The following is a 56927-nucleotide window of genomic DNA, read 5'->3' on the forward strand; positions in this document are numbered from 1 at the left end:
TATCTACGCAGACGTATTTATCTCCCCCAGAGGCTTTATGGTCACGTGCATGGATAAAACATTAATTTGTGCTTATTTTTCTCAAGGGACCACCTCAGGAACTCCTCTTTCGGCAGTCCCTGGTTAATAATTGTGATTAAAAGGCACATTAGGGTCCCGGTCTCCGGGGAGGAGGGGGAGCTCTCGGGGCTCCACACCGGAGCATCCCCGCGGGGGCGTGGCCTGGGGCGGAGCGGGCGTGGCCTATGCATGGAGTAGGCGGTGCCTGGGGTGGGATGGGCGGGGCCACGGCGACAAGCCCCGCCCCCGGGGACAAGAGGGGCGGTGCTGCTGGCCGGGGTCCCGCATCCCCGCCGTGCGGCGAGCATCGGCTCGGCTCGGCTCGGCTCGGCTCGGCTCGGATAGGATCGGTTCGGCTTGGATCGGCTCGGTTCGGCTGCTGGCCCGCCGGCGCCGTCGGGCCGAGGGTTGCCGGCGGCCGCGGGATGGAGCTCGGTGCGGCGCGGCTGCTGGCGGTCCTGCTGTGCCTGGCTCCCGGTAAGCCCTCGGAGAACCTTCGGCGAGACCCGGGTACGGCCCCTCCGGGAGCCGCCGGGGTCGGCGGTGGGTGAGCGGGTGCCGGGAAGGGCGCGGGTTTCCCTTGGGGCTGTCAGGGCTGGGGAGGAAGCGCGAGCCCCGGGTGGGATGCTGCGGGATTGCGGTCCTCCCCTCTCCCTCTCTCTCTCCCTTTCCCTCTCCTCTCCCATCCCATCCTCACCTCTCCCATCTCATCCTCTCTTCTCCCGTCCCATCCTCTCCTTTCCTCTCCTCTCCCGTCTAGTCCTCTCCTGTCCTTTCTCATCTCATCCTCTCCTCTCCTCTCCTCTCCTCTCCTCTCCTCTCCTCTCCCTCTCCCTCTCCCTCTCCCTCTCCCTCTCCCTCTCCCTCTCCCTCTCCCTCTCCCTCTCCTCTCCCGTCCTCTTGCCCTCTCTCTCCTGCCTGGCCCGTCGGAGAGGGCTGCCTGACACGGCATAGCGTCCTGCTCGCTTGGCTCCAGCATCAGGCGCCGTTTCCGAGAGCAAAATGTCCCTGGAGCCAAATGCGGGAAACCCGTCATCAGCGAAGAACCTGCTCGGGATGCCAGTGATTAAAGCGTGGGGAAATACTAGAGAAAACGGGAAGGTCCCGGTCTGGCAGCACTTTCTTGTTGCCCGTCGTAGCTGGCTGAGCTGTCCTGGTTGGGACTGGCTTGCCCCAATGAGGCGGGATTCCCGACAGTGATGGGAGCAGCCAGGGCAGAGGGAAAACCTCGCCCTGTGGCACTCAGAAATGTTGGGATGTTGCCTCTGAGAGAGCTCTGGCACCCAGATTGCAGCCCTCGCGAGCCCGGGCGGCTCGGGGTGGGCACCATGCAAGGCCTTGTGCGAATAAGGTCTGGCAGTAATGGATTTTTGCCTAACTGCTTAGGAGGAAAGAGATATCCTTAGAAAATCATGGGATAAAATAAATTCATGGGATCTCAAATTTGTGACAAACTGTAAAAATAGTTTCTTTACGTAATTCATTGATCAGCAGTCTCGAAGAACATAAGCATTTGCAATTTATTATAAGAAAAGTTGGTAATCCCATTCCCTGGGGAATGAGATCATCAGATGAAGGTTCACTTCATTTCAATGTCCCACATCCTCTCGATAGACCTTGAAGTTGGCAACGCAAGAAAACAGGAACTCCACCCTGGCTGGCTGAATTGTAGTGCTCTGCAGCTAGCTCCTGACCATCTGCCTTTGCTTCCTGTTATGACAGAGTTTTTGAACTTTCTGGGATGTGTGAAAAGTCATTATTTACCCTTCACTGCTAAGTAGGTGATGTGAAAGCGTCCGCTTAAAACATGCTGCATATTCCTGTATTTAATGCTTTTCTGATTGAGTAGCATCTGCTTTGTTTATTGGATTGATTTGAGGGGGTTTTTTTAACATGTTTTTGCAGGTTTATTTATTTCCCTGGATCAGCCAACCCTTAGCATCCAAAAAGATGTCCTCACAATAACTGCAAATGACACTCTAAATATTACTTGCAGGTAAGGGCAAATCTGTCCAGCCTGATTTTGATGGGGGTAATTTATGTAGTGAGGTTTTGTACAGAATCGCAGGTGATTCGGTCTATCTCCCTTCATCCCTCCTGTTTCTCCCGACTCCCTTCGTGCCTCCCCCCGCCTCATTTTTCCTGGACAGACTTTAGGAACGATCTTAGAGGGCTGCAGCAAGGGAGAGCTGGGGAGCACAGGGTGGCCAGGAGGAGAAAGCGTCAGCCATGTCCGCCTGTAGCCCACTGGTGAGCCATGCTCGTCATGCTCCCTTTTGGGAGCTGTGTCACTTAGATTCGGCAGAACGCAAATCTCAAGTAGCTTCCTTATAGGTGTTAAGGTCAATTTACCTGAATTTACCCTATGGGGCTTGATGCTCCATGTGACGGGATGAAGGCCGTTCCTCTCCATAGCCATAGAGGCTGGCAGGGTTGGGGTTGTCCACCTTGGCATCAGCACTGGTGCCCGTCACATGCTCACGCTCCTCTAACGTTTGCTTTCCCAGCGGTCAGAGGCCACTGGAATGGTCCTGGCCAAGCAACCAGAGCAGTGCTGAGAGGCGTATCTCCGTGACAGACTGCAGCGACGGCCCCTACTGCAAGACACTCACTGTCCTCAAAGTCATTGGCAATGACACAGGGGACTACAGGTGCCTTTACAGGGACAGCCAGGCAGCTACGACCATTTACGTCTACGTTCAAGGTAAGTGCTCACACAGCTCTTAGGTGGCTCTTCCCCTAGCCTCCAGAGAAAAAAGCGATACCAAGTATCTCAAAATGGTTTTGACATTGAAATTTATTAGCCCTAGTATTTTTGATCCTGTGAAACTTATTTTTCTTGTTTTCATGTTGAGGAATTACATGCCAGTACGTGAGGAATTACAGTATGCTACTTGCCGTCAACAGAAACGCCTTTGTACCTGTAATTTTGAACTGACCGCAGCACTTGGTCTGCTATTCTCCTCCACCCAGAACTTAGCATTCGTACGTCTGCTGCGCTCTGAGCCTGTCCTCATGGACACAGAGCTATTACCGACCTCAGCAGGAGTTTCATACGAGGGAGAGATTGTTTATTTATAAAAAATGACAGATCCTATCCCTTTTGCAATTTGTACTGTCTGATACCATTAAAAAAACCCAAAAAAACCAAACCCCCAAACATGAACTTCCATACGTTTGCTGAACCGTCGTGGTAGAATCTATTGAGGCTGTAAGAGCAAAGTTTTCAACCTCAGGCTGTCACAGTGCAGCTGAGCATCCCAGGCGCTGCGAAGCCTCTAGTTAGATGCTCAGCTTCAGCGTATTCTGCACGTTCATCGAGGCATCTGCCTTTTTGCACTCATGGCTTCCCACTCATTTTCTTATGCGCCCCGTTTCCTTTTTGTTGTTAACTTACCGCTCCCGTTTTGAAAAATGAGATGTTATTCTGTACATGGGTTAGCTTGTTTTATAAGATCATGAACTTTTTTTTTTTTTTTTTTTTTTGTCTGACTTTGAAAAGGATGCTGCCATTGGGGGAGCCAATGCAGCATGTCACTACTTTTAACCGATATTTCCTGTAATACTTATGCAAGGAAAGTCACAGCAGGGTAAATCAGATTTTTGTCGGCACAAAGACTGCGGTGGCAGGAAGCTATTCTCCAAAGCGTGCACTGCTGCTGATAACTGTTTTGAGAATAATGATATTGTAAAGCTGGGGGGGGGGGTGTCTGTGTGTCTGTCAAAGTATGTGCTCTCTATTTAGTGCCTTCATTTAAGTGTTTTACCAACAAAACTGATTTCAGAAGAAATAGACAGGGAAAGACAAAATTGGAAAAGTTTCCTCCGTAATCATGCGACAAATAATATCCATTTACCGATTGAATATTCTTCTAGATTACAGATCTCCGTTTGTGACTTCAGTTAGTGATCAGCTCGGCATCGTGTACATCACTAAGAATAAAACCGTGGTAGTGCCGTGCCTCGGAACCGTATCAAATCTCAACGTATCCCTACATGCGGTAAGGAAAAAGCCCATTATTGTTTTAAGAGTTAGTTGAAATCACTGTGACATAAATACATCTCTTAAACATTTCTTTCCATCCTTGGGAATTTTACAGCCTGTGATTACAAGGTGAGTGCTGTAACTGTACTCACCACGAGTACTCATCCACGATCCTGCGCTCTCAAAGCGTGGAGGGATTGCCTGTCAGAGGGAGATTGCCTGAGCTCGGATGTTAAAACTGGGGTCCCGCGGTTACGGAAAATGTTGGACTTGAAAATTCGGGGTTGTTTGATTTTATTTTTTTTTTGGTAAATCTGATTGTGTATTTTATCAATATTTCAAACAGAAATATCCAGAAAAGATATTTGTTCCTGATGGTAAATCGATTTCATGGAATAATAAGAAAGGCTTCACTATACCCAGTCATTTAATCAACTACGCGGGCATGGTCTTCTGTGAAGCTAAAATAGATGATGAAAGCTACCAGTCTGTGATATACATAGTCGCAGTTGTAGGTAAGCCAAAGGTTTTTGTTTTTTTCTCTATAGCCAAAGTTATTTTGCTCACTACAACATACTGAACCAATTACACTTGGTTGGACTCGGGGTTATTCAATACTGACAATGCAGCTAATGCAAAATGGATGCTGTGATAGATATTACTTTTCTTTTAAATGCGAAGTATTGTGTTCTTTCTGGTTGATCACTGGGATAAGTGCTTCTATTTTTAGTGTTTTACATAGATGCCAGGGATTATTTCTTTTTCCTAACAATGCAAGCCTTTTTCCTGAAATCACTCTGTTCTGTACTTTATTCACTTATCCAGGATCCAAGTCATAGTTGAAGGGAACTAGAGGCAGGCATCCATCAGCAGCAGATGGGAGGGAGTTGCTCCGAGGGGCTACCAAGGGAATGGGGGGTCTGAAGGTCGCACTAGGAGCTAGCTTGTCTTCTCTCCTTCAGACCTGTGTCCTGACTCTCACAGGGGTTTATGCTCTCCTGGTGTATTTTGTCAGCTGTTCATCAAAACCCAGTAATAATGTGATGATTGTGCGGAGGCTCGAGTCTCAGCTGAAACTGCATCTCTTCCTCTTTTTGGCTGAGGACACGGTGACCACCTTATGCGGCCAGGTGGCACCAAGGCAGTCTCGCCTTGCCTGGCAGGAAAGGCATAGCAGCCCTCCAGCCCTGACTCGGTGCCGCAGGCTCTTGCTTCCCCGCCAGATTCATGAGTCCTCGCTCTGGCTTGGAGCAAATTCAGAATTTCTGCAGAATTTCTGCTTTCAGAATATTCTGTTTCGGAATGTTTTAAATATTTTATTGCACAAAGTAAACTTTGGATAATTTTGCCAGTGTCGGACTGTTGTTCTTGATAAAGTTCCTGCTCGCTGCTGGGGAGGGGGATGTATCTCCTTTAGATTCAGGTCTCACCTGAAAGGGTGAGAAGATTGTGTCTAAGCCAGAGGAACGGTGTGGGTCGCCATCTCCTGCCGGGGGGGCTCTGGTCAAGTGCATTCATGCTGCTGTGCCATGTCTGACGTGGCTCTCGGGTGTGAACTGCTCAGAGCAGGCACATCCCTTCCCTCCAGGCTCCTTTGTACCACCATCATCGTGCTGCGCTTGAGGCATCAAGGGGCCTCTTTGTAGTTGGGGTTTCAGTGGGACTTTTGGTGAATTCACTGGGAAATTTGGTGCCGAGAGCTGTAAAGAAAACTATTTTTACCCCCATGTTTTGTGTGTGCCTTCTTCTCCCTCTAGGATACCGCATTTATGACCTGACGATGAGCCCGCACTACCAAGTAGAGCTGGCAGTGGGAGAAAAGCTTGTTCTCAACTGCACCGTAAGGACGGAGCTGAACGTAGGAATCGATTTTAGATGGGACTACCCATCCATCAAGGTAATTCCATAATAACTTAAAGGTGCCAAGATCACAATGGAATTTGATTTAGGTATAATGCCGCTCCCTCCTTTATAATATTGACAAAGCAGATGGTGATGCACAAAGAAATTGCTTGTCTATACAGGTGTGCAAAAGGTGACAGGAGGAATTACAATAAAATTCCCCAAAACATCTATCTTTTATCTATTACAGGGAAAACGTGCCACCATAAGGGATTTAAAAACCACTGCAGGAGAAGTAAAGAAGTTTGTAAGCACTCTTACCATCGACAGCGTGTCCTTAAGTGACAAAGGTCGATATACTTGCGCAGCATCCAGCGGTCGTATGAACATGAAAAACAGCAGTTACTTCATTATCCACGGTACGGCATCTTCCACTTCGGTTTTGTTGGTTGCTTCAGATTTGGGATTGATTACGGGGATGCAGAAGAAGGCGTTTCACAGAAATGAACCAAACTGCAGCTACAGTATTTCTCTTGCAGCCACTATAGGATTATTTTTATACCACAAGCTTAGCTAATAATAAGATAAGGATGCTGAAAGCTGTAGGATAGGAAAATGGGCAGCAAAGTAAACTGAGGTAAGCTTCTGGTCCTCTCTGGGTTGACCTCCTTGAGGTCCCGTAAAGCTGAATTTGTGTAGATGACTTTGTATAAAGGTTGGCTGTTCTCACTCCAGGTGAGCTTAGGCTGGATTCTGGTGGCTCTGCGGGACAAGAGTCTGGGTGGGCGTGAATGAAGCTAGGAAAATAAAACTTTGAACTTTTACATTATGAATAGATGAATCAAATGGAGTTTTGGTTGTAAGGAAATGATGCAAAGGAAGCAACTTCAGCTAAGTGCATAGATAAGTACGAGGCCACATCCTACAGCCTGTTCTCAAGCCCCTCTTGGGCACAGCCCCAGCAGCTCCACAAGCTTACCTCGAGAAAAAAAATTGCCAGCATGAGAATGGCCCATTTTTAATCACTGACTCAGACAAAAGGGTTTATATTTTCAAGGAGACTGGTTTTCCTGAGGTCTGATTTCAGGGGCCAGAATATTAATGGCTCTTTTTCTTTTCTTTTCTTTTCTTTTTTTTTTTTTTTTTTTTAAAAACTTTCAAACTTACTACGTGGCACAGGGATTCAAGATAGAATCAATTTTTCCCTTGGGTTCTTTCTGTTTCTCTTCAGGAGCCAAAACCAGATCATGTGCTATAGTGAGTGTACCAGATATTGAGTCCACACCATCCTAAATCTTAGCCAAAAGGCTAATCGCTGCCTTAGTCGGAATGCAAGTTTGTAGCTTATAACAAGTAACGTAAATCATTTCAAAGTATTCTGTGACTGCAGCAGTCCAAATGCATACTTGAGGAGAGGCTGAAAGTCTCTAAGTTTATCACATTGTAGTTTTGAATACTGTTATTTCCTGGAATGAGTAGATCAAGCCAGTTTTATGATATTTATTTATTTACTTACTTACTTATGTATGTATATTGGTCTGGCAGTTGGTGCACCATCCTGAAAGCCGAGTCTTGTCTCTGCTTTCCAGAGCCCCCCACTGGGGAAACTGGTCCCCTCCTCCATGCGAGGGAAAGGACCGGGTTTTCATGGTGGGTCCAGAGCCCACCAGTTCTCTCCAAATCCCAGTTTGGAGCCAACTGTGCTTCGCCAGTGGCATCCTGTCACTGTCCTCTATTTGTCATCTGCTGTTAAGTGCTAACCCAAACGGAGACCACTTATGCTTTTGTCCAAGTGGAAAGGCAATTTCATTTAATTCTTTGCAGAAAGTCCTTTCATTCACCTGGAGAGGATGGAGAATGTGGTCGAGACAAGGCTAGGCGATACAGTCAAAATTCCTGTCAAGTTTAAAGGATATCCTCCACCAGAGGCGAAATGGTAAGAATCGGGACACAAGCTATTTGGAAAACTGAGCTATTCTTCATCAAGGTAAATCTCTTAAGTATTCAAAGCGCTGTATGCTTTCTTCAGGTATAAAAATGGAAAAGCCATCAACGCAAATCATACGGTTAGACTTAGCTACACATTAGTGATCACTGAAGCAACTGAAAAGGACACTGGGAATTACACCGTTGTCCTTACAAACCCTACTAACAAGATGCAGAAGAGACATACCTTTACCCTGCTTGTGAATGGTAAGTGGCGCACCAAAGGGGTACCTTTCTTTCACGTGTGGGTGTCATGTATTACCCTTCTTGTGATTAAATTCATCCCAGAGCTATGAAGGCTGGCGTGGGTGGCCGGGAGGAGAGCACTTGAACCTCAGCCGAGGGAGGGCAGAGGTGGCCCGTCTCTCCTGGCCCCAGGACGTGCCGCTCGAGAGGCTGCAGGCTTCTGGTGTTGTTGTGATGATACTTTGTGTGGGTGTTTTTTTTTGTTTTCTGTATATTATTTCTTTGCCTCTGCATCCTGCTCTTTTCCTGCCCTCCTTGCTGGCCGTGCTGCCGGAGTCCTCCCCCACCCTGCTCCATCCTGGCCCTCTCCCGCCTCGCCCATCCTTCCTGCCCCACGCGGGCTGTCCCTCCTCTTCTGCCCTGCCCCGTGCAACCCTCCTCCTCCTCCTCCTCCTCTTCCTCCTCCTCTCTGCTCACCAGGAAACAGCCTAGCCCACATGCTTTGAAGACAGCAGGTCTTGGGAAGGGCAGCAGGGCTACGTGCAGTGGGATCCGGACTGGGGAATTATATGCATTTAATGGTTGGGCATGGTGGTGGGAGGCTGGGGGCTGCATTTTAAACCAGAAGGTAACGGAGGAAGATTTTATAGGAGATCCTTAAGCATTGCATCTTGAGGGCCTGGTCCTCATGGTGTTGGGCAGGTCCACCCCTTCCCAACACGCTCTTGGAGATGCTCTGCCTTGTGCTCAGGTGTGGGGCACGGCATGAATTCGTCGCTGTGGGTCTATTGCAGTGCCGTTGGAGAGCGATAGATATGTTGATGGTAGTGGGAGGTGTAACCTGCTGCTCTCTCCTCCAGTTCCCCCTCAGATAGGTGAGAACGCGCTGCTGGCCCCCGTCGACTCCTACAAGTACGGCTCGACGCAGGTGCTCACCTGCACCATCTACGCTGTCCCACCACCCACCACCGTCCTCTGGCACTGGCAGCTGGAGGAGGAGTGCACCTTCAGCCCCCAGTGAGTGCTAAGCCATCTTCTGTGGCAGACACAGCTATTGAGGGATGGTTGGGTTGAGTTGGGGTTATTTTTTGGGTGCATCCCTTGTCCGGGCTTGTTAGCGAGTACAAACCCAATGGCCAACGAAGAAAAGATTGTTGTCCTTAATAGACAGTGTTGCAGGCAGGCTCTGCCAAGGTCATCGTTGTCGGCAGAGGCAAGGGCCACCCGCAGCGAGGAGCCGGCAGCGCCTCCGTGTTGCCATCGTGCCTTCTTGAAGGGCGTCTTGGCTTGCTCGGAGTTTCAATCTGCATGACCTCCTGTCGGATCTCCTCATGAGCTGCAGGCTCAAAACTCCATCCCAAACAGAGGAAATTTGCTGTTTATGCTAATTACGGATCCTTGCGGTGTTCTCTTCTTTTTTTTTTTTTTTTCTTACGCTAAAGTGCTGAATGTGACGGTGCTCTTTATCTGTGTGAAAGTGTATCTGGGAGGAAGTGCACTGATTGATGTTGGGGAATGATAGAGAGAGTGCCCGACTGAGATTCACGCAGCTTCCCTTATCTGGGCCTGCCATAAGCCCAGATTTCCTTTAAAAAAAAAAAAAAAGCCAGAAAAAAAAAAAAGCATTCTTCTTTCCTGTTGTTGTTTTTAAAATGATTTCCACTAGTTTCTTCCTTTGGTGCTTGGTTGCTTCCTACACAATGGCTACTGTCCTCAAGAAATTCTTGTAGGGAGTTCAGTGATTTCTGTGTCTCTCTGTCTTCCTTTGAACTAAATTAACTTGAATCATCCATTTATGAATGGAGGTTTGTTCCCAGAATAGCTGCTTCCCTCCGAGCATCCTGATTGAGCTGACACAGGCAGATTAATTAGGAAATTCACCTTTAGGCTTGGGGGTTCCTTATTTTACAGAGCGCAAAGGTCTCAGAAGGTTATAGGGTGCAATTTAATAGAAATATTTCCATAAACGTAGTCTTCCCTCCCAGATGCAGGCTGTAGCCAGTGATGCATCTGATTTATAGATAAATAGCTGCATATTATAAAGAAAGCACAAAACCACTTTCTTGAAGGGTGAATATTTGTCGTATCTAACATATATATCTCTACTTATACCTCAGGAAAGTCCGCTCAGGAGCCAATCCGTACGCATGCAGAAAATGGAAAGTGATCTCAGAGAGAAAGGGTGGGAATCAGGTTGAAATTAAGCACCGAGTCGTTACTATTGCCGGGAAAACAAAGGTGAGCAAGATTTTCTTTTCTGTTGGCTGGGGATGATTGGCCCTGTTCAGCAGTCCACATATCTGGAAACATTTCGCTAGAGATGGGACTCTTTTCACCTATAGCTAAACTGGGGGGTGTGCTCCCAGCTGGCTGTGGAAGCTCCTACTGAAGCCAGTCAGCAGAGACACACATTTTCAAGTCCTTTAGACGCTGACCCCAAGTGAGTCTCCATTGACGAACAGAACTTAGATTCCAGCGCTTACCTTTTAGCGGTCTGAAATTAATTGAGTTAATCTTGCCAATAACTGCAATAGGGAGAAGATGGAGAGACCGAAGAGCAAGAAGAGTTGTGGGTGCAGCATTTATTAACGCAGATACCAAAGTCTGCCTTCCGGCAGGCTGCTTTTTCTTGTTTTCTTTTGCCTGATTGTTACACACTTAAGGACAAAAATGTAGACTGTGCTCCTGCCATGCCATGGATTTGTGCTCTGGGGGGATTTTTGGTTGGGCAGGTACCTGCAGAGCACTTTGCTGAGCTGTCGGGGTGGTCAGGCTCCGGGACGCGCTTTAGCACTGATGCAATATGAAATGGCTCGATTGTTCTTTTTGTAGACTGTGAGCACCCTCGTGATTCAAGCAGCGAACGTGTCTGCTTTGTATAGATGTATGGCTACGAACAGAGCTGGGTCAAGCGAGAGAGTTATCTCCTTTCATGTGACCAGTAAGTATACCCTCTTGAGGCCAGCCATGTTAAATTGGTGTTATTTCATCTGTTTCACTAATGGCAGGTGCTTCAACATTGTTGTCTGGTTCCTGTCCTTTATAAAATCCTTTCCTTCTTTAGGATTTTAGGTTTTCCTAATGCAGCCTTTAAAGTCAGCACTGAACTTCAGCCAAGTGATTAGCTCTGCTGGCATCAGTGGAGTGGCAGTCCCCTGAAAATGATGCAAAACGGGCACTGTTGTCCTGAAAGTGATTGCAGTCGCTGAAAAGAGCTACAGAGAAATTATGGTAGTGTCACAAAATGAGTAAAGATCTACTGTAAGAGCTAAGGCCAGCGTTTTGGAAACCAATGGCAAAGAGCTTCTGTCTCCTTGAAAATCAGTCCCCGTATTCACAAGCCGAAATATTATTTTAATCCAAGTCTAAAAATGAACTATAAGATAATGCTTAAGAATCATCTTAGGATGCTCTAAGTTTCTACAGGACGAGGAACTGTATTGATTACACAGGCCTGCCTTTGATCCATTTTAAATGTATTGCTTTTAATGAGATTGTACTCTGTAGATGATTGATTGATTGATTGATTGATTTTTTCCGTATTTTGTTTCCTTATTTACAATTGGATAAGGTCAGGATAAGGCTATATTTGTAAAAAGGCTTTTTCAAGTTAGCATGGGTGACAAAATGGGCAACCTAATAGGAATTCCTTTTACTTTTTTAACTTGCAGGGGGACTTGAAATTAATCTCCAGCCTCGGAATCAACTCACAGAGAAGGACAACATGTCCTTGCAATGCACGGCAGACAAATTCACCTTTGAGAAGCTATCGTGGTACAAACTCAGCGCTCACGCTTCACAGACTCCCTTTGGAGGGCTGCCCATGCCCGTTTGCAAGAACCTCAATGCTCTCCAGAAGCTGAATGCGACGGTTTCAAACACCAACGGTGAAAATGTCACCTTAGAGCTCATCCTCCGTAACATCTCCCTCCAGGATGGAGGAGACTACGTTTGCATCGCTCAGGACAAGAAGGCTAAAACACAGCACTGCCTGGTGAAGCACCTTACTGTCCAAGGTACAAGATCTCTCACTGTCCACCAAAATGGGTGGCTGCGTATGAAAATAATTGCAGTAGTGTCAGTTTTTGGTATCTTCAGGTCTTGCGTGTGTTGGCTTAATGGTGCACTCAGTTTGTTAAATAGGTTTAGACCATTTGTTGTAACACACAGGCGTGGGGCTTGTCTGGGCAGAAGGGACTTACTATTTCCTCAGTACCAGTGAGGAAACACTAAGCGAGCCACCGTGCTGAGCAAGGAGACGAGTCTGGCTTTTGCCCAAACAATGGCACATATTTAGCTCAATAACTTCTCAACTTCACTTTTCCCTCTAGCTGTATGTGATGTGTATGTTCATGGCGTTAATGCTACTGCTTCGTGTCACTGGCTCTTGAGGTTGAAGTTGTGTCTATAACTTAAAACCCTCATGAAGTGATGCCGGTATTCAGGCGCAAGGAATGCAAGGGGTTAATCAATCAGCTTTTCCCACAAATAGGGGTGACTTTGCTCTGGGGCCTCGATGTCTAAGCTGGTTAGGCAGATTCAGAAAAATACCTGTGCATGTTCATGGGCTGTCCCGAATGGATGTCTGATGGATGTCCATCAGACAGTATCAGACTTCTCGTAATGATCCTGGAAATGGAAATGCGAGGGAAGCAATTTCTCACCTATTCCTTCTTCCTTCAGCAGACTGAGCAGTTACAAATTAAACCATCTAAGGCGGGTTATATCAATACTGCTAAAATTTTCTTGGCTATTATCATTTTTTCATGTTATGTGGAAGTTTAATTATGATCTTAACGTGACCGCTGTGGCTGTTGGTGTTATAAAAGGATTTGAGTGTGTAGAGTGTGATCAAGTGCTATTACTGCAAAAATGGATGCTTTCTTTGTGGTCAGTAATTTTGCCATATTTTCAAACCAACAGAGCCCATGGCACCCACAATCGTAGGAAATCTGGAAAATCAAACAACAAACATTGGGGAAACCATAGAAGTGTCATGCACAGCGAACGGCATTCCTCCTCCAAACATCATGTGGTTTAAAAATAATGAAACCCTTGTTGAAGATTCAGGTGAGGATTGCTCCTTTGCTATGAATTTTCTATCACTTAAGGGCTTTCTTTCCTGGGACTCTCTGCTGATTTTCACCATGAAGAGCCGCATTTTGAATTTTTAACGCAAAGTGGCATAAAAATAGCGGAACTAAGAATCGTGATTTTTTTCCCAGGTATTGTTTTGAAAGATGGAAACAAAACACTAACCATACGTCGGGTGAGGAAAGAAGACGGAGGGCAATACACCTGCCTTGCCTGCAACGTCCTCGGATGCAGAAAAGCAGAGGCTTTTTTTTCAGTGGAAGGTTAGTGTTAGCTTCTTTCCTGATTGTGCATGAAATCTTTATAATCACTAAAAGGAAAATCTACTGGCTATCTGGATCGGAGATCTGAAAATACACTGTGAGATTTGCGAGAAATCCTGACCATTCCTATCAAGCTCCAATTGGGTGCTGTCATAGCAATCATAATCCCAGCTGTTGGTGATGCTTTCCTCTCCACAAAGTTGTTTAGTGCTTTTCAAAAAAAAAAGCTGAATCTGTCTTGCTTGTGGTTGTAAAGAAAACTCTGACAGTCTACATTCCATGGAAACCCATGCAACAGTCTAGGTAAACCTGCAGATATCCTTGGGCATCTCTATTGTCTTGGTAACAAAATTGTCATACTGTGTTTTTTAACAGTTGTAACTTTTTAAACTATGTAATTGCAGCATCTAAGAAAAAACAAGTGAAGTCTTTGTGCAATCTGTTGTGATTCCTGTCCCATTTTGGTGATAGGAACAGGTAGTAGGTTTAGGGTGGGGGACTCCAGCCTTAGTCCACCCAGCTCTGAAAGCAGCGTTTGTGAGACCCTTCTCTCATGTGTTCCAGTCCTATTGTGGCACACCAAAATGCAATTTGCAATGATAAACAATAAATCCTAACAAGAGGTTAGTCTGCAGTCTGAGTAGCTGGAACCACGATGGACTTTCCGCCAAGAGCTTCAATGAGAAGCCTCGAACTAAACGCTCCTTGCCCTTCATATTGGTGCATTTTCAAAATTTAGGCACTGATTCCTTCACAAACCTCTGTCTTATAAGTCAGGGTGATTGCCCGATCTGTTCCGTTAAGGTAATTAAAGCAGTATCCTGTTATTCTTATAGGTCCCATAAGGACATTAAGATGTTGGGCAATGTGTTTACGTGGGGTGGAAATTATCTGCAGCTGACATCAATGTAGATTTCAGCTGATGCGGGAAATATGGCTGGGGCACGTCTGTAAAAGTTGGAAGTCTGTGTAGGACATACTGTTTCACTCCAGGAAATTTATAGTGCAGCTCATTGGGGTGACGCAAGGGAGTGTGCTATTGTGTAGGAAAATCTGTACGGTTCGAGGGATGAAATACAGGAGCATGATGTGGGGAATGGGAGATGAGAAAGGGAGCTACCCTTGCTCATTAAGCGATGTTCAAGTGCTATCTGCTAGAGACTATTTTACTGGAAAAAGGATGTTGTAAATAAGTCCTTATTTTCATGTGTTGTTGTAGAACCACATTTTTTCATGCCCCAGATGAAGCATGTAAAGAGACAAGAGAGAGATTGTTCTCTCAGCACTTATTTACTGTATGACGGGGCTTTTTTCAGTTTCTGGAGAAGGAGTCATTGATCTTGAGCATTCCAAAAAAATTTCTTTTTAAAATGTGAAATTTTACTTTTATTATTTTCCAAAGGTCCAGCTAATGTCCTTGGAGCAAAGCTGATGGTAAGAAATCGGGTGGTGTGTAGACCAGCACGAAACTTAGCGAAATATTCCAACATAAAACCCCAAGCGTTTTGTTTTGTTTTGTTTTGTTTTACTTTCGTTTCCTTGCTCCGTGTTGCACTTTTAAAACGAACCTTCAGAACAAGGACCTCCATTCTCTACTTTAATGAATGAACAAGACCAATACGCTTCCAACTATCACTTAGATATTCATTTATTTCTTCCCAGGCGCTGAAGAGAAAACAAATCTGGAGCTCATTATCCTCGTTGGCACTGCAGTGATTGCCATGTTCTTCTGGTTGCTTCTTGTAATCATCCTCCGGACCGTTAAGCGGGTAATGAAAAAATTCTCGTCCTGTCCTATCGGCACTGGTCTTGCATGACAAATGAGAGCTGACTTGAGGCCTTTTGTGTTGTTTCTTTTCATTGTTCTTAAATCAACAGACACATTTTTTCTCTCCATGCCGTAACATTCTTGACTGGAACCGGGGGCACAGAAATTTGTTTTTAATTGAACAGGCCCTTGCAAGAGAAAAAAAAAAATGTTTCAGCTGGTTTTGTTTATTAAAAAAAAAAAAATAAGTGCAAGTAATTAACGATGATCGCACTTATGATGACATGGTGTAGGGGAACGGTAGCCTGGCATTTCTGGGAACTAGTGAAACACTGCAAAGTGAGAAAATGGCACTTTGCCTGCACATGGCCAGCAAGAAATCTGTGCAACTGCAACTAATGTCATTTTCCAGGCCAACGGAGGGGACATGAAGACTGGCTACTTGTCAATCATCATGGATCCTGATGAAGTCCCTATAGACGAGCACTGCGAACGGCTCCCGTATGATGCCAGCAAGTGGGAGTTTCCCAGAGACCGGCTAAAGCTAGGTGTGTCTTCATCGCACGGGCCATTTAGTGATGCTGCAGCCAGCCCTGTGCTGGGGGGAGGTTCAGGTCCTGGCTTGCCGTGGGGCTGCCCTGATGCAGGACTCCCCGGGTGGACTCTGTGGTCCCGTAGGATATAGTGCGTCCTCTCCCCATTATCAGCCCTCTGTTGATTTCTGGCACATAAACTCAGTTTAGAGTTGCTGTTTATTCTGCCTCTTTTGCCCACTGTGCCAGGCAAATAAATCGGAGTGTGTTCGTCTTCTCACTTCAAGGTAAACCTCTTGGGCGTGGAGCTTTTGGCCAGGTCATAGAAGCAGACGCGTTTGGGATCGACAAAACCGCTACCTGCAAAACAGTGGCAGTCAAGATGCTTAAAGGTAAAAATGGTGACTAAAACTTCACCTCGAATACACGATAGGAGGATAATTGCCAATACTATAAGCAGTAGATAGAAAAAAATCAAAATGTTTGTACCAATGGTGTATACAGGTTTAGCTTAACCGTTGGTGTCGTGAAGCAATGATTAGGGAAAGTACATGCCTTTCCCTCATCGATAACGGGAGCAATGTGACTGTGGTTTCTTAGCCATCCATTTGTAGTTCTACTCAGGTTCAGAACATAAACTTGCTCCTGCAAGCAATTTGCACGTGTCCGTTTTTTGCCTTATTCAGCCTGGTAGGGAGCTTTCTGCAAGTCTCAGACAATGGCTTCGGCACGCTCCAAAATGAGTCGTAGTTTTGAACAGCTTTCTCCTCACTTTAAAGCGTATTATAGTGCCTCACATTCGCCACAGAAAAGTTGAAAGCTGCGTTTCTCAGACACAGGGTTCCTGAAGAGGACGTAGCTGGGGCAGCAAAATGGGGCTTCCAACAGCTGGGGGGCTGTATCCCACCCTCTGTACCGGAGGAAGGGTGGGAAAGCCGGGGGATTTCTGACAGCGCAGTGTGAGCAGTTGAAGACCTGTTGCAGACTCGTTGCAATGGCATGAGGGTTTAGTAATGACTATAAAAGTGGGAAACCCTGTCCCTCTAGCTTCCCAGTGCTCAGGCAGCCTGCAGAGAGCTGCCTCCTCTGCCCTTCTCTCCCCACTGCGTTGGCTCTTTCCTCCTCCCCTTCTATCCCTGAGGGATGAGGACACCAGCCACGTCTCCAGGCTTTTGGTGAGGCTGCAGGGTCAGGCATGTTTGGCCTTGGCCCTATCCTCCCCCGTCCGTGGACCCATTGGACCCTTAGTGTGGACCCCAGCAACAGCAATGGGACAATAATATTTCTAACTCTTCTTGGCTGGGAGGGTCAAACAGCAGAGTGCAAACTGCTCAGAAGGTCTGGAGGAAAAAAGATGCCTGCTCATCTGGGTTGTTTGTGTCCCTGTTCGGATGTACTGCCCTTGGCAAACTTTGGAAAGTGTTTAAAAGCAGAGCAAACCCAACCCTATCATGCACGTTCCTAGCTTTCTTCAGTGTCCCGCAGCATGGCTGACCCAGGCTACCAACCAACAAGACTTCTCACTAGGTGGGCTGGAAAAATAACAGAAGAAAACACAGAGGAGGGGAAAACCTTTCTGTCTGTGATGCTCCTGATCTGTGTTGTTTTACCTCCGCAGAGGGTGCGACCCATAGTGAGCACAGAGCTCTTATGTCAGAGCTGAAGATCCTCATTCATATTGGCCATCATCTCAACGTTGTCAATTTACTTGGAGCCTGCACAAAGCCCGGAGGTGAGTAACTTCTCACTGTTACTTCTCAGAGTAACTAAGCCTATTTCTGCCATTTCTGCTGCGTAGAAAATTGAGTTGCAAAATTAAGGGCTGGAAGACATAGCCTTTTTTTAAAAAAGAAAAATTCTGATAAGGGTGAGCAGGTCCAGGGGTGGAATAAGCGCTCAGAAGCCCCGAGTTCCACATCCAGCTCCATCCCTTAGTTGTTCTATCACTTGGCTTTTCTGTACCTCAGATCCATTTTTATAGTGGACGCAACCACTTTGGGGCTGAGTCTAGTACCAGATTTAACAAAGTTGGTCTTATTCTTGTCACCGGGTACAGCACGACTGCAAGTTGTGACTTCCCTCTCCAGCTTTGCATGGGCTGTGGGTGCCTCTGTGTGTGTGTGTGTGTGTGTAGGAGGGGAGATTGCAATTTGGAGCCCAGCTCTGGGTGGATGAACCTATTTTACTTTATAATCGGGGACAGATGTTTTCCTTAACAAATCCAGCACTGCATGCTAATTTGGAAGAAATTCAGTGCAAAGTAACTCAGTAATAATTTTTCAGGGAAGCTGACTTGTTGGCTTACTGTGGGATCAGAATTTAATTTGTAAAGTTCTATGACAGAAGTGTAGTAGTCGAGGGAAACGTAATCCATAAATATTTCTTTTCTTGTTTATTCCATAGTAAAATAGGGATGGCCAGTGTCTGGAACATAGGATGGAAATTTATCATGCAGCATATGCCTATATGAAGCAATTTGAGCATGAAATACCACATTTGGGCTGTACATTAAGGCATCTATGTCTGAAACCAAGATTCCTGGTTTAAGTGTTAAGGAGTTAAACTGTCTGCGCAAAAAAGCGTGGACAGTAGTGTGTGTGCTTTATTGCAGGAGAGTGGTTAATTGCACTGAAGCTCATTGAAATATGTGTGTCGCATCCTTACAATGTCAATTAGCATAGGCAGTTGCTGGCACTTGAAGTACAAGCACACCACTATGCATTTTCACATATGAATTAGGCCTGTGATTTTCAAAAGTATGTGCTTTCTTTTCCTTCCTTATACAGCAGAAAAGGAATAATTTCCCTTCTTTGATTAGAGTTTATTTTTTTATTACTGGTATTTTTAAAAACCTCTGGGTAGTAGAATGCTTTTTGAAATGTGTGTATTTCTAGCCACAGATGATCCTGTGAGATAAGATGGGATATAAATGGTCTTTCTAAGGAATTGCTTTATGTGTTGTACAGGCCCACTCATGGTGATCGTGGAATACTGCAAGTTCGGGAATCTCTCAGCTTACCTCAGGAGCAAGAGGAGCGAATTTGTCCCGTACAAGGTAAGGAGTCAAGGTTAACAGTATAATGTTTGACTTGGTGGTTTTTTTCCACACACGATGTTTCTGTTTCTAGTGCAGACTGAAGTGGCGGTCCTTGGGGATGCTGAATATCTAGTACTTCTCATGGGAATGAGAGATGGCAAAGACATCAGAGGTCATCTAGTCTTTCCCCTGGCCCCTGCAATGTAGCTATTTTGTTATTGTTAGCTTAAAATGTGCAAAGGAACTGGGCTTCCACTATTTCCCTTGGCAGATTGTTCTACACTTGGCCGTATCTGTCAGGAAGTTTTTTCTGATTATCAGCCTGAATTTTTTCCTTTCTTAGTTAAGCTCCAGACCACCTTAAATAACTGCGGTCCCTGCGTAGTGTATATATGCATCAGATATCACAGAATCACACAGAATCACAGAATGGTTCGGGTTGGAAGGGACCTTAAAGACCACCTAATTCAAACCCCCCTGCCCTGGGCAGGGACACCTCCCACTAGATAGATAGATCTAGAAGGTATTCATAGGTATCTTCTGTCATGTGATTATTCTTTCCACGATCCCCTTGGCTCATTGCTGAACCAGAATCATAGAATCATAGAATGTGTTGGGTTGGAAGGGACCTTTAAAGGCCATCTAGTCCAACCCCCCCACAGTAAGCAGGGACATCTTTAACTAGATCAGGTTGCTCAGAGCCTCATCAAGCCTGGCCTTGAATGTCTCCAGGGATGGGGCCTCCACCACCTCTCTGGGCAACCAGGCTATACATATTTTTTTTGCTGTTAATCATTTCAAGTAATTGATGTATCTGATGGGTGGACGTTCAACTTTTCACCTCCCAAGGCCTTTGCGAAGGGGAGCTCCATCACAGCACCCCCTCTTTGCACCCCGATTTGAAAGGAGGGGGAGAATGAAGGCTGGCATTTCCAAACTCATTTCTGCATGCCTCTGAGAGGGGGTCTGATTTCTGGAGAAGGTTGGGAGGATCCATCCCCTCCGAAGGTCAGATTGATGAAGAGCATGGCTGCGTGTACCCAGCTCTGAGCATCATGCTCGGGACCCTACCCTTTTTCACCCAGGGCCAAGAGGAAAGCCCCTGGACTCTGCTCTGCCACGCTGGTGGACCTGAGTCTTCCTGCATCTGCTGTGTTTAGATCAGACTTTCTTCAAACTGCTTGTCGGTTCTCCAGGGGGTTATTTGTCTTTATCCTTGGAGTCGTTGTTTACTATTTTATGTTGGCAAAGGCAACTCGCTGCATCCTCTTGTGAGGTAAAAAGGATAAACAAGTATCTGAGAGGCCTTGAGGGAAGAGGCAGGGTTTCACGAGGGTGCTGACCTTTGCTTACACAAGCGGTGGGGATGGGAATCGGCAACGGAAAAAAACAGCCCTGCCAGGGGAGAAAAGTCACCAAACCAAAGCAGGAGAAAATGGAAACATGGTGGAGGAAGCCTGCGGGTCCGGCATGCTCCCTAGAGGCATTTGGTGTCATAGGAGAAGACAGAAATAAATCAGATTTTGAGAGTTGCAGGGGTTTTGGCCAAGGTAGAGGTTTAGCAGAAGGCCCTTTGTGGCAGCGGGAGGTAAAGCCGTAGCAGTATGGGGTGGCTCAAGTATGTCGGAGGGGGTCCGGCAGCATCCATGTGTGCTCCACAAGTGGTGGGCATCAGGGCGCTGAGAAGGTGAGCTCCTCCGTGTGCATTTATTCCCCCACATGTGGAGGTGTTGCTGGGGGTGGCCGGGAGGACATGGGAGCAGGCTAAAGCCATGCTCTGGAGTGGCAGAGGGTGCTCGAGCTGGTGGGCCATGGGTTGGGGTTTGCCATCACTGTCACCATGCCAGCCTGGTGCCCCAACCAGAGCTGGTCAGAGCAGAGCGACCGGTCATGCCAGCGCTGGGCTGCCCTCCCTGCCTTTGCTGCTGCCCGTGGCACAGGCTGTGGGGGCCGTCATTGCCTCTCCTGAGGAGGTTTCTGGTGGCTTTCTGCTTCTGATTTCTCCCGCTCTCCTCTCCCATTTCTAGACCAAAAGTGCCAGGTTTCGGCAGGGGAAGGAGAACTATGTTGGTGACGTCTCCGCGGACCTGAAGCGACGGTTGGACAGCATCACGAGCAGCCAGAGCTCAGCAAGCTCTGGCTTTGTGGAGGAGCGGTCCCTGAGTGACGTGGAAGAGGAGGATGGTAGGATATGTCTTCTCCTGGTGTTGGAATAGTGGTCATTGGTGGGGGCTGATGAGGGACACTGGGCACGGTGTGATTTCCAAAACTCCCTCAAAGCTGCGCGTGGGGTAATTCCTGGATGACCAAAGTTCCTGAGCTGTGGATTATCTAGTTCAGCATCCCAAACCCCTCATCCCAATCCCAGATAATGAATGTCCTGTCTGAAAAGGGGGTGTTTTTAGTGCATTGCCTCATGGAGATTTGTCTATTTAATGTCCCAGAGTCTCCAGGGAAAATCATGGAGCACAAGCTCTGAAGGCAGTGCAGAGATGGATGCCCCAGGATGTTAACTGAATTTCCTCAGTGTTTACCCAGAAGTTAAATATCGTGAAATGCCATCTGCTTCACTGCTTGTTAGCAGAGAGGCTGATTTGCCTTCCCTCTGCGCAGGTGGTCTGTCAGGAACAGGAAACCTGAATTATCCACTCATTCAAAGCCTCCCCTGGATATACACACCCTCTGCGTTTCGCTGATGCGTTTGCCATGTTCTCCTTTGGCAGAGACAGCAAAGTGCTCAGTGCTGCCAACATGTTTCAGAGACTGCTAATGTCAGCAAGCGGTGGGGTCAGCTGGGCCAGGAGGGAGCCTGTAGCTCAACTGCCTGTACCTCAATGTCTACCAAAAACCATTTAATGCAAAGAAAACCAGTATGTTAACAGGGAGGATGATCTTGTGGTTTCAATGCGATCATAATAGGCGGTCTCAGGCAGGCACTTAATGCATTTCCGCACCATTTTGATCCTTTGCAGACCCCTCTCGTGTAACCACTGATCCTCTGAGCTGGGATGTTGTAAGAAGTATGTAGACCCACAGCAGGCCTTGAGATGAGGGTTTTAGCCACCAGTGTTGTAGTTCTTGGTAGATGTCCTCTTAAAATCTATAGCTGAGCAAAGTCATTGAGTTGTTTATTTCAGCAGGAACTAAATGCCTAAGTATCTTGGTTGGATGCCTGAGTACATTATTCCTCCAGGTCACTAGGGGATGAGGTTACACTTCTTCTACCCTAAATTAGCAGGGCTTTTTGCCAAATTCAAGTCTTTCTCCCCATGGCATATTCTTCCCCTGTAAGGACTAGGTGGGACCTCCCTCTCATTGGTTTCCAAATTCATCTGCTGAAACCACAGCAAACCTTTCCTGTGCTAGGAACTTGTGAGTTTTGGTTGGTTTTCTTTTGGTATTTTATTTGCAAATCTTTCCACTGGTGGGAACTCTGGAAATAAGCAAAGAGGCCTCGGGTATAACCCGTCATATCAAAGTTTATTTTACGCAGGACTGGTTTGGTGTAAAATGGGTTGTTAGTGATAATTATAGAGCAAAAAAAAGGGCTCAGTTTGCTCTTCCAGTTCAACGTGGCACAAGGTTAAGATGGACTTTTACCTAAGAAGTAGTTACGGGTGAAATCAGTGACAAAGGGCATGTTTGACTGTCATCTGATTCTTTGCAGCTGGTCCTGAAGACATTTGCAAGAACCCTTTGACCATGGAGGACCTCATCTGTTATAGCTTCCAGGTGGCGAGGGGAATGGAGTTCCTGGCTTCACGCAAAGTAAGGAACTTCTCAGGAAGAGTGGCATGTTATTTATTTGACTGTAGGAAATAGTGCTGGAGGTCTATAGAAGGAAACAGCGTGTTCATCTTTGGACTAGCAGTCATCCGCAGCAGTTTCTTCTTGCCCTAAGACATACCCGAATCATTAATACTACAGAGGGAAACAGCTTTTATTGGCACAAATGTTAGTGATCTGTATAAGGTTTATGGGTCGCCGATTCATAGAAGAACGATTAAGTAGTTGGAGGAGGGGAGCTGACTTACGAGGACAATTAAAGAAATTAGGGACAAATCCCTGGTAACCAGAGCTAAACTAGAGTAAAGGAGTTTGCTCTGAGGAGGCGGCCTGTAACTTGTGCAGCGGGATTGGAAGGGCAGCATGAGGAGAGACGATGCTCACCTGTGAAACTTCATGGATGACTCCTTGGCGAGTCTCTTGCCAAAGACACCCCGGCAGTCAGTAGCACCTCACCTGCATTTTGGCCTTCTAGAAGTACTTTTCTGCAGTCTGATCCTAAATGGATATAGTACATGTATCAAAGGATGTAAATTCCAGCAGGAGCAAGGAATTGCCTGCAGTTATATAGAAACAAAATGTACTTAGAAATGGGAAAAAGAAATAGAAACAGGGAACACAACACTGCTCTAGAGTGCAGGCTAGGAGTTCAAGAGCAGGCTTTGGACTCTTTTCTAAAAACATGTGTTTGTCTACATTTCACACATCCCTGTTGGTGTGTGTATGCAAAAATATGTCTTTCCAGGATCTGCAGTTCTAGTCCACACTAGAAGCAAATCTGCAGCAACTTTCAGAGCCTGGCTTTTTTACTTCAAGCTATTGAGGCTTGAGTTTTGAAGTCTTTGGGTTGTGGGCTGAGCTGTCGTTCTGCATAGGTAAAGACATGGACTTTTCTCTCTGTAGTGAAGAGCAGTTTGTGTTGGAATCGAATCGGCGTTTTAGTGTGGTATGTTTTTCAGGGAGAGAGTTGAGTACACAGATTTGAGTGAACCTAAGTAAATTGAAAGGTAATCAGATCCGAACCTCTTTTGTGTCAGCTTCTTAGGATAATTAATTAGCTAACTTCAAAGGCCCTCTCTGCATAGTGGATAAACAGACGTATGTTTGGACTTGGGAACACAAGTCTCCCTGAGCCAAATCAGTTGTGACCATCAAAAAAAGCCCTTAAAATCAGTAACTGTCGATGCTGAGGTTTCTTTTTCTTAAAAGGTTTTAAGAATTATCTGGCCTTTGAGGGTAGGAGAGCACATATGTGAAAGAGATCAGCCCCGTGGACAGAGCTGTGACGACGGGCAGCGTATGAAGTTGTTTACTTCTCTTTGCAGTGCATCCACAGGGACCTGGCTGCTCGTAATATCCTCTTGTCAGACAATAACGTGGTCAAAATCTGTGATTTCGGCTTGGCTCGAGACATCTACAAAGACCCAGATTACGTCAGGAAAGGAGATGTAAGGTTCAGATTCTCTATTTGAGAGAGAATTAATATGAAGTCAGAACTCCTTTTTTTTTTTTTTTTTCACCTTAAATGGGTTTGTGGAAACTCAATGTTTTGCTGAACTGTGATAACTGTGATACCTTTTTGTTTATGGAAATGCTTTCAGGCCAGACTACCCCTAAAATGGATGGCACCAGAAACCATTTTTGATAGAGTGTATACCATTCAGAGTGATGTATGGTCCTTTGGAGTTCTGCTGTGGGAAATATTTTCATTAGGTGAGTCACTTTAATTTTGCTGAGCCGTCTTAAATTTTAAACAACAGAATCTGAAGAAAATAGTCAAAGTGTTCTTGGATCCTCTTTAGCATTTTTTTTTTTTTAGTCCTTGAAAATTTCCTGTTTATTTTCTCCATCAAAATAAAATACTCAAATTTCCTTAAAAATGCAAACGTAGGAAGATGGACTCAAAATGCTTCTTCACAGAATTTCAGTATGTGATGATGTGCCTCATTTACTCGATCAGTTGCTGTTTCCATCATAAATATAAATTGTTCACACATCCGAATATACTGAATTACCTTATTAGCTCAGGGCATAGCCAATTATTTGTTTGAAAATCAATCCCAGAATTTCAAAGTCTAATGCATTAAACTTACCGTTGCTCTCATTTTAGGGGCATCACCGTACCCTGGAGTGAAAATTGATGAGGAATTTTGCAGAAGGCTGAAAGAAGGAACAAGAATGAGAGCACCAGACTATACAACACCAGAAATGTGAGAAACTGTTCTTCCAGCTGCCCACGTTTACCCCACAATAGCAGCAGGTGCTGGAGCAAGCAATAGGTGCTCTTTTCTTTATGCTGATCTTCTAATGGGCTTTGTTCTTCTAGGTACCAAACAATGCTGGATTGCTGGCACGGAGATCCTAAGCAGAGACCAACTTTTTCAGAGCTGGTGGAGCACCTGGGGAATTTACTGCAAGCCAACGTCCGTCAGGTACATGAAATGTATTCTCTGGTTTCTAAAACCACCAGCTGAACCCTTCCTGTCCTGCCAGCCACCACAAAATCCCGTAGTTGGGTACTGTCCACTGGAGCCATCGGGGAGCCTGGGCTTCTTCCACCGCTCCCGTTACTGACTGGCAGTTGGGACAACTTGCAGAGAAGAATGACTTAGGGGTGGGAAAGATCAAACAGGTCTGTTGTGGTGACTAAAAGCCACCTTGCCCTGCTAGTGAGGGCTTCCCATGACACCACGGCTGTCGTTACTTAGCTGTCTTACTGGGGGAGTTGTTGGCGCAGGCGCCGGTCCCTGCTCTGCTGAGGGTTTCTCTACAGACTGCAGAGGCATTTCGTCAGGTAGCTCCCGATGATCTTCCCGTGCCAAAGATGGATATCTTAGCGTATGTGAGGGTGTGGGCTGCAATGCTTTTAATGACTCTTCTGGGAAACGAGCATGCAGGCATTTTGCTGCCTGTCAGCAGCTCCACGCAGATAAGTGTGTTAAGACTTGTCCTGTGCGCAGGCGTGGTGGTAAGAGAGCCCACTGCGTCCAGGTGGGGTACACGGGCTTCCCTCCCAGATTCTCCATCTTGTGGCTCCCGCTTCATGTAGGGAGTGGAGAAGGCCAGGGCAATAAATGTGAGCACTCAAATGAAGGAGACTGCATTTGGCCACGTGCTCTCCTATTAGATGAGTTCTCCCTTTCTGATCTATTGATAATGATGGGAACTACCTGTCCTTCCAAACTATCCTGTCGTCTGTGCATACCAAAACTCAGAAATGATACAATTTGTTTACTTTCCTAAAGATCAGCTTGAATCTCATGTATCACAGAATCACAGACTGGGTGAGGTTGGAAGGAGCCCCTGCAGGTCATCTGGTCCAAGCCCCCTGCTCAAGCAAACCCACCTAGACCTGGTTGCCCAGGACCACGTTCAGACAGATTTTGAATATCTCCAAGGACGGAGACTCCACAACCTCCCTGGGCAACCTGTGCCAGTGCTTGGTCACCCTCACTATAAAAAAGTGTTTCCTTGTACGTTCAGAACATACTTTATGTATATTTGCCCGTAACCTAATATGGTTGGATTGCTAATGATTAAGACCCTCCTGTCATGAACTGAACTATCATGATAACTAATAGCTAATTATGCATGTGTCATATTGTAATCCAAAAGGGATAGATGCGAAAAAATTAGAGAAAAGGTGGTATCTACTAAAGGATTTCTTATGGGCCTATAAATAGGTATGCAGTACCGAAGGATGCATAATCCATTTTTCTCTTCATACTTTAGAGCAGAAATGTAAACAAGTGGAAGAAATTTTTAAAAATGTTGTCCTTGTTATTCACATCAAATTAGATGCCAAAGTACTGATAGAAAATATCCTTTTTTGCTATCTCCTTTTCATTCTTTTTTTCATTTACTTCTTATACTTAATTTGGTCTTTCTGATTAATATGCTGTATCTAATTCAGTCTCAATTTCAGTTTAAGGTTATTTTTTTTTCTCAGGTTCATGTTCTTTGTGTCACGGGGATTCAAACGTTGCTAAAAACTACATTTTGTATTTCAAAGACATCAATAAAAAGTTCAGTTTATACATTATTTTACAGAATGTCATATAAAATTCTCAATTTTTTTTATCTAAAACTACTTGGCAGTGGTTCTTATGAAGTTTCCTTCTTTTAATGTAGCTGATCCTGCAAAGGTGGTGTAATGTTCACAGTTTAATAAAACAACCGAGGTAGCACCGTTGGAGTGATGCGTTCTCCACATACGCCTGTGTATCTGTTTATGTCTGTGTATCTCTGTAGCCCATTTAATTTTTGTATTTTTTCGCTGTGTTCTACAGGATGGTAAAGACTACGTTGTCCTTCCTTTGTCAGTATCGCTGAATATGGAAGAGGATTCAGGTCTCTCTCTCCCAACTTCACCTGCTTCCTGTAGGGAGGAAGAGGAAGTCTGTGATCCTAAATTCCATTATGACAACACAGCAGGAATTAGGTATTTTATATGGTGGACATCCTATTGGGGCCTCTGGGCAGGTTTTGTTCATGCTGGGGGCAGGGGAACTGAAAGGAAGAGACTTCAGCTGCCTAGTCCATATTTAACCTCCTTCATAGGGATAAGAAGGAATCTGTAGACTTTTTGTAGGCAAAAACTAGTTTCTTACCTCCCCAAATGCTTGTGGTGGGTTTTTTTGCTACCCTTTCAAGACTTGGTATTTTTATTAAAATGTTAGTTTTTAAGAACCAGAACAAATACAAAGTTTTACTGATCCAATTCAGTTGTGTTCATGCTCTTGTATTGCAGCTCCCTAAAATGTTAATGGTAATAGGCCTATCATTAATAACTTTTCTGGCATTTCCCCTCCTAAAGTGAAATGCTGGTAAACAGGTCATGAATTGATAGACAAAGGGAATGTGACCTAAATAGTGTTGTCACTGTTTTTTTGTCCACTGCTTGCTTCTGGTGGGCTGCTGGGGCATCCACAATGGACTAGTAGCTGTAGATGCTGTTGGGTGTCGTGGGAGAGGTGACTTTCCCCTGAGGAGTCTGTACTTGTTGCTCTTAAGCAGGGCTTATATTGGACCTTGTGAGGACCTCGGGCACGGGATGTAAGGGAGAAAGGTATTTTCTCATCCAGTGCTGCCTAAGATCAAACTCAGCCACTTAGGTGCCAGGAGCCCTGGGTTGCTTGCCGCAATCTCAGAAGAAGGAGAAGGATAGAAAGAGATGGACCCAACCATCAGAGCAGAGATGGACTCTTGGCAGGCTTCACGTGGTTTCCACAAAGTGGACCCCCCTCCCTCACTGCTTGTATTGTATCCACCAAAGACAAGCAAAGTTCCTAATGATTTTAGGTGCTGCAGGATGACATTTATATGTGGTCCTGGGAAAGACTAGGTAGGCACGGTGCATTTCACCCTTCGGTTGAACTTGTGGTCCTAGAGCTGAACTTTGAACCCCACGTTTTAGTAGCGGGGTAGTCCAAAATACAAATATTTAAAAGACACAAGAGCATGATTTAACACTGAAAACACCACGCTTATTTTCCACTTCTAAAAATTCCTATATGGCTTTTCCCGATCCCCACTTCCTGTTGTGAACAGAAGTAAAATCTCTCCGTCAACCTTTGAAAGAGACTTTGAACCTCTTTTCTCTTGTCTTACAGCATGGCAGGGTTGTGAAAGCATTTGTGAAACCATGCTAGGAGAGGCAAAGGAGGGAGCTTAAGACATGCTTAGAGGCTTTGTTTTTCTGTTCTGGTAGCTGAAAATGGTTTTGTAGGCATGAATCTTGCTATACACGTAGTGGAAAAGATTGATCTGTTCAGTAATGTCTTCTTCAATCTTCACGAAAGTACTAACTATGAGGAGAGGCTGATAAATACAATCTCTAAATCAAAGCTGGAAGAGGAAAAGCAAGCACAGGGAGAACACAGAGAATATTAAAGAATTTTTAGGTTGCAGAGGCAAATTAAAATCAGCAGGACCTCCTAACATCTGCCGTATTTGGCTTAGGAAATAAATATGCAATTTCTGATCCTTGAAAGATTGTCATTAAGAACAGTCAGGTGAGGTAAAGAAGATTTAAGGAAGTGTAAAGATAAAGCCTGTTTTTGGAAAGAAAAGAAAAAGAGTAACCCTTAAATCAGGTTAACTTGAATCCTACGAATGATCCCGGAATAAATGATCAGATAAATAATGGTAAATGTCTACAGAAAGTGTAGTAACTGAAAATGTCCAGAGTGGATTTGTCAAGAACAAATCAACTCAAACCAATTTAAGTTTCATTTTTTAAGGAGAATATTTGGTCTGGTGGATAGCAGGGAAGATGGATTTTTTGTTTTATGTAGGGCATTTTTTAGCCCTCTTTTATGGGACAGGCTATTACAAAATGTGAACACGTGTCAGGAAATACTGGCAGGACATCAGCAGAGCCCTCACTGCCACCGGGCAGGAGTCAGACTCCATGCATGGCCTCTCTGCCTGCACACTGTTCCTGGCCCTGCTTGCACAGTAGCTTGGCTTAACCAGGAGGATCTCGTTCATGGTAGCCCAGGTGGAAAACAGAGGCTGACTCTTCTCAGGGCCAAGCAGAAGCATGACTCCCATACCTGGGAGGCTGTTCAGATCATGAGGCTGGGATTCCCAGTCCTCACCACCCTGGTAACTGTAATCCTGGCCATGCAGTTCTGTGCCTGTGTGGACAATCAAATGTAAGCACGGAGGGAGCTTTCAGACTAAGGCAACAAGTTGTGGAATGAACTTCTCATCATTCAAGGTCAGATAGTCCAGGAGGGTGAGTGGACTAGGTTGTCCATTAGATGTTTTTGGTCCTGGCAGGGTTGGATGTGGGGTGGATTAAATGCCATTGGAGAATAACAGGAAGAGAAGACATGGTCAGTGCAGAGATCTTGAAAGAAAGGTTTTGTTAAGTCTAGGAGGAGAAAATGGAGAGGGAACATAGTAACAGTTTTCAGTATATTAAAAGTTGCTCAGAAGAGGGTGTTAACTAATTATTCTGTGTCCCCAGCAATAGGAAAAAAATTATTTTCTGCAAATACTTGGGTTTAATATTTGAAAAACATTCTAAAGTGTGATTGAGCACCTGAGCAGGCTACACAGGCAACTTGTAAAGTCCCCACCAGTTTAAATAGATGTCTGTTGGAGACAGGCAGGTCTCAGCAGAGCTGGACTCAAAGCTGGGAAATGGGTGAATGATGCTCTTAATTGCTTCTAGCTTTGTGCTTCAGGTGGATGCAGGCTTCTCTTCTAGCTCCGTGGCTTTTTCTTCATTAGGCGTTAGGAACACAAATTTGTCCTGCTTAACTGGGACAACATCCATTTTATTCCATAGCCACTTAGGCAGAGAAAGCTGCGGGAAGCTGTTTTGTTTGCTGTATTAGTACCTCCATGAAAGTCAATTTTTTATTAATTTTTTTTTTTTGTCCAGTATTTTTTATGGATGTCATCCTGACCAGAGGGCTCCTTTTGGAGAAGAGCCTTCAAGAGAGATGTAGCACTCCCTGTCCCGATCCCCACGGTTTGAGGGCAGCAGTCTGCTGTTGTTGTCCTAGGTCCAGCCAGGGGTCTCAGAAGTGCGGTCCAAAGGAAGAGACACATGTCTGTGCTCCAGGCTCCTCTGTTTGTTATCCTTCTAAGCAAAGCTCGCAGGAAGTGAAGCCCTCCAGTGTAACCGAGCAAAGGAGCTGTTTTCTCAAAGCTGTTTCTTAGAATTTGCTCAGGGATCAAGGTTGTCAGGAGCAGGAGGTCAGAAACATGCCACGGTTCATCCTTTTCAATAAATGGATATTTTGAGGTTTGCATAATATGTTTTGACAAAAAGGATTAACTTCTCTTGTAGAGAGATAAAAGGATTCTGATATCATTGTGCCGTTTGCAGCCAAGTGGTGGGTAGTGCACACAAAACTTCTTTTTGTTTTGTTTTCTTTTCAGTCAGTACCGACAAGGTAGCAAAAGAAAAAGCCGCCCTGTGAGTGTGAAAACATTTGAAGATGTCCCATTGGTAACCCCTGTAAAAGTTGTTCAGGAGGTGAGTTTGTTTCTTGTTTGTACGTCTTTTCCTTCTGTTGACGTCTTTTTTTGTGTGGTTAGAGTTTTTTTTAATCCCTTTCCATTTTAATGCATTTCTAACACCTTTGCAGGAAAACCAGACAGATAGTGGGATGGTTCTTGCATCTGAGGAGCTGAAGACATTGGAAGAGAGCGATAAACAAGTGAAAATACCCTTTAGGTAAGGCTCAGGCTGCACGTGGGATTGAATATGACCTTTTGCTTGCAGGATGTCAGAAGACTGATTGGTTTGTAAAATTTTTTTAGAATCTGCCTCTTTTCTTACTGTATTTTTAAGAACACAAATTAAAATTATGCACTGTATGCCTGGCCACCTGCATTTGGGACCAGGAGAGGAGAGGTAGTGCAGCTGTTGGAAGCAAAGGACTTGTATTTATCAGCTGCAAAAGCATCAACCACCCCTTGAAGGAACTGAGCTGGTGCACACAATTGAGTGTATTTGTGAAGGTCTATCCGCAATGACAAAGAGGTCTTTTTTTTCTTTTTTTTTTCCTTTTTCTTTCTTTTTCCCTAAAGCTGACTCTTGAGTTTTCAGGATGTAGCTGGGTGTATTTTCAGAGCATTGTACAGGGGTGTCATTGTGCCGTTCACAGGAAGCACGGTGGCGTTCATGGAGCTGAAACCTCACGTATGCTCTCTGAGAGCTTCCCAGGAATTATTTTTTTTTTTCCAGGACAACTTCAGTGCAAACAAAGGCATACTGCAGTTACGATTGCACCACAGCTGAAATGTGTGAAGCCTCTCAAAGTCTTTTTCTCCCATTTCATCTGCGGTCGCAATCCAACTCCTTGTATCGCCATAAAATTAAATATCTTTTTCATACGTTAGTGAAGTTAGGGCATATAAAAAGCTCTCTCCTTATAATCAAATGCATCTTTAAAAAGGCTTGAAGCCGGTTTTGCAAAGTGCACCATTTTGCTTTGGTTGTTGCTGTGATGGAAAGCAGCTGCCGGCAGGAATCGCCCACCTGCCCTCCAGAAGACGGTCTCCACAGCTCTCTCAGCCCTGTTTCTCCTTGCTTTTCCGCAGCACGCTGGTGCCCAGCAAGAGTAACGAGTCCGTCATGTCCGAAGCCTCCAACCAGACGAGCGGCTACCAGTCCGGGTACCACTCGGACGACATGGACACCACCATCTACTCCAGCGAGGAGACCGAACTCTTGTGCACCCGGGAGGCTTCGCCCCAGCTCTGCCGGGGCCACGGGCTCGGCTACGACAGCACCACACCACTCGCCCCCCTGCCACTCTAGGGCCAAGCTCCGGGTCCCCCCGGGTTCCTTGCCTGGACTGCTGGTATCCAGGTTTGATGTATAGAAAGACCGCGTCCATGAGACTGAGAAAAGACGTTTATTTTTTCCTGAAGAGGATGCAGAAGCATCTGGCAGCAAAACCGTGCCACGCTGGGCTGCTTGCCCCGAGGGGCGCTGGTGGCTGCAGTGTGTGGGTGCTGTGCCAACCCGATGGCAGAGGCAGCGTGGTGGCTTTGGGACCCCGGTGACATGCTGAGCGTCTGCCGGACGCAGGCAGCAGCGCAGCATTCAACTGAACTGTTTCTAGTTGTACGAAATAACGGCACAGCCCTGCGCGTTGGTCTTTTTCTGTTGTTTTTCCCTTTGCGGCTGGACTCCAGGAAGGAAACAGCACGGCACTGGCTTCTTGTTTCTCAGAGTTATCCCTTGCTTGCACCTCCACAAACAAAAAAAGGAACCTCCAGCTCAAGGCTGTGGCACTCACCGATGGCCTGAGGCTAAATATAGGTTTGGCTAAATATAGGTGGGGGCGATGGTCTGTGTCCTTGGTGGAGAAAAAAAAAGTTGCCATACCAGCCCTCATGAGCTGCATTTCCCTGGAAGACTTGGCCGGGGAGGTTTGTTAATAGTGGGGAGGCAGAGCACTGAGCCGAGTGATGGGACATGGGTGCCGAGGGCACGCTTTGAGCCACCTGGTGTCCCTGTCCATGGCAGAGGGGTTGGAACTAGATGTTCTTTAAGGTCCCTTCCAACCCAAACCATTCTGTGATTCCATGCATCCCCTCAGGGGGTGGTCTCGGGGTGGCTCTGCCCCCCGTCCTCCCTGGCACCCTTGTCCCATGCCAAGCACCTCCCTGCTTCTGAGCTAGCCTGAAACGGCTGCAGAAAAAGCCCCCGGGCTTTGAATCACCACTGGGGTAGCCTTTACTACAGGTAGAAAGGGCAATATAATCTACCTTAGGACCGTAGTGAGCCCTCTGGTCCTGATGGGGTATCCTAAGGGCACCCTACCTTCTCGTCTCATCCCCCCAACCCTCTGATGTAGGTCTGACTCCTTCGCTTTGCAAACTCCAAGTCTGTTTGCACCGGCAGAGGTCTTGGTTTATGTAGTCTTGGGAATCCGTGACTGGTTTCATGGCAGCTCTGATCTTCTCCGCGTGGTGAGATTGTGACTGGTTGTCGGACAACTTCTTACCTGTGCTCTTGTAGTCCCAGAGCTCTAATGATAGACACCGTGCAGGCTACAAGGTTTTAAAATGTAAAGCTATTTCTACTGAGTCCTTTTTTGTATTTTTATAATGGGTTTTATTTTGTTTGTATTTACTATAATGTCAAATGCTGGGAACCATGAATATAAGGCGTATACAGTATTTATAGCCTCTTTATGTAGAAATAAATGTAATATATTAAAATATAAATATATATATTATATAATGGATATTGTACTGTTCACATTTTGTATTGGGGTTCTGTAGCATTACAAGGGTCACAAAATGTTTATTAGCTAAAAATTTTCACTTTATTAAAGGGGACTGGAGATTTAGAGGTGGGGGCTATGAGTAGATCTCTTTGCTTTCCTTGCGTGTATTTTCTTATATCCTGTCTATTGACAGGGAAGTTTGTCAAGTTCTACTTATTTCAAGTGCCAATTAATGAATCTAGTAATTTATACCACTGTACGGGTCTGTGGGTACCTATAGTAAAGAAACTTCAGTGCTTTTTAGCAGTGGGCAATAAGTGCCTTTTAGAGAAACGGTCAGAGGAATAGACTGCACGTACAGAACTGAATTTACTCTGAAAGAGTTTATTATGTTCCGTTAGGGAACGGTTGATCTAATTGTATTGTGGCTTTTGCCTGGGGAGTAGCATTTCCCCTTCAAGCCTTATTCATCTTTTCCCACTTGTGTTTCTTCAGTCTCACGTCGTATAGCTGAAATGTTGTCCCCGCTCTTGTGTAACAGCATCTTCCTTTATTTTAAATCTGTACTTAAAGATCCCACCTTTTCACCCTGTTGTCCACTTTTTGGCCTTCTCTTCTGCCCTGTGTACACTTTCATTCTCCGTGCCAGGGTGGCCACCGTTGGGGTATCAGGATTCAAAGCATCGTAATAGCTTGTGCATGGGAAGTTAAACCACAAACTTGATTTAATTTCAAACTTGCAGTTTGAAATGAGACCTTTGTAGGCTACTCCGTAGTGAGAGCACTTGTCTAGGAAGTGGGAGATCTGACTGCTAAACTCTTCTCAGGCTGACCATGAGACTAACAACTCCTATACACTGCGTGCATGCCCCAGCTACAAGGCTGTGGGATGTCAAGCTTCAAAGGTTTCTCCATTCCTCCCTCTGAATCTAAAGCTTTTTACAGCCAGGAATGCAGGAGCTGGGAGGTCAGGTAGGAAAATAAAGGTGAGGCTTCCTAGATCTGCTGTAAGGGCTTGTATTTTCCTGTATATATTTGACATTTATCTTGCTTCCCAGGCAAGAGTCTAGCCAGTAGAGTATGCTCAACAGACAATGCTACGTTCTTTAACATCCTCCCTCCCCAATATTCTTCAATATCCTTAATGAAAGTATTCTTCTATGTATTATTGTACAATGGACATAAAATACGGACGCTGTCAGAATCCTGATGGGTTGAGCCACACGTTGGAGAGTCTTGGCACAGAGCTGGAGCTGGAGATCTGTCGGTGATGTCCATCTGCCCTAGATATGGAGCTCCCCGAGGTTTGGGATGTTCGATTTAGGCGTCTAAATTTTGTAGTTCTGTTTCCTCTCCAGCTTGGTGTAACACACGATATGTGCCACATACACAGTCAGATGTGTCCCTGTGTGCTTGTAGTACCTCTAAACCAGTCGTCCGCCACAATGCAGGCTCATGAAGTTGTAATATAGCCCTTTCAGCTAATGGGTTCTCATTTATAACCCTTGTCAGCCAGTGAAACTCTCATGTGGGTCCAAATCATTTTAAAGATGCCTGGAAAATGTGGGAACTAGCACACACCTGCTTTAGGAAAGGAAATTAGCTTCTTTTTTTAAAAAAAAATAATTACATATATTCAGTTTTAGCAATGTTTCTATAAATGTGTTCATATATTTGGCATCCAGCAACACAATTCTTTTCTTAGACCATGGCCATTACATCCTTTACAACACCTGGACTTCTTGTCGTATTCTGGATACAGCACGTTCAGCTAAACCCCAGTCAGGCCACATCTGTCTTGGTAGCGGTTTTAAATTCCAAAAAGGGTATTTTCAGTGAAACGACAGACGTATAGTGCACAGATTTCCATGCAGCAAAGAATCAGCATTTGGATCAGCATCCTTATCCATGAAATGCATGGGAGATTCCAGCCTGGATTTGAGCCCAATGAGCTGCAAACGGAAGGGGCACTGGTGAGATCAGGGATCCAAACACATCACTGTGAGCAGCTGGGTAGGGGTGGGGAGGAGCAGTGATGGGGTTGACTCCTCTGGTTCAGAACTGCCAGAAGGAACTGCAATTGCCGGCAGGTTTGGATTTGGGGAATCCAGCAGAGCCGTGCCTGAAATAGGCAGTTTTGGGGCTTGAGGATGGCTCATGTTTGCTCTTATCAATGTAAACACAGCCCATCTGAAGAACACAGGGGCATTCAAACATGGTAGCTGCGTCCTTCTTCCTGCAAAAAACACTGTAAAATTTATCTCATTCTTTGCATGGGAATGTCTTCGCAAATCCAGTCCTTGCCTAAGCTTTTCTTATTAACGCATCTCCAATCACAAGCAACTGCATTTCACACAACGATGATCCTCCATGTCTTCTTCTGATGCGATCATCCCCAAGCACCATGCCTGGGGACTTTTGGGACAGACTGCTTGTTAATTCTAAAAGCAGTGCGTGACTAAAAAAGACTACAATCACAGAGCTGCTGAAACTGGGGACAAAAATCTCCTGCTAATTACATCCCTTTCTGATGGTTCTAAGGCTGGAAAACATAGTTGGGTAGCATGGATAGCCTCCAGATATAAAGCCGGAATTTGCTATTTTTATGTGAAACATTCCCAAACCGTGAATCATCTGAGGTTTCCCCTCATTGCTGATACTTGAGCACACACCCTGTGTTACCTCGCAGTATGGGACCTCGCAAAGCAACAGCAAGGGCAAGGAAAACAAAGTTAACGTTTGTTCTTCCTAATTGACAAATTTATTAGGGACAGAAGTTAACCAACAAAGACCTTTTCTTTGGACTTCAGCCCTGGATTTTCATTCTGCCTGGCTGAGCGTCACATTCTGTGTCATAATATATGTCCTCAGCTCCTCAACCCCTGACACTCGGGCTGATTAAGTCCCAGAAGGTCATTGGGAAACATAGCAGGAGCTTGTACCATATGGTGCTGATAAACATCTCAGCATCAGAGATAAGGAGCTGGTCAATGTAATCTTAGGAAGCTCAGGTTTTGTTGCCATAAAACTATACAATGTAAAGCCTAATCCCTACACAGATTTAATTAGCTGTTAAACGTATCAGGTTCATGATGAAGGGTGTTCTGGTTACCTAGATGTTACTCCCTGACTGCCACCAGTTGGTTCCAATGTGAAGTATCTGTGCCTTGCAGCTTGTTAGGATGACATGTTATGGTGAATGATGGCTGCTCTGTAAGTTTGGGGGGAAAAATAAAAGAATGCAGTTTCCAGGCCCAGCTCCAGCATCAGACACAGTCTCTGCTGCCAGGAAAAATGGCAGCGCAATGTGGTTTCCTGACTCTTGGTCAAAAATTACTTTCTTAAAAGGTGGAATATATGAACTGAGATTTAATTGGGTTTTCCAGGGGGAGCTGAAGCTGTTCAGCATCCCACCGACTCCACGCTGCTCTCTTTCGCTATAGTCGTGCTAAGTGGCACGACCAGCAATGGTTTTGTTGGCAGAATGTATTTGTTTTCAATGTGTTTCAATGGTGGAAATGTAGCTACTTTTAGTTTTCTATCTCTCGGTCTGTTTTCGCGCTACGGTCAGAGGTGTGACTGCATCACGCTGTAGATAGACACAAGGGAGTTTTCATCCTGCCAGGCCACGCAGCAGTATTGGCGAGGCTTCCGCAGCCTGGGCTTCTGCTTGCCACAGCATCGCCCATCCATATTGGGGCACACAGCAAAGCCCCGGCTGCTGGCACCAAGCAGGGGACACCTCTGTATGTGCCACAGTCACAGCTTCAGCTGCATCCACATCTAGGAATGACCACAGGGATGGAAGTTGTGTTTGGCTTCTGGAGTTTTTTCCATTTATGGCTGCCCTAACCCATGATTATACCCGTGTCATGCACCGTGGTGGCAAAGATTATCCGTGATGTTTGATTTCCTTGGTTTCAGAATGTCGTTCCCACAATCTCTTCCCAGACTCGGTTGAGGCTGGAGGTTGCAGTTTGTTTTCCACCCCTCGTTCCCCGTGTACCAGACCCCGGCTCTGTGGACTCCGGTTCACCCGCAGCAGTGGCCTTGGGTTTGGGCCTGACACTCTGCCTGGACTCGGCACTGCTGCATTGGCATGGAAGCATGGGAGAGGAGCAAAAGGCTGAAAGGAAGTTTTAATAATTGTTTACGTCCTTTTCACATATGCACAAGTCATTATACCGGAGAGCCGGACTTTAGCACCGGGAACCCAGGGCGAGCAAAGGGGTTTTGCTCGCTGGAGACCATCAGGTTGCACCGTAGGACTGGAAGAGCATCGCTGCTTACTGATGGTCATCGGGAGGCTGCTTTGCAGTGCGTGCAGTTCCTGCACCTTTCATGCAGGAACAGGGCCCCTTTATCCCTAATATTTTCTAGGGCTTCACTTGCAGACTTGCACGGTGCACTGGTTATTACTCTGTTCACCACATCCAGCCTACGTCTTAAAAGCTGATCAGGTGGGTGAGGAATTTGAACCAGCAACGGGCCCTTATGTTTCATATCCTTTGATGGATTTTCCACTTGCTTTTTGAACCCACGTAAAACCCTCAGCGTCTGCGACATCCCGCAGCAAGGACTTCTTGCATGCAGATTTTCACTTGGTGGCCCCAGCTGTTTTCCAGTACACTGACCAAGGATTTCCTACTCATTTTCTCCATGTTATTTAGGATTTTAGGGACAGCTATCCCCTCGGTCATTCCCTTTCAAGACGGAATATTCCTAGCCCGCAGTAAAATCTGTTTGCATCTCCCCAAACCTGTAAATAGGGCCCCTTGGTGAGAAGGTGACAACTGCTTGGCGTGGTTCCCAAGCAGGTCTCCGCGAGATACCCGGCTTCCGTCGGGAGGAAGGAGGGCGTGGGACGGTCAACATAGGACGGCGTACTGTCAACCCATTCGCGTGACGGATGTACCGCAGCACGGGCAAATGTGGGTCCATGTCAAGATCCGACACTGCTGGCATCTTCTCGGCCTCGCTATTTTTGGCCGGCGAAATGTTTCTGAGGGTTGGGCTGGACTTGTCTCCTGTGCGCGCCCCGTTCCCAGGCTGTTTGGGCTGGCTCCCGGCTGGCTGCAGGGAGGGATAAGATGCAGAAAGCACGGATGGCTCAAGGACGGCAAACAGGGGCACCATTTACCACCCCAAACGAGCAGAACAGAGTGAAAGCAGGGCCTATCTTATCAGTTACTTACCGAGTTAAGACTCGGGGGTATAAAAACTCTCTTTAAACTCTGGGTAATACCCATAAATGCAGCCCTTAGGAGATAACTCCGCAAGTGGAACTTTTTGGATGCACTTATGTGTGGTTTTAAATTACAATCACAAAGACATCTTTATATTGTCTGATAAACTTCTTAAGCTGGAAACAACAACTATTTAACATTACAGTTTAGTCAAGTACTAAAACAGCAGGGAGCACGCAGCTAAAGCGATACAATTATTAACGTATGGCTTGGTAATGCTATCAAAACAATGGCTTTAGGCATTTCAAGCCTGCTTTCGGGCTAATGTCACTAATTTTTCAGGAGGATTATTAAGTTTTATTAGCAATTTGCATCTCAGTATAATTATATGGATATTAGAGAAATCAATATTGTATAATGTAGAGTCCCTTAATGGCCATACAGTTTGTTGAGTCTGTTATGGGACCAGCTTTGAAGTCAATTTAAGGAGGAATCTTTATAATTCTGCTGGAATTGGGCTTTGCATGATGAGGTAGACGCCTTAGATGTGGCAGAGAGGGTGGCAAAATCTGTCCTCAGTCTTGTATCTTTGCATTCAAGTGACAGTTTTACGAGTAGACTACAGAAAATCATTGCTGTACGTTTAAACATCTTCCCCCCATTCTGACTCCTAGACTTCATTAAAATTCCTGACCACTACACAGCTTTCAAGCAAATTGGCATATTCTTATAAATAGGTTTATTGAAATCACCGTGTCATAATGGTGCAGCGGTTTGTCACCCATTGCAAACATTCACTGATCTAAGGTGATGTAAGGTGGAGAACTGTCTGCTGCAGAAGTGCCTGTGACAGATTTCTCCTCTGAATTGATGAAATGCTTTTTATTTTTCATTATATAATGTTTTTCCTTAGGTCTCGGCATATGACAGTTGACCAGAGCTTAAATATCGTGGCTTTCTTTTGTGTAAAAACCCCAAGGTGCATCTCAGGCAGCTTTTGTTTCATGAGCTATACTTGCAGTACCTATATTTTCCGTGCAGCTCAGCCCGGTGTTTCTTTGACACTTACTCAGACATAAAGTGGCAAAATCACCAGGAGAATCTGCCTTAACTTTCCTCAGGCTTAACCCTTACCCCATGGGGTTTTGTGCTGGCAAAGCAGCTGCCTGACCACAGAGTGAATCCAGCCAAAGGACAGAGCTGATTGAAAACAAATTGTTGGGTTTTTTTTTTCTTTGGTTTTCTCAGGTTACTCTCAACTCAAATAAGTCCCAGGGCGCGGTTTGCCGAGCCCCGCAGCTGCAAAGGGACGTGGCAGGAGGGAAAGCGGTGGGTGCTGGCAGTGGTGGAGAGGGATAGCTTCGTTCCTTCCTCCGGCTAACACCGCTTGTGACGATAAAGCCGTTGCGGCCTTTTCCAGCGGCAGCACGGTCTGTCTGCGCAGCTGTAAGCAGGTACCAGCAGAGCATCGAAGGGGGAGAGCGACACACTCCTCCCTCTGGAGCATTTTTCGTAATGTCAAGAAGGGCATCTTTCCCTGTCAAGCATATACTGGTTTATCCTTCTCCCTAGCTGAGAGGATTTCAAGTAAACTTGGAGATTCCTGCAGATACTTAAAGTCCTCAGCAAAACAGTTCTCCTCATTTCTTTTATTTGTGTTGCAGAGAAGAATGATAATACCTCGCTAGCTCCTCACATGAGTTGTACGCATCTCACAGAAGGCTAAGATTTGTAGAGAAAAGCTGTTTTCTGTCTCCTCCAGCACAGGAACTGGTGAGCATCACCTGAGAGCGACAGGGGACAAGTTCAAAACAAACACTAGAACACGGGTTTTCTCTGTGCCCACTGAACCTGTGAAATTCTTTTCCACAGGTTGCTCATATTTACATCAGTTCAGAAAACGGTGGAGCAAATTACGAGAAGAAGAAAGCATCCGGAGGTCCTAAATATAAAGATGCCATCACAACCTCAAGAAATCTCTGAGCTGCAAATCGTGGGAAACTGAGATGGGATATTTGGGAGAAGTTTTCTATGTCTTATCCTGCTCTTTTTCTCTTCCTCAGGCTTCCTCTCTTGACTGATCAAGCTCCTAGAAGGGTGCTTTGGTATGCTGGAGCACCTCTCCTATGAAGACAGGCTGAGAGAGTTGGGGTTGTTCAGCCTGGAGAAGAGAAGACTCCAGGGAGACCTTAGAGCCCCTTCCAGTACCTAAAGGGGCTACAGGAAAGCTGGGGAGGGGCTGTTTGCAAGGGCATGTAGCGATAGGACGAGGGGCAATGGTTTTAAACTAGAGCAGGGCAGGTTTAGACTAGACATTGGGAAGAAGTTCTTTACACTGAGGGTGATGAGACACTGGCACAGGTTGCCCAGAGAGGTGGTGGAGGAGACATGGAGACATTCAAGGCCAGGCTGGATGAGGCTCTGAGCAACCTGATCTAGTTGAAGATGTCCCTGCTTACTGCAGGGGGGTTGGACTAGATGGCCTTTAGAGGTCCCTTCCAACCCAACACATTCTATGATTCTATGATTCTACTGTGGTATTACCTGCCCTGAAGCTTTTGTAAGACAATTTGTAAGCTCTTACACTTAACTAAAACATTGGCTTGAGACAGTCATTCTCTGCAAGAGTTACAGTTTCCAGGCTGCATGTAAAAGATCCCAGGTGTGCATTTTTCAAGCCACGCTTAAACTGCTCTGCACTGAGCCCTGTGCTAGTTCGTGAAGGCAATTCTGCTAAAATAGATCTAAGTGGTCCTGAGCCCTTGGAAAATGAGCGTGTCTCCAAAGAGAGAAGGAAGGGGCAGTGGATCAGACACCGTGGCTCACGTGAGTGGCTGCAGCCATCGGTGTGGTTGCAATGATGCTTCAACCCCACCGTGTCAGCACAGCCCATCCCCAGTGTCAGCGGCTTGTCCAAGAGCCGTGCAGCCTCTGGGTGAGAGACTTCAGGCCCCGATTCTTGGCCCTTTGGCTGCAAACAAACAATGCATTCCTGACATTGCAAGTACACGGTGAGAATATCCTCAGCTCCATCAGGCTGCTGACAAGTTGTGCAGAGGAAATCTACTACAGCCTCAGGAACTGATGGGTTTCCTACTCATTCTCAACAGATTGACTTGTGCTAAATATATATATCCTGTATTTCCACACGGTCTTGGCAAAGAGGTCAACCTGTTTACTCTTTTTTTAAGAAAGAGAAAAACACAAGGTAAATGTAAAGTGGGAATTAATAAAGGAAAAACCAAATCACATTTTTCTTACCACTCCATGCTTCTAGCCCAAAGTTCACTGAACGCTGAATCCGACCATGCTCAGCAATGCGCAGAGAGGGAAACTTCGTTGGCATCATTGGGAAGCATGTGCAGCTAGTAGTTTTATAAGGAAAAAATTCCTGGAGACTAAACCGTGGAAGGGCTAAACAACTGCTGAAAGTCCATAAGATGTAAAGATGGTTTACTTCAGTGTCTTTGCATGTTGCCTTGCCTAACCTTTAAGAGATACTCAGATATTTTGTCTTTGGGAAAATCTCCAGTGACAACACATTGCTAGGTACAGTGAACTCAGTCCTGGAGCTGCTGGGACTCCCACATCCACAGCTTCTCCGCAGGGAAATAACTGCCCGGAATATGAGCTTGACCACAAAAGCCCTGTCAGATTTGAAGCTGAGCACCAAGCACCCGGCAGTATTGCTGCAGCTCTGTCAGGCCCTGCACAGCGCCGAGGTGAGAGATCCGGATCCAGGGACTGCACGAGCCACATGCGATGCATACGGGCAAGAGACCTTCACAGGTCTGTAACACAGCAGTTAACCTCTATGACTGCTTCCAAGCCTTCTTTCCCATCAAGTTGAAGAAACCGAGCAGACAGCCTGATAAAGCTGCGCTCCGGAAAGTCCATCTCCCTCTTTCAGCTTACACCTCGCTATCCATGTGCCGTTCCAGCAAGCCACTGTCTCACTGTAAGCCTTTTCCCATGTAAGAGATATGATATGAGCTTGTAAACAAGCTGCTTTGGCAAATATTGCTGTAAGTCTGGGGTGGGGAAATTTCAGAAATTACTTACTTGGCTCCCCCTTTAAAAAGACTCTACCTTAAAAGTTGAAGATTAGCCCTTAGGTGTTAAATACCCAAATAGGGTTTTTTTTCTTGCTGTTTTACTCCCTTGCTTCACATGCACACTGACACCTTAATGTTCCAGTCATCCGCCCCTCTATCTTTAGAGTAAGGCCGTATATTCTTCCTCTAGCTTTCCTTAACTATTGCTGGGGATAGATGGAGGTGCAGGTAAGGCTGTGATTGGCATTGTCAAAGCAGGAGCTAATCCGCCCCTGGGGACAAATGTTTACTGTTCTGCTAGGAAAGCAGCGGGGAAAACTCAAGTTACAGCTGGATTTCTCTAAATTCAGCCCTCCCCAGATAAGGGTATTTTTAAATAAAATAAAACTCGCTAGGGGAAGGATATATTAATGTTACCTGAGATTGGAATAAAAGGGGAAAGCAGAGAGGTCTGTTTGCAGAGAGAGAAACCGAGTCGAGCCCCCAATGACGCAGCCTCATCAGACCTCCTTAATGCACTCAGGGCACAATCTGTTTTGCTGCAGCTCCATGGTCTTTCCTGGGAGCGTTGTCAACCTGTGCACGAAATTTGCTTTCCTCCACCCCAAATTTGCTGACTCAGTTTTTTCCTCCAGCAAATGCGGAGGAGATTTGCTTTTCCTCCCAAATTTGTGGTTTGAGCTGGGGGCTGTGGGTGGATGGAGCATTTCTCAGGCATGGGAAATCCCTCGGCAGGAACGGCTCCTCGTCTGCCTTCTGAGCCTGGAACCAGCGAAGCTGACAAAGCTGCAGCTCCCGCTCTTGTGGTCGCATTTCTTAGTGCCCACTAAGTCACAAACTCCATTTGAAGGCTTTCCCCAGCACTAGAGTGTATATAAAAGAATAAAATGGAAAACTAATGGATTAAAATGGTCAGTGGATGAAAAAGTCACCGCAGGGGCAAGAAGGAAGGACAGACAATGCGATTACATTAGAGTGATTTCCTGCCCGAGGTCTGCAAGAACCATCAGAGTGATATTATGCAAAAAGTTAAATGCCATATACACAACATGCCACAACCATCGAATACCTCTTTTTTTTAGCTAGTTCATGGAAAACTTCAGTGTTTTATCTAAGGTTTACTGGATTTTTGCCCTTATACAAGCCGTTTCCCTCTGAGGAACATCCTCCTGCAAAAGGAACTGGGTGAAACTTTGTCCTCATTGAAATTCGGGAGTGTTTCACCTTTGATTTTAATCCAGCCAAGATTTTACTTGTTGCTATCTCTGCAGGATCTCACAATCTGTGCGTAGAAAAATCACCTTTCACTGGTCTCACAGTTTCTGAAGCCCATGGGACAGTATCTGTGGAAAAAAACAACGAGGCAAATTAGACAACAATAACCCAGGCTTCTCCCTACAAAACAGCAGTCCCCTCCCAGCGCAGCTAGAGGAAGCAACAAGCCAGATGAGGAAGGTAAACTTGGGATCTGAAAGGAAAGAGTCTCTGGTATTTATAAAAGTCAGAGGTTCACACGGAAACCTAGTCACAGCACTGATCCTCTCCAGTCTATTTCAGGACACGCAGCCCTTTTTCAGCTATAGTATTTGACTCATTAGTGTTGGAATATTTGTCTTCTTTTTAACTCTTTGAGTGAAAAACCTTGTGCTGATTTGAAACCATATTGACAGCTAGAATATATAAAGTAAGAGCTGAACATGGAAATCCATTGCCCGAGTGAGAACAGAGAGAAAGCTAAACCACAGCTTCAGCATGCGGTCTGTAAGCAACAGAGCCACTTGACCCATCGTGGTCTTCTGTGATCAACAAACCCATGGCATGGATAAAAAAGGAAACTGCCTGCAGCAGGCGCTGTGATGAAGCACAAAGAATGCTGATGCATACTGCATTTCAAATGCTAAAATCCTCTGAAGGAACAGCACGGGCTGCATTTGATGCCTTCTCACGAGATCATGGGGTGACTCAGGTGAGAAGGGACTGCAGAAGGTCTCTAGTCCGGCATCCTGCTGAAGCAGGGTCAGATCTGAGATCAGATGAAAGTCTGCTTCACCACCCCCTGCAGGTTATTGATAAAGACGTTAAACACAAGAGGTTCCAAGATAGACCCCTGTGGTATCCCACTCATTACCAGCCTCTCGGCAGAGGATGACCCATTAACCTCCTAAACTTGATTATCAAACCACTTTTTAGCCATCTCGTTATCCACCTATCCAGACTGTAATGTCCTGACTTGAGATACCAGAATGTTGTGACCAGCAGTCTCAAAAGCCTCTCTGAAGTCAAGGTAAATGACATCCACAGCTCTCCTCTCATCCACAAATCCAGTTATTTTATCACAGAAGACAATCAAGTTGGTCAGACATGACTTACCATTGGTAAAACCGCACTGACTGCTCCCGATCACCTTCATCCCCTTATATGCCCGGAAATACCTTCCAAGATGACTTGCTTCAAGGTTTTCTCAGGGATCAAAGTCAGACTGACTAGTCTGCAGTTCCCTGGATTGTCCTTTTGGCCTTTTTTGAAGATGTGTGTAGCATTTGCTTTTCTCCAGTCCTTAGGAAGAGGCTTCTCCCAATTTCCATGACTTTTTGAAGAGGATAGACCTTGCAATGACAGCAGTCAGTTGTCTCAGCACCTTCAGATGCAGCCCATCTGGTCTCTTGGTGTGACCATCTTTTATTTGGCAAACATTTAGGTTCTCTCTATATTGGTCATTGGTACTAGCAACTTGCAGTAGCAGTAACAGTACAAAGAAATTGCCAAATAGGATGCTAGAATTGGAAAAACATACACAAAAGGATTTTCATTGTGCCAGTAGGTGAGTGATGATAGCTTTCTTTATCCTTAGAGAAGTCAAACTAAAGCAAAGGTTGATCTCATCTGTTCCTTCAAATTAAGAATGAACCCACTGCCAAGGCTTCACAATTGTGTAAACCTGTAGTGGCTCCACATTTTAACCAAAAGGCTTTTTACATGTTTTTACCTCTTTTAGTGGTATGGGTAACACTGAAATACTCATCTCTATTAAACATAGTTGAGGTTGTGAAATTGTCCCTCAGTATTTCATAAAATCCACCCTCCTGCAACAGCTGAAGACATTGTCCATGCAGAATCTTTTCGATAAGTCAGCTGCTTTTGACGTTCATCTCAGTGGACTGTGGCTACAACTTCTGGAGGGACCAGAGTCACTTTAATCCTTTAATGAGAGAAATCCAAGAAAGTATTTAGAAGTAGTTGCTCCTCAGCCTTACGAGCTCCTCTGGGGGCTACCCCAAGGGTGTAATCTCTTATGTTTTCTAATAAATAAGTCTATATAATAGTAGGTGGGCAAATGAAGGTTCTAGCTGTGATGACATATAGATGTCATAATGCAAGGTTAAAGGATCAAACTGTAGATGATAGCTGACTCTAAGTCTCTGTGGTTCCTGTCCAGGTTATATATTGACTCAAAGGAGTCACTACTCAATGCTATCTCTGCATTAGCATGAATGCAGCTCTGTAGAGTCAAACACTAGATGCCAAGGACTCAGTGACCACATTGTATGTAGGGAGAAGAGGTTGCTTTGAATTATTTCTAGTCTGGTCTCATCATCTGGATGACCATTAGTGGCTGGAACGCGTCAGTTATGTTCCTAGAGCTCACCTTTCTGTCCGGTGTTGTCTGAAGGGACCTCAGTTTGCAGACTCTGCAACAGTGCCCCAACATGACCAAATCATTCACTCATGGGGAAAATGGGTGATTGGTTTCCAAAATATTCCTTCAAAAAGGAACAAAAATGCTAACATAGGTTCAGCCTGAGTCACCCGCTGTGAATATTGTTCTTGACTGTAGGAGTTTCCATATCACTGTTAGTCCAGGCCCGTCTCCTTGCCTGGACCCTTCCTGACACTTGTTAATATAAGCCTTTAGCTTTTCTCAACAAATTGGTTTGAACTTTCTAACCTCAAAGGTTAAGCCTGCTACTCAGTGAGTATCTTATATTATCTGCCTTTATAAACTGGAAGAGGGTCTGTGTCACCCCGGCTGCAGATGTTTGCTCCACTCCTGGCAGGGTTCTGAAATCGCAGGTTACACCTGTTTATCATCTGGAATGAGAAAGGCAACGTGACTCTCTCTGTAGCAGCGCTGTGTTTATCTGAGAGCTCAAGCTCAGGATCGCGAGATCCTCAGGAGACCACATTTCAACTTGGTATCCTGATTTGTGGCCTCTAATTGTTTGTTTTGAAAACAGAACTGTCACCAGCATCCCTTGAAAACAGAGCGCAGGGCTTTAACTATGTTGTACCAGTCACTTGATATTACTGCTAAAATGAGAGTGCATGTTGGTGTTAATTGAGGTCAGCATCAGATGTGTTTTATTGGCTTCTGATTGCTACCATTCCAGCCGTTATTACTACTGCTTACCTTCCTATAACCTCCTTGCTCATTCATTAGGTGGTATATCAGTTAAGTGGGCTTCTTCCCATTGTAACAAATGGCAAATGGGAGATAATAAGAAAGTTGGCTTCTGCTCCGTGAGATTAATAGAAGTGTTAGTGCTGAAAGAGATAATATAACATTTCCCTCATTAAAAAAAGGGGGAAAAAAGAAGGAAAAAAAAAAAAAAGAAAAAAGAAAGACAGGATTCTGCACTTAAATCAGTCCTAAAATTGAAAAGCCAAAATTCCAAAAAAGAATAAGGGGAGCAGAGCATCTGTCAGCACCATCACCTTGAGCAGGTCTGGCTTCGGGGCTAATGAGAAGCACTTTTCTCTGCTTTGGCTTTTAGAAGACACCCTAGCTTCTGGATGACTGAAAATAGTCACAAGGGCATGTACATTCCCAAGTATATTCAGGGTTGGTTGTGTTTCATAAGAAGGAAACAAAAAAGCACAATGCTTAACACATGGTGCTCAGTACCCTTCCACAGACAAAGCACGCCGACAATCACTGGAAGTCAGAATGCCTTTCAGAGTTGCAGGGCATTTGATGTCTAAGTAGTGTGATGTGTTGCACCGAAATGCTGGGGACTCTCATACTATTCCAGACCACTCCAGGTCATCTCAAGCAACATCTTGAGATGCTGGAGGAATGGGCTAACATGGGCCAACAGGAACCTCACAAAGTTCAACAAAGACCCAGAGAGACCGGAGGAGTGCAGTGAAAAGGAGCCAACACTAACAGTGGGGCGAAGGCTGCCTCATTGCATTGGCCAAGCTCAACGTTATAGTTAGGACAATCTCTTCAAAAGGCTTGGAAAGAAAGAAAAAAGTGTAAGAGAGAACGCTCTCGCCCCCATTGCTCCAGCTCCCTTTGCTCCCAATTTGTCTAGTTGGAAATCTCATTTTCTTTTCCCCTTACTCTCTTTTCCCACACAAAACTACTAGAGAATGAACTGAGAAGCGTGACCAGGATGGAGCTCACTCCGCCTGCTCAGGGCTTCACATCTTACCCCACAGGGACAAGTCCCAGGGGCTGAGGGGTGTGAAATCAGATGTGCTTGGGGGGACAAGGTTTTTGCACCGAGCCGTGTCCAAGCACTTAAAGGATAAGAGTTCATTGAGTTGCACACGAACAAACTGATTTTACCGTCACCGTTTGGATGTCATTAGCACTTGCTTCAGCTGTCGTGGAATTAAGCTGCATGCTTTTAAAATAAAACATTGTGTTTATCTAGTTAATAAAAATGACTGGCCATGTCCTAATCTTGGGGAGTAATATTTTCACAGAAAAAAAAAAAAAGTTTGCCTAATAAAAACTTGTAATTATCAGCAAGAAACAAGCGATTGATTCATAGAACAACTGAGCACAACTGAAGAATGGTACCTTAAGCTGATCTGTTGAAAGACCTTTGGAAGAAGAAAATGATCATTCATCTTTGCACGTCTTTTGATTGAAGTTACTTCAGGGATCATCTTTCAGAAGGAAAACAACCTTAGCATATAAACCACTTTGGCCAATGTTTACCCAAGCCAAAGCATGAGAACACAACTTAGGTGTGTATAAACAGTTAATTTCATGGGGAATTAGTCTGTATTTCAGGGATCAACAGGGCAGCAAGGTACAACGTGCTTCAAGCTGCCATTGAAACGCATAAATGCCTATGGCAGGAGTTTTAGTAGAAGATGTAATGTTATTCAGAATATTTAACTTTGCAGTTATTTTTCTGCTGTGATAGAAGTTTTTATCTGCAATGAGACCCGACAACATCCGAGGTAACAGCAAAAATGAAAAAAAAATGATAGAAGGTGTACTTGTGCAGGGTCCTGTGAGGCCGTTCATGTGAAGGTTTGAAAACCTTATTACAGGTGGGAAAATGAAGTGCAGAGATTAGAACCGACAGACTGAGGGCACAGCTCTTCTGGTAGCCCAGCCCCACGCTGGCGTTCCTGCTACTTCTGGAGCTCGACGTGTGTCAGTGACTGAGTGAAAAAATTCCCACATGTCAAAATTCGCAGCATCTTTAGCAACATTTGCAGACTATTGGATTTTGTAGGCTGGAACGTACCAGGAACCACCATTGTCTTCAGCAGTGAAAAAAATCTGCGCTGCAGAAGAAGCTGCGTGAGAAACATCTTCCTGCTTCCTCCGGGGTCTTTTGCACTGGGATCTTGCTGGAAGCAGGAGAACCCACAACTGCCCAGTGGCCAGAGGAAAACTCAGAAAATTCACTTTCCTTCCCTCAAAAGACCTGAGAGAAGCACTTGAGTAGAAACTGAAAGAGAAAAAATGTTCAAGTAATACTAGAATTATTATTTTAATGAAATTTTAAAGAAAACCTTCTGTTTAAAGAAAAACTGTATCTCTTTCAGGGAAAAAATATCCCCTATTTTAGTCCTTCCCAAGCAGAAAACTACAACAGCAGAAATAATATTTACATTGATTTTTGGAAAAAAAAAAGTGTATTTAAGATACAATCAATAGACAAGATTATGTCTGAAGAGACATCGATTTAAAAAGTGTATTTTCTGTCTCCACTTTTGCAAGGTAAAAAACTGAATTGACGAGAATCAAAACCAAAAGCCACCTCCAGGTGTCTGAGAAGCTGGGAAGGCAAAAATCAGAAAAAAAGAGTATGCAGAGCAGCGACTGGGAACGTGACTTTTCTCTGGTCTCTGAATTTGGATGACTGTTACTGGGCATTTACCTGCTGGTGTGTAAACCTGCCTGTTACTGGCCAGGGAACTGGTAACGCCAACGGAACGCCAGGTTGTCGTGGTCTCAACAGCTTCTGCTGTCACCATAAAATCACGGTGACAAATGAGGTGGGCAGATGCATTTAGATACATAGCCCCCATGCCTGGTTTAGATTGGAGTGTAGCCTGTAGGTATACTTAATATTTTTTCCTTTTCGGAAATCTCTACCATTTCCAGCTATATTCCTTGTGGGCAATGCCCCTGGAAATGCCCAGTTTTTCAGAATGACACTTATTTTCCTGGATATTAATTATCCAGGGGAATATTCATCTTGTTCCTACTTACTTATGACTTTAAAGGCTACGATATTTCTCTGGGGGCTCTGAAGTCAGTCTTTCACATCACGGCCTATAACAGTATCTTTTACATAGAAATGTATTACATAAAAATAAATATAAAAGAATCAAAACAAAGTATAAAATATACCCTATAAATGTGGTTTTTTTTCAGGCAAACTTCAAATCAGGAGCTGGCTGGCTGTGCTTCTGTATGCTATGGCATTTAACATGAAAAAAACAAGTCAACAAGATCATCAGGGCTCTTACTTCCAGGAAGCAATCTATTTTTAATGTCACAAATGCTTTCCTGTTTTCTTTTCTCCAAGATTTCTCCAATGCGTATGAAATTCAAGGGTTTAAGCATTTTTTTTTTTTTCCTTGGCCATGGTATGCGATCAGAGATAGAGATCAACATTTGTTATTTATTTTAGGAAAGTCTTTGCACTATATCAAGCGAGCAGGCTAACATTGATAGGCTTTATGGTTCACAAATGTCACCCTTAGGTCTAGGTGAAAAGCTACTGCTGCTAAAAAGCTTGTGCACTGCGTGTGCGTCCAGTGGACGTGGGATACATGTGCTGAGACTGAGAGTGGTCAGGATATCTACTGATCTGCAATTAGATTACCCATGTTATTATTTTTAGTTCTTATTGAATTGGAAGCAAAGTGAGCTCAGAAAGAAACCATCAAATGGCTCCAACTGAGATCAATGATAAACAATTTTTATTTTTTTCACACAGCAAAAAGCAGAGTAAACACAGCCGAGGTTTGCTCTGGTAGCGATGCTTGTAATACAGCAAGAACATCCTTTTCAAATGCTTGTCCAGACTGCTGCGACAGGCAGAGGGCAAGATGTCTTTAGAGAGACTTCTCCAGGCTTTACACAATCTCTGTGGCAGCTGCAGTGCAGTCTGGGGGTGCCAGGGCAGCGAAGAGAATCATAGAATAGAATCACTGAAAGCAGGTGAAGTGGTTAAAATTGCCCAAACATTACACAAATGACTTTTAAAAAATAGTCTTTGTGTTTGGATTTGCCAGAATGATAATCTCCAAAGCCTGGAGATTATACTACTCCAGGCTTTTACTACAAATTCAGAAGCTGTAATGCTGTCCAAAAGGACTTTTGAGTTGACCTCTTATAGAACCATAGAATCTGCTAGGTTGGAAGGGACCCCTAAAGGCCATCTAGTCCAACCCCCCTGCAGTAAGCAGGGACATCTTCAACTAGATCAGGTTGCTCAGAGCCTCATCAAGCCTGGCCTTGAATGTCTCCAGGGATGGGGCCTCCACCACCTCTCTGGGCAACCTGTGCCAGTGTCTCACCACAGTCATTGTGAAGAACTTCTTCCCAATGTCTAATCTAAACCTGCCCTGCTCTAATTTAAAGCCATTGCCTCTCGTCCTATCGCTACATGCCCTTGCCCTCTTCCCTGAGGAATGAGGTGTCTGGTTTTCAACCCCAGTTTTTGCCAAAATCCCTCAGTCTCCAGATGATCTTGCATGTCTTACAACTACAATGTTTGCTATTCTTATGGATTGTGTACTCAGTAGTGAAACACCTACAATTGCTCTTGACACATCCAGACTTAACCATAAAACTGATTTTCACACCCTCAGAAGTTTCCCCTTCTGCTCCACATCCCCTCCCTTATTCACTTCAAAGAGTGAGTTGTATTTCTGCCTTGTGACCGTTTCTTTATTTTTGAAACTGAATGGCTGCCCATTACAAACTGAATTTAATTGTTTTCTGGTTCTTCATTCTTTTTCATGAGTCATACCAGAACTGCTGATTCTCAGCAAGACGCAGAGCTGGAATTACTAGGCTCATAATGATCTGCACCCATCTTCCTTGCTAGCACCTGCTTCCTTTTCTGGTGCACTACTACAACAAAAAATGTAAGTAACATGGCAAATTCCAGAGCCATTCAGAGTCATTTGGCGTCCATCCACTGACCTTGGTCCACAAGCTGAAGACCAGCTGAAAGCCTGTATGTTGGTTCATTGCCAGTTTATCCTGGAAATCCTTGGTAGCTTTCTTATCCGCTACGAATACATGACTTTGGTGGTCCTCCAGCAGCTCAGGTAGAGTCATCCGTTTCCCTCCCAACCCCAAGCTCCCATGCCTTTGTCTTCATTCTCAGCTGTTTCCCTGGGTTCCTCATGTTGCTGGCTGTTTCCAAGCCACATACTGATGGTCTGTACACCATCCAGGTGACTCAGTCTGTCTTCCAGGGCACTGTTCTGCAACACTAAGAGATGCACTGTTCACGCAAGGGCATTGACAGGCTCTTCCATCTCAGGAATGACCTAGATGATGGGACAGAGCACACACTCAGCATGTTTGCCCAGTACAAAATCAGGAGGAGTGCTTGATACACCAGACCACTGTGCTGCCATGCAGAGGGACCTGGACAGGCCAGAGAAATGTGCTGACAGGTACCTCATGAAGTTCAACAAAGGAAAATTTGAAGTCCTGTGCTTGAGGAGGAATAACCCAGACTAGGGGCCAAAGGGAAACTCTGTAGAGGTGGCCTTGAGGGTCCTGGTGGACAACAAGCAGCCAAGAAGGTCAAGAGCCTCCTGGACTGCACTGGGAAGAGTGTATCCAGCAGGCTGAAGGGGGGATCCTTCCCTGTCACTCATCACTGATGAGACAGATCTGGAGTGCTGGGTCCAGTTCTGGGCTCTGCAGTACAAGAAGGACATGGACATACCAGAGCGAGTCTGGCAAAGGGTCTCACATGAGGAAAGGCTGAGAAAGCTGAGGCTCTTCATTCAGCCTGGAGAAGAGAAGTCTCGGGGGGATCTTAGCAATGTGTATACATACCTGATGGGAAGGAGTAAAGAAGTTGGAGTCAGGCTTTTGTCAGTGGTGCCCAGTGGTAGGACAAGAGGCAATGGACACAAACTGAAACAGTGGATGTTCCCTCTGAACACTTTTTTACTGTGAGGGTGACCGAGCACTGGCACAGGCTGTCCAGAGAGGTTGTGAAATCTCCATCCTTGGAGATATTGAAAACCTGACTGGGCATGGTTGTGGGCAACTTACTTTGAGCAGGGGAGTTAGACAAGATGATCTCCAGAGGCCCCTGCCAGACTCACCCGTTCTGTAAGCCTGTGATCTTTGTAGTATCTGAAGTGGGATGATTCAGTCTCTCCCCTTTCCACAGTTCGAAACAGATTGGAAAACAGTCATAATAATCATAAAACTGACTTGATCCTTTATTCTTATGGATGACTTCTACAATAGCCTGCAAAACTTCTGGTTTCCTGCCGGAAATATTTGTTTCTTAAGTCTTTGCAGGAGCTGATTTCTGCTGGCAAGATCCAGGTTGGGCAGAAGTTTCCTAGTGCCTCCATATTTCTAGTCCATAGCAGCCAGGCTGTTACTTTTGCTTTTCCAAACCAGGAGTGTTGCAGCTGGGATTCCCATTCCTCCAAGAGTTTGTTGCTTTTATCCATGCTTCAAAAAAGCATCCCAGGCAAAATACATTTTCTGTGCTATTTTTGTGAAGCCTTCAGATTCTGCTTGAAACTCTTCTGCTAAACATCCAGCATTTTTTGGGGTGCTTCTTTAAATTCATACATCGTGGACCAAGTTCCACAAGAAATTAGTCACAGTCCTTGACACTAGCTAATACTAGCTGAAGCTCAGGACTCCCCAGGAAGAGAAAATCAAGGGATGGAGTCAAGTATCAGATATAAACTTGTAGATATAAACAGATATTAACATCTCACGAAGCAAGTTGCCCCTTTTTCCTGAATTTTTCCTGAATTCAAATAGGAAAGAATTCTTTTACCCAGAATTCAAACATTTGTCTTGTCCCGTTGACTTCACTTCTGGGAGCAGCAATATGAAAGTTCAGTGTCTACTGCTCCTGTATCTCCGTTATTAGTTCCTCTTGCCTTTCTGCTGGTTTTCTCCCAATATCAGTTCAAACAAGCCATGCCTGGCCCTTGGCACTGCTAAGTTATTTCCTAGGACACACAAACACACAAGGTGAGCCATAAAAATAGGTGAGTGCTTTGGTTAAAGCCATCTGTAGCCTCCTGTTTCGCTAGTGGCTCCTTTGACCTGACTGCCTAGAAGATATTGATGGCTTCTTCATTTTTTCTTCAGTAAAAATAGACCAAATATAGGGAAAATTCTAATTCCAATATTAAAAATAAAACAATAAGGTGTACTTTACTATCATGGACTTGGATTTGACAGACTCTGGACTTGGTAAGAGCCAGATGTCACAAGCAATGCTCTGTTCCCTGGACCTCACGTGTGTGTGTAGCATCTGACAACCTGCAGAGATACTGCGCTTTCAAACAAGAAATCACCAACGAGTAGATATAAAAAGCATTATGGATAGCAAAGATTCATCCCAAACCAAAATACACTGAAATATCAATCATTAAGAAATAATATGCTTTTTTTTTTCTTTTCACTGTTCAGGAACTTACACTGGAGAAGTAACCCATTGCTCTAGCAGATTCCAAATTACTGACCCCCTAAGTGCAACGATTCAGGCACTGAATTCAGGCTATTTAGTACAAAATCCTGTTCTGCACTGGCTTTTGCAAGCAAGTTTCTGGGTCTGACATTCTCAGCTGTATGCATTAATTTCTAAGGACTTCACTTTCATTATCTGCAAATAGTGATTTTTCCATTATACTTGTAAAGGTGCAGCCAAGAGAAAAAAAAAAGAGGTACAAAACAACAAATGGCCACTGGGCAGGAAATGAATCACTCTGGCTTTGAGTGTGCTAACTACAGATACTGCAAATATACAGAAACACTTTGAAAACTTTCCAAGGACAATGCTCTGTTAAAACTATAACATGTATTCTGGGGATCTGGACGTATTATTACCCAACTCTTTGAAAACAAAAAACAAACGAAGCACGCAGTAAAAAACCTGGGGATGTGTTTGGATGTGAACTTTTGTTTGAAATGGGCTGACATCTACCACTCTCGAGCAGCACTCTGTAGCCACATCTCCCTTCTCCTTTCTAGGAAGGACTCAGCAGACTCCTGAATGAGAGTCAGGTTAACTACTTCCAGAGAACTGTCTTTTTTTCTGTACATCAGTATCATCCCCAAAGGATGCTGCAGTAACACGTTGCCAGACAGAGACTGGTTTTGTCAGAGAACATGTGACTCTTTTCTCCGAAAGGAAAACTGAGGGGTTTCTCCATCTCCTGCTGTGACACTTGGCATGTTTCAGAGCATGTCTCTGGTCATTTGCCATCACATTGACCGTTTACATAATGTCCCCGGCTTGATTTGCTTGATGGGATCCCACTTGCTCAAGAGGGCTGAAGATATGTAGTTAAAATCAAAGGTTGTCTCAGAAACGTTTCAATCTCATCTCCTCTACTCCTACATTGTAACCAGAGCAGAATACTTAAAGAAAAGCTGCAAGCTATGGGCAAAATTCAATCCTAACTCATCCTCATTGACTCAATTTAAGTGATGGGAACACAAGCAGTTTGGATAGGATCCATAACTTCCCAACATTTTACACCGAGTCATTAGTAGAGATTATGTTTATTTCATGATCTTTTTAGGTATGTGCAGAGGGTTATCTAAAAATCAAGTAAACTATTGACCTTCTTTTGGAGACTTCTTCATTGTGACTCCTGTTTGAGCTGCCCTGAGCTGTCTGGGATAATAGGTGACTCAACCAGAGGGGGGGAAAAAAACCCAACAAAGTAAAACATCTGTGGTTCATTTTGAAAACATCATAACAAACAATATAAAGTGTGAAAGTTCATGCAGCTTTATTTGAACAGCCTAACTCAGACCAAGCTTTCTGTGTTTCTCTTCCCTCAAATTGCAGCACAGAATGAGGTTGGTCATAGCTGTTTGGCCTTCAGTTGGGGCTGCAGCTGGGTCAGCTCTCAAATCCAGAGTTGCTGGGGAGTTTGTTATTTAAAAAAAAGCCCAAGGGGAGAAAAAACAGTAAGTAACAGCTGTTACTTACTCAAAGGAAAATTTTAAACTAAGATATTTTGGCCACGTTTCAGACACAAGCATGGCAGCAAGAGTAAGGAGTTTGCAGGTTTGGTTGCTAGTCCGGGATAAGGGACAGTCTCCCTTCCCCACCTGACCACATGCTGCTCCATCAAACAGAGTGGGGAGCGCTGCATGGTGCTCAGCCCGGGTCGAGATGGACAAGGAAGCATCACACAAACCAGCTCAGGTTTTTGGGCAGATGTGGCAACATTGGTAACCTCTATCCGTCTGCCACTCCTGGCTACTCATCAGGATGCAATGGCTATGATGGTCCTCAAGGACCTTTGATGACTCCTTTATAACCAGCCTGGCTCTACTAATGAGGTAAAGAGGATCATTACCTCATTACCATGATTTGATATGAGAACCTCAGGTTTCACTGAGCAGTATTTGCATGGAGATTGCAATTGGTGTGTGGCCAACACCAGGACTGACAGACCCATGCAGGTGGGATGTGGTGTGCCATCTGGGCACTGCTGAGGTGCTCCTCTCTCCCACAGCATACCTCAGCACAACCCAGGCAAGCAGGAACCTGCAATCCAGCATGTTCACCTCCACTCTTCTCCCGAGCATGCTCCTGTCTTGGCAATTCCCAGGAGGGGCCAGCGCTCATCTGAAGTCATCAAGAGGTGGAGAATGCACCACTTCCCTGGCAGTCTGCTGTCACTGATAATTGCCCTTGATCAAACACTGTGATCAGACCTCGACGGTTTTGACATCCATCTCCCAGTACTTGCTATGCCTCTGGGCCCTAGATTTTTCTGCTCATGAAGGTAAATTCACCATAATTGAATCCCCTTTCATTTTTCCATTCTCCTTTTCTGCACTTTCTCCTGAACTGCAATGCCCCCACCCCAAACACGGTCACAGAGCTGTACATGTTCTCTATGAGAATCACAGAATGGTCAGGATTGGAAGGGACCTCTGGAGATCATCTAGTCCAACCCCCTGCCAGAGCAGGGTCACCCAGAGCAG

The 56927-nt window shown here is 45.1% G+C and overlaps 1 protein-coding gene across 2 annotated transcripts; it reads left to right on the forward strand.

Annotated features, from left to right (window-relative positions):
- The first annotated feature begins 326 nt into the window (after positions 1-326).
- On the forward strand, positions 327-33264 carry KDR (kinase insert domain receptor). 2 transcript variants are annotated; one of them, XM_054203422.1, is made up of 30 exons: positions 327-570; positions 1966-2056; positions 2568-2764; positions 3937-4061; positions 4392-4560; positions 5803-5942; positions 6138-6306; positions 7712-7823; positions 7917-8080; positions 8920-9076; positions 10177-10297; positions 10892-11000; positions 11731-12075; positions 12983-13129; positions 13285-13416; positions 15079-15185; positions 15597-15732; positions 16005-16109; positions 17336-17449; positions 18684-18772; positions 20782-20938; positions 22422-22522; positions 23866-23988; positions 24142-24253; positions 24651-24750; positions 24867-24972; positions 26830-26981; positions 30440-30536; positions 30649-30737; positions 31607-33264. In XM_054203422.1, exons 1-30 carry the CDS (start codon positions 486-488, stop codon positions 31824-31826), a joined length of 4071 nt encoding a protein of 1356 aa, XP_054059397.1. In that variant the 5' UTR covers positions 327-485; the 3' UTR covers positions 31827-33264. The 2 variants fall into 2 exon arrangements, with proteins under 2 accessions (XP_054059397.1, XP_054059398.1); XM_054203423.1 differs by having other exon boundaries at positions 327-537.
- Positions 33265-56927: the final 23663 nt, after the last annotated feature.

Source organism: Rissa tridactyla, chromosome 5 (assembly GCF_028500815.1).
Source record: "Rissa tridactyla isolate bRisTri1 chromosome 5, bRisTri1.patW.cur.20221130, whole genome shotgun sequence".
NCBI lineage: Eukaryota > Metazoa > Chordata > Aves > Charadriiformes > Laridae > Rissa > Rissa tridactyla.

Bases quoted from the DNA above. Each gene is read 5' to 3' on its own strand.
- KDR (XM_054203422.1), top strand. From the start codon at position 486: ATGGAGCTCGGTGCGGCGCGGCTGCTGGCGGTCCTGCTGTGCCTGGCT. The intron at 2,057-2,567 runs GTAAGGGCAAAT...TTGCTTTCCCAG, and splicing joins ACTCTAAATATTACTTGCAG to CGGTCAGAGGCCACTGGAAT. The intron at 13,417-15,078 runs GTTAGTGTTAGC...ATTTCTTCCCAG, and splicing joins GGCTTTTTTTTCAGTGGAAG to GCGCTGAAGAGAAAACAAAT.